This window comes from Lygodium microphyllum, chromosome 17 (assembly GCF_053477565.2).
Source record: "Lygodium microphyllum isolate KBCC chromosome 17, Lygodium_microphyllum_v1.1.10, whole genome shotgun sequence".
Classification (NCBI taxonomy): domain Eukaryota; kingdom Viridiplantae; phylum Streptophyta; class Polypodiopsida; order Schizaeales; family Lygodiaceae; genus Lygodium; species Lygodium microphyllum.
The window spans coordinates 17,742,997-17,815,085 of NC_141151.1; the positions used below are offsets into that span (position 1 = coordinate 17,742,997).

The following is a 72,089-nucleotide window of genomic DNA, read 5'->3' on the forward strand; positions in this document are numbered from 1 at the left end:
TTTCACTGTGGCCACCACTACAGTGATAGATAACCAACCACTGGTTGGGATACATCATAGAGGAGATTCATGAGACATCTACATCCACCCAGGAGGAGGCCGAAGCACCTTTATCATGGATAATTAAAGCTTTCATTGAGTGCCACAAAAGACATATTGAGTTACCTCAACCACACAAAGTTACATTTCCATATGAGGGAGATACCTCACTGAGGAAAAGAGCATTTCAATATTTTTTCTTCTCCTCTTTCCCAATACAATCACTTACATTTGCACCATAAATGTATTCTTACAAAGACTAGTCTCATAGGTATGTATTTGATCTCTGATCATTTATCTTTTAAGATAAGAGATACAATTCTCTATATATTTTGGTGTAGTCTCATAAGCCACATTAGCCTTTTATAGACATTAATATACTCTTTATTTTCTTTTTCTCTCATGTGGAAGCTTAACATGTGAAAAGCCTATGGGAGTACCATAAGCAACACACACACACACACACACACACACACACACACGCACGCACGCACGCACGCACGCACACGCACACGCACACGCACACGCACACGCACACGCACACGCACACGCACACGCACACGCACACGCACACGCACACGCACACGCACACGCACACACACACACACACACACACACACACACACACACACACACACACACACACACACACACGCACACACACACACACACACACATTGATATAGTCTTGGGATATGTAGGCTTGGCTCCTCTTCTACATCCTCCTTGGCGTTCCTTAGGATACATTTGCCTTCTACACATATAGCCAGTAGTATTGCAAATCTATGCAATATATTTTATTGTTTCCATGAAAATCGAGCATCTACTGATGATTTGTCTTATTGGAATTGGAGCCAAATTCCTTGCAACAAAGGAACCCTCCATGAGCTCTCGTCATTGAATAAAGAGGTTGAACTTCAATGCACAAAAATAGAGGGAATATTGGGCTTTTCAAAAACAGAAGTAACGAGTGGCAACAATGGTCAACTTTGGGATGGACTGCAATAATGGGGTGTTAGAAGAATGAAAGAAATGCAAGATATGTCAATCCATGGTAGAACACCTTGAGAAAGTAACAATTGGAACGGAGGCATTTGCAAGGAAGGAAATCTTTGATCAAGTTCTTCAATATCCTTGCTTCTATACTATTGTAGAGTAAGTTGAAAGAGTTAGAAATGATTATATTGAGAAACATCCACAACACTTTGAATCATGTAAAGATCCAAAGATCTTCAAATGAGTTTTTAATGAAGAAATTAGTGATGTTGATGTTGATGAACGAAGAAAGTGGGGGATAATGAACTAACATCAGCATACCACAAGTTGCCAAGCTTGTGGGAATCCACAAGAGAAACCTATATACAACCAAACATCACTTAGCAATGGCATTGTGAAGCTAATCGATATTTATATGTAAAACATACATTCCACCTTTGGAAGGAGCCTCAAGTACTGCTTTGTTTTGTACATACCACTATTTATTAATCCTACAACCTAGTTTTGCTATTTTACACATTAGGGGAGTTTTGAGATCTCAAAAAATGTCTTATAAGATATCCTAGAGAGAGAAAATATTTGGGGATTGAAAAATCATTTTGTGATTTTTAAAAATTTTAGTTTTTAATAAATAAGCATATCTTAAATTGTAAAATGCCATTATCATAATATTCTTGTGGCCTACATGAAATTTAAAAAATCTAGATCTCAATAAAGATGATAGGAATTGGCCTAATAATGATCTGACCTTTTATTAAAAGTGATAATGAATACTCAATTTGAATTTTGTTGCTTTTCCTGGTCTCCCTCCATCCTCATTTCCTTATTTCTTTCTCCTTCCTCTTGCTAGTTTCTTTCTTGTTCTTCTTCTTTTCCAAATTCACATACTTTTCTAATATTGATCTTCAATCACATCCTTAGCTATAGATTAATCATTCAATAATCTTTGCATTTTTGGAAAAAAATGTCTTTATTATTTGGGCTTATAATTGCTCCATCACATGTTAATTACTTCAATTGCTTTCTATTCTATTCAAAAAGTTCAATTACAATTTATAACGTAATATAAACTATTGTGTTTTGTCACTATGCTATTTGGCCTAAGATGTATAACTATTTTCCTTTCTCTTTGAGTACAAATAAAAAGCACTTAAGATGGGGATAAAATGTAGCAAAGTGATCTCATAACCTCTTGACATTACCTTTTAGGACATAAATTGCCTTCTTCTGGCAAAGATTATAAGGGATAGAATTTTTTTATGAAGGAAGATATCAATAGAAGAAGAGAAATCACATTTGAGAATAGAGAAAAGGGAGGAAAAGGAAGAACATGAAATAGGGAATAAAGGAGATGTGAATTTCTAAGAATCATTGAACACATAGTTAAGGAAGAGAAACAATGGTTTGAGTTTATTAATTATGAAGAAAACAAATATCTCTTACAACCTTCCATACTACATAATTTATGGCATATTCTATATAATCCAAACTTGGCCTATAACTACTTCATGGCAGAAAAGCTCTTAGAACCTTGTATATCCTTAAGCAAGAGTGAATTATAAGTTAGTACACTTTTGTGCTTTCGAGCAATACTAGCACCAAATCTTGTGCAAATCATAAATAATAATTTATCAAACTACTTGTATTTGAAATCCTTTATATTTTAAAATGGTTCAAATGTAATGTTGACAACAATGTAAACTTTATGTTTTCTTGGCTCTATTTGACCTAGCATATCTCTTGTTTTCTAAATTTCCGATGAATACTAGAAGGAATCTAGTGTGGATGGAACATAATGTGGCAACTAACGTCTTTGATAACATGTACTAGAATAACATTTGGCTTGTATAAAAGGTTGCAAGATATTGATAAACTAATGCAAAAGAAGAAATAAGATTTGAGAAAAGAGGGAAGAAAAAAGAGTGACCCCATAAAAACAATATGGAAGATTAGATAGAGTTGAGGAAGAAGAGAATGATTTGATTAATTAAAAGTGATTAAATTTTTTGCTTATAACCCTTTACACTAAGGAATGTATAACCAAAGGAATATATTTTCTTATAACCATTTATGTCAACAATAGAGCAAAATACAATAAGGATAAGCACTTGGATAAACATTTATTTAGAAGACATATTGCATTGTCTCGACATTTCAAAAGAGTGAGCTATTACTCAAAGACTGGTGAGGTCCAAATTTGGATCAAATATTATATTAGAAGTGATGCATCCTAAATGTCTTAGCATTTTAAGGATCCCAACAAAAGAGCAAGCTATCACTCAAGGAGACTGGTGAGGATTTATGAATATTGTGTGCTTAGAGAGAGTAGGTTATGCCTTTATTAGATAGATGTAGCTCTCTCTTGCATGGGTACATTCTGTATTTGTAGCATTAGAATTTTGAACTTGGTTTCCCTTCATTCCTTTTTTTAAACTGAAAATAAGGCAAGCTTAAGCTTTGTCAAAAACAATACAAAAATTTCCAAAAATAGTCATGGGGGATTTGTAGTCCATTTACTAGAGTGGCCCTCAAACATGCTTTCAAGTTATACTTTCTTATTGAACTAAAGATATAATTAATCTTAGAATTATTTATTCTTGGTTTTGAGTTTGGCAGTCATCATCATATATGATGAGAATAAATGTGCATGATTAGTAGAAAGCGTAGAGTAGCAACAACTCCAAGTAGTATAGATGCAAGAGCACGTGTGTAGGAGGCACAACATAAGGCTAGCTCTCCATGATGTTATGCAGACTTCAATTTATTTACAATAGGCATGAGGACGAGGATGAGGCTAAGATAGATTGATCTAGCTAGGATTAGAACCCAGGCTTTCATGACATGATATATATATATATTACAGGGTAAGGGTGATGATGGGCATTGTCTATTCTTTTCTTTAATGCAAACATGTCATGGTATATTGATAAAGTGAATAGATATTTACATCACCATGAAGAAGGGGGGGGGGGGGGTAAGTTTCCCAACTAAGGCTAAAAAAATGGTGAGACACTTGTGGTCGTAGGTGCACTCTAGCTACCTCAGCACGGGATTGTTCCTATAGTAGCAAGTTGCAACAAGTCTTCAATATCTCGGAGCACGTGAAGTAGCATGACATCATCAGCTTGAAGGGCAAGAGTGCACATAGAATATTTATTACCTTTAGCTTTGGATGGTGATGGTTTCAAGGGATATCCCAGAGGTACGTTCTTTTGACGTGGCATGCACCAAGTCATTGAGACCTCCCTCGTCTTTCCGCCGGACCTACCATTTTTCTACCTACCCTCGGAAAACTCCAAGCATTCAGCAAAACCTCTCTTGCCTCCAGAGGCGGAAGGTTGGTTTCTGTGGTGCATCACCCGCAAAGAACTTTGACAAGCTATTTGACGTGAATAGATCAATCATCAGATCCAGTAAAATATGTATTGAAGAATATCCAAAATTACATCAAGACCAAGTATGACTCGAAGAGCAAGATAACTCAACTCCTCTTGCTGCCAACGATTACCTGTTTGATTTCCCGGAACCAAAGATGCTTACAGGCCATATCCTCCCATGTGAACTAGACTCTCAAGCTCTCAAAAACTACATTCAGCCTAGTCTCCCAAATGAAACTACAGGACGTTACATCTAAGACTCTAAATATTCGACCTCCAACAAGTGTTATCAAGGATGAAGCTTTCTCGATGTGTGACCCAAGATAATCGACTACTGATCCGATCCTCATTCATGAGAAAGATGGAGAAGGCCGTGAGAAGAAGTACTAGAAAGGAAGCAATAGATGAGGTAATGAAGTGTGTCCTTAAATGCGGTTTCTAACAATGTTCGTTCCACATTGACCCACCTATCCAATCACTCATAATGAAAGAATATATAGCAAAGGGCGAATCTCTACATCACAACTCCTCTAATATCAATGTAAGAAAAGCTTTAAAATTGTATCAAAGGAGATCAAAACAAGAAGATAATACAACTTTGATTGACCTTCCACCCACAGCTATCCCAAAATCCGGACCATGCTTCTCTTTCATAGAGATTGCCTAGCTCTCTTGTTCACTCCAATTACAACACTCATTCACTCAATTGGGTTTCACTAGTACTTTCAACTTTAATCAACCAACCTTTTACTTGGGGTTAACTAGTCCTTTTAAACTCAGCATTTGCCTTAATTACAGTAGCTCCCATAACCCCATTTACTCATGAACATTTTTCTTAAAGGCTCTTAGCATTGGAGCAAAAAGCGCATGTGGCAACATTTCTACAGACACTTTTAGGCATGGAGAATATGTTGCAACATATGTCATTTTGAAAAAGTTGCATGGCAGTATAGTTACGAGCAAAAATTAGTGTTGATTAGAGGTTCAAATTTTAATTCCTAATACCAAATGAGGGTTGATGTCTAGCAAGGCAATCATAGCCTGCCTTTGTTCATGCTTGAAGTACAATCTATTTATTATTTTAGTTCATTTGTTTGCATGCACAATGTCGAAATAACATGTAGACAGGTGACTTGCTTTCGATTTGGGTAGTAGCAATCATGGAACAAGAAATAAGAAGAGTCGAGGCTTATAGGATTGTAAGAGCCCTATCCTTACTAAATTGTCGACTTATTAAGAATAAATGATCAAAAACTGAGGATAGACTTATTAAAGTCTATGCATCAAAAATTGCTAAAGTTGGATTGAGAAATTGGCTTGATTAATGACACTAGCAATGTTCACCAAAACATTTTCAATATTGAATACAAATAGTTTTTACATAAAAAATTTTAAGGCATTTTTGAATCAACGTACATGTATTTTCTATTTTATAACTCCAAACTTTGCAAATACCAAGGTGTTACATTTTTCTTTATATTTTTAAGGAATTATGAACTCTTGTAATTTTTTTTTCATCAAATCTCAGTTTTTGTAAACATGGCGCACCGTGCAATGTTTGCATAATGTGTCTATATTATGAGCTTTTAGAAACTTATAAGTTTGTACATATTTTTCTTAAAGGCTAATTTTTCTAGGATGGAAAATGTTTATTTAAGAAATAGGCAATTCTAATTCCATTTATTAGGGTCTTCATCATTATGGAGTCCTCTACTTGTGTTCAAGGCCTAACTTCCTCATTCTGTCTTTCTAAATTTTTTCTAAAGTTGACTTGTAATAAATTTTTGGACATTCAAAGTATTATTGATTTCATTGAGACATGATTTTTGTCAACACTATTGGTTTTGAGATTCAAAGAGAGGCTTGCAGTCAAATTTTACTCGACTGAGCAATGATTTTTGTCAACGCTATTGGTTTTGAGATTCAAAGAGAGGCTTGCATTCAAATTTTACTCAATTGAGTTCTAATGAGATTAAGTCCAAGTTCAAATAGTATATGCTCTCTTTCAACTTAAATATTTTTTGGTCAACTTATGGTATCCAAGTTTTGTGAATGGAATTAAGTTTCATGCATCTTCAACAATATGCATATCAAAGAGAGATCGATGCCATATGACTCAACCCGTGCCTAGACTCAACCCGGCGCTTCGCACCGAGGTGGGCGCGATTTTTGCGAACGGGGGTGGGTGCTGGATTCGTGGCACCTGCCCCCGCATTCTCTTTTTTTCTTGTGGGGAGGTGGGGAGATGCCACGTGGCACCCGCCCCCCACCTCTCGTTAAGTAATAGTAAAGATATCAAAGAGAGATCGATGCCATATGACTTCTTTGTAATTTCAAAAAAAAGAGCCATCAAAAGGTGCATGAGAAGGAATGAAATATGTATTAACATTGGATAAGGGTTACACTTTACTTTAAGAGAGAGTGTGTATGCATGTTGATAAATCATAAGAAAGATTTAACATATGAGAGAGGAGGAGGTGCATTGACATATGAAAGGGTATATTTAAAGCAATGCATTTATCATGATAAGGTATGTGCTTAAAACATTAAAATTGCATTCCAAATGATGTGAAGCCACACGCCTCTTATTGTGTGGTGAGGGACATGACAAACCTTAGTAAAGTTTGGTGAAATGATTTGAAAAAATGTTAAACGAAAGTATTGAGACAATACTTTAAGAAGAGAAGGTATAATTAAGAGTAGAATGGCTAATGTTAGTTCTTGAAAAAAAAGGCCCTAAGAAACTCTAGCAAACAAGGTAAGTAGACATGACTATATAATCTAGTCAAGTGAACTTAAGCGAATAGAGAGGTCAAATAAAGTTCTCATACTTGAGAATAAGAAAGAGTAATGCTCATTTACATTGTATTCAAAGCCGAATTAAGTCTCCATGGTGAATAGCCTTTGGTCGATAGAACAATGTAGGTCAAGGAAGTCAACAAAACATATCCATAACTTCAAAAAAAGGATTAGCTCTAAGAGCTAGGTCTAAGGGGCTACTTCTTGTCCTTAAAGGCTGTCTAGGATCTATGTGAGCTATGGCAATGGCAATGACGGACTCTGCCACATGTCAATCAGGTAATGGGGGGAAAACATTGTCTCTTGAGGGGTAGCCCTCCTTAGGTGATGAATAGTCATCTCAGAACTAGTACAGACAAGGGGGATCTAACTATTTAATTAAAACAAAGCATTGCCATGATCCCTGCCGATGTTGATTGCAATGTGTATTAGTAACACTAGGCTTGATTGTCTCTTATATGTGTGTCACAACTCTATAGAAACAGAATTTGTATCCTTTTTCATTAATTTATCTATATATTGATTTATTAAATTTATTTCCTTTGCACTAATTAGATATAAAGAAAAGTGCATTGGACCTGGCACCACTAATGAGTGGTCATAGGTTATGGTGGACCCACGCAGTGGGTTAGAGAAAAGATAGTTCACACTTCCACCTATATGGCCCGATTGGGCGCCTGTGACTAGAACTCACACATATCACGGTTAGACTCGCACACAAAAAGGATTGATGCCTTGAAGTGTGGGCTAGATCCACCATAACAGACAGTTACAATCAACAAGATGGCATGATCATGAAATGCTTGTATAATGTGCATGTATGGGCTGAAAGCTTGAAATGCACATTTCTTTGCATAGGAAAGTCACATGAAGATTCAGATACCATTTTTGCGATGTACACGAAAAAAGCTTTCATATGACACCCATATTGGGGGGTCCCTAAATTTTAGGAGGTCCCTAAATTTTAAGAGCCTCGAATTAGCCTAAAAATGCTAGTCCTAAAAAATAGGGATGTCATTCTAAAAATAGTAAGTTCTGTACTCTGACTATGCTTACTAAATTTGGTTGTTTCTATTCTTGACAGTATTCAACCCAAAAAGGAAGGCCATAGAGAAGAGACTAGTGTCAAGACACTTGTCACACAAGTTTCCAAGTGTCCCACCACTTGTCACATCTCATGACATGTGGTTGGACACTTGTCTTGTGCTACTCCACTTTCCCCTTTTGTACTAGTTCTTCCCTCTCCTATAAATAAGAGCTCGTTTTTCTTCATTCAACATCATTTTTTCTTTGCTGTAAACTCATGTACAACACCCACAGATAGCCAGAAACTGGCCCCATCCATCCCCATCATCATCCCCCACTTCTCCATTATCAAATTCCTCCATATTCCCTCTTCTATCACTGCTGTTTTATAGGACAGCAAGCCTGTAAATTCATTACAGCAACTCCTTCTCAAGCTCTTTCTTCCATTTTAGCAACAAGAAGCAAGCCCTATCCATGTACTACTGTTCAACGATGGAGAAAGGCTGATTTTCCCTCTTTACTCTCTCATACTGTAAAGAAATCAGTTCTTATCATTGCATAATAGATCATGCATGTGTGTTTATACATCTTTGCATGATCTTGTGAGAGCGAGAATTACTTCTCCTCACTCTCAGGTTGATTGTAACTGAGCTCTTCCCTAAGGGACTTGGGTTGAGTAGAAATACATTCCTTCGGGGGGGGGGGGGGGGGGGGGGTTGTTGCCCATCTTCAACCCTCAATCTTGTCTCCATTACTTTTACATTTTCATGGCTGTAATTTTGTGAGTAATTTTCATTTTCAGCTTTAAGTGTTCATTCTCTTTTATATTAAATCTCGAAAACAAGTGAATATCATAATTGTTAAGCATACTATGTTGTTCGGGGCGTTTACAGTGGTATCAAAGCTTTGGCTCGGTCCTCACCCCAACACTGGTAGTGCTTACAATTATAAGTTTGTTTGTTTTCAGCCCTTGCATTGAGTGCTTGAGCTTTTTTTTTTCTTAAGAGTCTCAATGGATCAGTCGAGTACTATCCTTCAAGCCATTCAAAGTCTTAGAGAGGAGAATCAGCAAATTCGCGACCAACTTCTCAAACTAGAAAAAGTTGAGAATCCCAAAGAATTCAAGGAAAGAAGCCCATCTGCTTCAAGGAGACAAAGCCATACCAATGAAAGGAGCCGATCAAGAAGTCCAACTACTTCTAAGAGGCAGTCCCATTCTACTTCAAGACAAAGAAAGAGATCGCGTCAAAGCTCATCCTCTTCTTCAAAGTCATCTGGCGCCTACTCTGATGGACCCTCTTCTAGTGACGAAGAGTCACACCCTTCTCGTGGAAGACCTCATCATCGTCAAAGGCGTCAACATTCTTCACCCTCGTCTCCATCTTCATCCCCATCAAGCACTTCATCATCTTCAACCTCAAGATCCGAGCATGGATGAAGGCATAAGAAGAAGAAGAAGACTAAGTCACTATCTCAACTTGAAAAGAAGATCAAGTTTAGTAGTCTCAGGGAACTCATTGACCATGCTGAGACATGGGAAATGGAGCACAATGGTAACAAATCATTCCAAAAGAATGATAACAAGAGAGTAGCTGACGATGAGGAGTATTCAGCCCCAAATGAAGGACAAAAATAGCGGCAAAAGCAGCCATCAAATCAAAAGAAGATAAAGCCCTATGCACCTCCTAATGCTCCTCAATTTTGCTCCAATCTATACCCACAAGCAAAGCAACTTTCCGAAGAAGAAAAGCAACGCTTCATGAAAGAAAGGAAGTGCTTTAAATGTGGACAAACAGGCCACATAGCGAAGCAATGTCCAAACAAGGGACAAAGCAAGGTTTCTGACAACAAGCCTAAGTCGCCAGTGAAAATCAATGCTATCAGTGATGTAGTTGCAAACACAACTCACACTCCAGAGACGCGCAAATTATTAAAAGCTTGGTGACAGTTGCAAGGTAAGCAAGCACTATTCTTGATAGATCTTGGGGCGAATGAAAATATCATTTCCTTGCAATTAGCTAAAGAGCTTGGATTAAAGAATGAAGAGATGGACACTCCGGCAGAAGTTCGCCAAGCTTTAAATGCTGATGAAGGTGACACAGTGAAGACTGTGATACCCTACATTGGCAAGCTCAAGTTTCAAATTCAAGGCTACAGTGACGAAGATACCTTCTGTATCGGAGACCTTGATGGTTGCGATGTGATTCTTGGCATGCCCTGGAATCATAGAGTAGATTCAACCACCTTCTCTCAGAAAAAGAAGGTAGAACTCAACAACCAAGGCAAGAAGTACGAGATCCAAGCTGGAGTTTCTGGAGACACCATACCTATGGTAAGCCATATGCAAGTCTCTAGAGCAATTAAGGATTGTGTTCAATGTTGTCTGCTTTATGTCACTGATGTAAAAGATAATATGAATGTTGAAAACCAAGAGCGACTTCAGCTCTTGGAAAAGTATAAAGATTGTTTTTCGGAAGATCTTCCTTATCAGCTTCCCCCAGAAAGGCCAGAAGACCATCATATTGATATTATTCCGGGTAGTTCTCCTCCTAATATAGCACCATACCATGTGAGCCGTCCTCAACAAGAAGAAATCAGAAAGCAAGTCAAATACCTACTCAACCGTGGGCTAATTAGGTCAAGTGTTCACCGGTTTTTCTTGTTCAAAAGAAAGATGGCACATTCAGGATGTGCATTGATTATCGAGCCCTCAACAAAATCACTGTGAAGAATCGGTTTCCTATTCCCAGAATTGACGACATTTTGGATCGTCTAGAAGGCTCAAAGGTTTTCAGCCGCATTGATCTAAAGAGTGGTTATCATCAAATTAGGGTAATACCACAAGATGTACACAAAACTGCTTTCCGCACTTCATACGGTCTTTATGAATTCTTGGTGGTTCCTTTCAGATTAACCAATGCACCAGCCACTTTTAATCGAATGATGGAGCGCATCTTTATAGAGCATCGACAATATGTCGGTACTTTCTTTGATGATATTCTTGTCTTTAGCAAGAATGAAGAGGAGCATCATCAACACTTGGAAATTATTCTACAATTACTTCAACAAAATCAACTCTTGGTAAATGGTAAAAAGAGTGAATTTTTCATGCATAAAATAAATAACCTTGGGCATGTCATCTCTTCTGAAGGGATTCTGATGGATCCTGAAAAGATCAGGATAATCCAAGAATGGCCTCATCTTCATGATGTACATGAGGTGCGATCATTTCTTGGCTTATGTTCTTATTACCGTCGCTTCATCAAGCATTTTGCACATATGGCTTCTCCACTTCATGACCTTACAAAGAAGAAGATCTCTTTCCAATGGAAGGAAAAAGAGAAGGCAGCCTTCACAAGGTTGAAAACAGCTCTTACTTATGGACCTGTTCTTATCATTCCAGATCTGGTAAAACCATTTGTGGTGGAAGCAGATGCTGGCGGTGATTGTATTGGTGCAGTGCTAAATCAAGAAGGCCATGTCGTAGCCTTTGAAAGCCGCCGTCTAAATGATGTGGAGAAAAGGTATGACATTTATGAAAAGGAGCTCTTAGCGATGGTTCATGCTTTAAAGATATGGAAACATTATCTTTTAGGCAATGAATTCCTTATTAAAACCGATCATCAAAGCTTGAAGTATTTCAAGACTCAAAAGCATTTGCAGGAGAAACATGCAAGATGGGAAAATTTCTTGTCTATGTTTCATTTTCAAATTATGTACACTCCAGGGAAACAAAATGTAGTTGTTGATGCACTTTCTAGAGTGCCGCGCATTGCAACTATTACAGTGGCTCATCATGAAGATTTTCAAACGATGAAGAATACTTATGATGAAGATACTGATTTTGCAGCAATTTGGTCAAATTTACAGCAAGGAGGTTCTCATCCAGATTATTCCATCAAAGACGGTTACCTTCTCATGAACAATCACCTTTGTGTCACTCTTCCTGTTCGACAAAAGGTGCTTAAAGAAAGTCATGAACCCCCTTATGCAGGGCATAGAGGGAGGGCTGCCACTCTAAGTACAATTGAGCGCTACTTTTATTGGCCAACATTACGAAGAGATACACATAACTTCATTGAGGCTTGTCTGGTATGCCAAAAATCCAAATATGATAGGCAGAAGATTCCAGGATTGTTGCAACCTCTTCCAGTGCCCAAAGATCCATGGGAATCTATCACAATGGATTTCATCTCAGGTATTCCAAGAACACCTCAAGGTCATGATATGATTTGGGTCATAATTGATAGATTCAGCAAGCAATCACATTTTATTCCATGTCATAAAACATTGAAATCCGCACAAGCTGCAAGACTTTTCATTCAACATATCTTCAGATTACATGGTATGCCTTCTGAGATCATTTCAGATAGAGACTCCAAATTCACAAGTAACTTTTGGCGTGCTTTATTTGAGAATTTGGGACCCACTTTAAAGTTTTCCTCAGCTTTTCATCTTCAAACTCACGGCCAAACAGAGGTGATGAATCTCACTCTTTTGGATATGTTGAAAGCTTATATTAGTGAACATAAGTCACAATGGGAGAAATAGCTTCCATTATTGGAGTTTACTTACAACAATACAGTGCACTCATCCACGAGGAAAGCTCCAAATGAAATAGTACAGGGTAAAGCGATTCCTCCTCCAATTATTCGCACTAAAGATAAGATTTTTACTGCTGATGAGTTTGCTTCAGATTTAAAAACCGCAATGGATCAAGTTCGAGCCACTATCAAAGTTGCCCAAGAGCGACAAAAGAAGCAAGCAGATAAACGAAGAAGACCTTTGGCTTTTGAAAAAGGTCAATATGTCTTGCTAAAGTTTGATAAAAGCAGGCTCAAACAAGGTTCCGGTCAAAATTCATCTTTTCCAAAGCTCTCCAGTAGATACTTTGGACCCTTCAAAGTGATTGAGAAGATAAATGAAGTTTCTTATCGACTTGAGCTTCCTACTCATTGGAAAATACACAATGCCTTTCATGTAAGTTTGCTAAAACCTTACATAGGACCAGAACCAAAGGAACCCATTACTGAAGATCCCCCAGAAGTTGAAGAAACAGAGCAACTCTTGGAACCTGAAAAGATTTTGTTTCTCAAGGATCGAACCACGAGAAGTGGCCTTGTGACACGAAAATTCTTACTAAAATTCAAGAATCTACCCACAACAGATGCACAGTGGGTAAATGAAAAATTCATGAAGGATTACCCAAATATTCTACAACAATATCAAGAAGCTTTTCAGCTGAGGACAGCTGAATAAAAGCCAGAGGGCTGTCACAACTCTATAGAAACAGAATTTGTATCCTTTTTCATTAATTTATCTATATAATGATTTATTAAATTTATTTCCTTTGCACTAATTAGATATAAAGAAAAGTGCATTGGAGCTGGCCACCACTGATGAGTGGTCATAGGTTATGGTGGACCCACGCGGTGGGTTAGAGAAAAGATAGTTCACACTTCCACCTATATGGCCCGATTGGGCGCCTGTGACTAGAACTCACGCATATCACAGTTAGACTCGCACACAAAAAGGATTGATGCCTTGAAGTGTGGGCTAGATCCACCAGAATAGACAGTTACAATCAACAAGATGGCATGATCATGAAATGCTTGTATAATGTGCATGTGTGGGCTGAAAGCTTGAAATGCACATTTCTTTGAATAGGAAAGTCACATGAAGATTCAGATACCATTTTTGCGATGTACACGAAAAAAGCTTTCATATGACACCCATATTGGGGGGTCCCTAAATTTTAGAAGATCCCTAAATTTTAGGAGGTCCCTAAATTTTAGGAGCCTCGAATTAGCCTAAAAATGCTAGTCCTAAAAAATAGGGATATCATTCTAAAAATAGTAAGTTCTGTACTCTGACTGTGCTTACTAAATTTGGTTGTTTCTATTCTTGACAGTATTCAACCCAAAAAGGAAGGCCATAGAGAAGAGACCAGTGTAAAGACACTTGTCACACAAGTTTCCAAGTGTCCCACCACTTGTCACATCTCATGACATGTGGTTGGACACTTGTCTTGTGCTACTCCACTTTCCCCTTTTGTACTAGCTCTTCCCTCTCCTATAAATAAGAGCTCGTTTTTCTTCATTCAACATCATTTTTTCTTTGATGTAAACTCATGTACAGCACCCACAGATAACCAGAAACTGGCCCCATCCATCCCCATCATCATCCCCCACTTCTCCATTATCAAATTCCTCCATATTCCCTCTTCTATCACTGCTATTTTATAGGACATCAAGCCTGTAAATTCATTACAGCACCTCCTTCTCAAGCTCTTTCTTCCATTTTAGCAACAAGAAGCAAGCCCTATCCATGTACTACTGTTCAATGATGGAGAAAGGCTGATTTTTCCTCTTTCTTCTCTCATACTGTAAAGAAATCGGTTCTTATCATTGCATAATAGATAATGCATGTGTATTTATACATCTTTGCATGATCTTGTGAGAGCGAGAATTACTTCTCCTCACTCTCAGGTTGATTGTAACTGAGCTCTTCCCTAAGGGACTTGGGTTGAGCAGAAATACATTCCTTCCGGGGAGGGGGGTGGGGGGGGGGGTTTGCCCATCTTCAACCCTCAATCTTGTCTCCATTACTTTTACATTTTCATGGCTGTAATTTTGTGAGTAATTTTCATTTTCAGCTTTAAGTGTTCATTCTCTTTTATATTAAATCTCGAAAACAAGTGAATATCATAATTGTTAAGCATACTACGTTGTTCGGGGCGTTTACAATGTGAAAAGTGTTTTGTTGCAAGGATGAGGATCATTGTGGTAGATCTAGGAGATGAATGGCACAAATCTCCATACTAATTATAGCACATCATAAATTAATACAAGAGGTAATCCCGACTACATTCAATTGTATGGAGAGTAAGGAAAGGTAGACAAACAATTAGAGCAAGTGCTAGACATATATGGATGAAGTATCAATCAACTAAAGTAATGGGACTAGGTGCAACACCAAAATGGCACACCAACATATGTAGTAGTAAGGTTAGTCATCTCTCAAGGAGGAAGGTAGCATAAGTTACTATTCATGGTGTGGAGGCAACTATCTTATTAGCATTCCTCATTAGGGCATATGCTATTACAATGGTACAATGACAAGGTGGTATTTCTTCAAAAAATTAATCCTACTAAACTTGACTTAACTTGCTTATATTTAGACTTGTAGAAAGTTGATTTATTTCGTCTTAACTTTGCCCATTTTAAGCTCACATGTTTTTTGGGCAAACTTCTCATTCCTTTTTAAAGGAAAATCTTCAAAGAACCCTTTCTTTTAGGAACTAAAGTAGAACTAGGAGCTCTTCTTGGAAATGAAAGGGCCATGTTCCATCATAAGCTAGTGTCCACTTGTTGTCTATTCATATCGCAATAAAAGTCTTCTATTGAAGATTTCAAACATAAGAAATGTTCCGTGTTTTCAATTGGTATGGCTAATTTGAATGCAATGTTAGCCATAATGGCTTAAATGCCATGACTCAAACATGTGACTTAAAGATTAACCATTTGGAAGGAGCATTCACTAAGAAAGGTTTAAGGTAGTCTCTTGTATGTGAGAATCAAGAAGAGAAGATAAAAACCAATTCAAAAAAGCTAAGGGGCTTGATAATTTAGGATCTTGGGCAAAGCAAGATTGTACACGTATGGAGATTAATGAGGGAGAAGGTCTACAAGGCATTGACAAACTAGAATGTCTAAAGGTGTAGTATGCCTAAGAGATGTGAACACAATCTATGGGAAGAGAGTGGTTTATGAAAGTTATTTAAACATATCCTATGGCTAAGGTTGAAAGTAAACAATTCAATGGCATGGCATGGTTCTCATTGACTTCTTGGTCATGGAGATCTCTTAGTTTGTACTAAGTGGCAATCAGACCACACAAAAACTAACAATTTGAGGTGCTTTTAAAGTGAATATTTTGTAGTTCTAGTATTATACCGAGATTGAGGTGGTCAATTGACAACTTATGTTGCATAAAACTATACCTTAGCAAAAGTTTCAATTTTTTTCACATTTGTGCATCTATATCACATGACACTTGCTTTTCTCATGGTCGTGAAGGTATCAAATCTTTCAATTTTCCAAAGGATGATTTGGTATTAAAAATAAGGGATTGATGTAATGGAACTATCCCACAATCCTTAGCAAGGTTAATGATATTGCATAGGTTGAGACAATTGGATGCACATGATAGATCTACTTGATCAAAAGGTCTTGTGATGGTAGGATTGCATGCTCAAAAGTCTTGCTAGCAATATCCTATATAAGAAATGATGAAAACATTGATAAATTTAAAAATATTTCTCTACCAAAAGCTTTATTAGAAGTATATTTTTATTGATGTGGACCAAGGGCATAAGCTCCTCAAGGAGATGCAACCAAGATCCACATGTTAAATGTCCAAGCATGAAAGTAATGGATGATTATTTGAGCATTGTTGATTTTGTAGAAGACGAACTCCTCTCTCAATTTTAAAGCATGATCAATCACTTCTCAAAAATCTTGGAAGTACTAAATTGTAGCACTTTGCATGTGAAGTGTTGGAAGTTATGAGGAAATATAGTCCCTCCGTTAACTTGAGTAAAATGCAACATGTCCATACTTTTTTCCAACATCATAAAGCACAATGAGTTTTTACCATCATGGATTAATTGCCTCATCATATTCTTGAAATCCATGCAAATTTTCTCAAATTTTGAAGCAAAATGTGCCATAAATACCATTCCTAAGCCCAAAAGGCTAAGTATAAAGCCCACAAGTATTCATGGAACCTTGAAGTCACAAAGGTGTTTGGAACTCTTTATCTACCCTAAGCATTACAGAGAAGAGAGCAAATCCTAAACAAAAAGTACATCAACAACTAGTCCTTCATAATCTAGGCACGAGATCAATTGGAAAACCCTCAATAAGATCATAAAACTCTTGAAAAGAAGTCTTCGAATCAAAAGGCTTCACTTAATGTGGTACATCCTAAAGCCCTTTCATCAATGTGTCATCATATACAGCTCAATACAAGAGTCACACGGCTTAATCAAGAAATGCACACATCTACAATCTAACTACTGGTTATTGAAATTTTAGGATATGAAGGCCCATGAACTTAAAAGTTCACAAGAGACAATATTTTATTGCAAAGGCTATTAGGTAGATGGTTAAAATAGGATCAAGTAGTATTGCAAACTTATTCAAGTTCCTAACCAAAATCAAGGATACATGCAACGAGCCTCTCGATTCACTTTGCCGCAGCAAAGATTTTGAAACTCCTTGCTTATCTATAAATAGAGATTGGAATCCTACCAATGGGAAAAAGCTAGTAGTTCACCTTATACGCTTGGCCTTAATACTCTCGTCTTGTTCCTCGTCTTTCTCACCAAGGGCTTTTTAAAGGCATCTAAAATGCTTGAAGGAGGTAGGCTTCAATAACAATCGCCTCGATGTAAGATAAGGTGCTCAAGGCGTTGTTCAGAAATGCAGCAAGCCAAAATGATCATGCAACCGCAGTTTCAAGCAGGCAATTGCAAAACCTTAATCATAGAAATTGTTTGATACCTAATGGGATTGGGAAGACTCCTAGCAGTCAAAAATATGACAGGCACCCTTCAATCAGGCCCGTGCACCTTGCTATCTATGGCTCGTGAGGCTCTATGAGAATCACCCATGATTGAAACGGCTCCTTGGGATAGTAACAGTAACAAACTCAAATTTCCCAACCGTTATAACATGTCCCATGAAACCTACAAACTGATTTTGCTTTCGATAGGGGTCGCCTCCATGAAAACTTACTCTCCTGAGTTTATTCCTGATTTTTTTTGTATTACGAAAAAGAAAGAATAAAAGAACAGTAAAGAGAGTATCTTCAAGAATTGCAATCAATATACAATGTCCCATCACTATGGAAACCTTCAAATCGTTTTCAAATAATGTAACAAAGTCCAGCAGATATAAGGAAATAGTGAGCGAGCTTAATCACTCAACTATTAGGGCATGTCAGCACCATATGTAGCAATAGAAGCAGTACGCGCACAACCATGAAGGACAATGATACGCGAATGACACAGACTGCAGTAAGGCTTCTCTAGTTTCCACAAGTAGCCTTATGTGCAAAGTAGTTATCAATCAAGCTGTTGCTTGTCACATTACCAGCTTGGTAGCTGCTGTGCAAACAGAATAAATTCATAACTCTAGGTACACTCAGCTTATCTGTTATGTAGCTTAGAAGGGATACCGGTCATCCTAATGCCCCTTGAATAGGTAGGCGGTGGTCCCCCTTGTAGTTGATTCGACAATGATGGTTACAGTGTTTTAAACACTCTTTTCACCAGCAGTAACATTTCCTTAGAACTGCTGTGCATTCGGTTGTCATTCTTGCCAATGACTGACAGTGATGCTCAGCACTACCTTGTTGCCAAAAGCCAAAATGTAAGCAGAAATGATGGGGCCGCCAATACCCAGCTAAGAAAAGCCATTCCTGCTGCAGCCTCGTACTTTCCACAGTGATTTTGACCACATTCTTTCAAATCATTATCAATGAGAACTGTTATGCCAGCAGTAGCACAAGCTGCTGCAAAGGTCAGTGTAGATGTCACCTGTTAAGCAAGCATCAAAACAAAGAAACCTAATTATTTACAAGGAATAGCAGCAGAGAGCACTGAAAACATATGTAAGTCTAACTTTTCTCTTACCGCATCACCCATAGCAAAGAGGCTAACCACAAGTGAATGATGCAGGCTTCTCCTAACTAACAGAGCATATATGTCAACCGCAGCTAGCACTAAGCTCCACAAAGACTGCAGCACTGTTGCTGCAACAAGGTAGCTGCAAGAATGGAAAAAGCAAAAAAGTTAACAAATTTCAATGACTTTCAGCTTTTATCAGCCTGATTGATTTTCCAAATGTTTGTGCTCAACTGAATATATATTGTATGAGAATGTCCTAAAGAGGCCACTTCCTGGAGGAATATGTAGCATTGAGGTATACAAGTGAAGTTTTAGCATGGATTGCCACAATATCCTAATTACACACATCGTTAGAGCATTACATACTGAAGAAGAATTGTCTCAGAAATTTCCAACAAGGATTATGCATTTTGTGATCATAAATTAGGAAGATACTCACAAGCTGATGGAAGAATGCCACACACAGGTCTATGGACCAGATATTAGAGAAAGCACACCAAACACAACACAAGCTGTCCTGACGTAGGATGAAACATAAGAGGGATAGACATCACACTCACCTCCCAATGATAGAGCTACAATGGCTCACCCCCAAGCCTATACCCTGTAACATGCTCCTATTCCAAGGGGAGGGATGGACATCACACTCACCTCCATGCATGAAAAAGATAACACACAGCCGAGATGTGGTATTTAATGAATCAAAGCCGCTGAAAAATGCCACATCTAGTGACTTAGACAAGAAGAAAGTGAAATTTAGTATAATCAGCCACTTGAACAACCATCAGCCACTGAAAATTCAGCCCCGTTTGATGCTGGTTTTGATGATCAGCATCTCATTATTGAGCCAAATGAAAATGGGCAGTAAAGGGGTCCTGAAAATCAACTTGGGCAGCATAACCAGCATGCTAAAAATGAATTACAGCAGCCTGAAAATGTAGTTCAGCAGCCAAATAATGAGGTTATTGACATTCCTTTGGATGTAAACCCATTGCCTAAGAATACAGATCATTGGGTGAGAAGGTCTACACATGTTAGAAGACCTATACATAGGTTTGATCCCTCTTTGGACTGCATTTTACTCACAGATGAGGGTGAGCCTCTCACATACACCGAGGCACAATCTTGTGAGTTAAAGAAAAAGTGGGAGCTAGCCATGCAGAAAGAAATGAAATCTTTGTATCAGAATGATACTTGGGATTTGGTTCCATTGCCCAAAGATAGGAAAGCCATTCCTAACAAATGGGTCTATAAAGTGAAGTGTGTAGATGGCAAACCCAAATACAAAGCTAAGCCTGTGGCTAAGGGTTATATATAGAAAGAGGAGATTGACTTTTAAGAAGTGTTTTCACATGTTGTCAAGATGACTACTCTCTACGTATTGTTTGCCATTGTAGCATCAATGGATCTAAAGCTTGATTAGATGGATGTTAGAACTACATTCCTGAATGGTGATTTAGAGGAAGAGTTGTACATGAAGCAGCCAGAAGGCTTTGTTATGCCAGGAAAGGAGCATTTGGCATGCAGGCTTAAGAGAAGCTTGTATGGTCTAAAGCAAGCTCCTAGACAATGGTATAAGAAATTTGATGCCTTAGGTTCAAGACAAGCAATGCAGATCACTGCTTGTATACAATGAAGGCTGATGATGGAAGCCTTATTATTCTTGTGCTTTATGTGGATGATGTGCTTATTGTAAGCATAAGAGCTAGGTTAATGCATTGAAAAGACAGTTGAATTCAGCCTTCTCCATGAAGGATTTGGGTGCAATTGAACACATTTTGGACATGCGTTTAACGAGTATTAGAGAGCAGAAACTCTTATTTCTCTCACAAGAAAAGTACATCAGTAGAGTACTTGACAAGTTTTCTATGGTTGATACTAAGCCTTCTAGTGTACCGTTACCACTATACACTAAGCTTAGCAAAGCAGATTACCCAAAAGATGATAAGGTAGCCAGCACTATGAAGGATGTTTCCTATGCTTCAGCTTGTGGGTGAAACCAACCTTCCTCCTCGGATAGGGTGGTAAATCCCTGATTACAACTAAATTATAGCAGCAAACAATGAACGCAAATCTGAAAATACAAATTTACCTACTGATCTTGGACAATGCACATCCGATTGGCCCCAAAATTGACGCCCCTTTTAGTATTTCTTTAGCTTTATTGAAGAAAAAGTTGATTTACAATGGGACTCTCCCAATCCCTTTCGGTATTTCAACTCCCCTTGTTGTCCAAAGTAACCGGCAAGTCTTCAATCTATTTTGCGTCTTGATTCGGGCACTCAATTGGCCTTCACCCACTTCATAGACAATGGAAATGCCCCAAATTCAATGGCTGGCTAGTCCTCCACCTGAATTCAGCTGAAATTCACCTTCAGCCTTATTGAATGCAAGTCTTGGAGCTTCCAATTTTTGGCATGCTTCCCAAGGCTGCTGCTAAACCCTAATTTCTACTATAAATTAGGGTTTACAGCAAAGAAATTTGCAATTTCTCAGCCCCCAAGGATCCAAATACTGAGATCTTCATAGCAAGGCTGTGCATTAGCTAGGAGATAAGAGGAAAAGCTATCGAGAGAGAAAATTCAGAGTTTTGTAGCGAAGAATGACTGAAAATCAATCAAGTGCAACTATTGCCCTGCCACAACAGCATATAGATGCAAAGAACTAAAGAAAATCAGTCATTTATTGTTGCTGCCCTACCTCAACAGCCTGTAGATGCTATCTCCTGCTGTTGATTGGTCTTCTTTTGCCCCTGGCTGCATCAGAAGGTCCTCCAATGGCTGCAAATCAGACCAGCAGCCTCCTCTCTCTCTCTCTTGCAAGCTGAATTTATAAAAAAGCCTCTCCCCAACCTCTAAAGACGTTTTTCAGTCTTGCATGGGCATTTTTGACAAGTGGTAGCCTTTCCAAATGGTTTTTCTAGAATTTTTCATAATTAAATATTAATTTTTAGCCTTTAAATACTGAAAATTGATCTAATAATCATTTCAGTGTCCTAAAAAATAATCTAACTGGCCAATAATTAAATTGACTAGGCAACTTCCATTCCCGAGTGTCTCTGTGTCATCTTTAACCGTCAGATTGGTGTTAGGTACCATTAAACGCCACTTCTCTAGTGTCACCAACTAACACTTATGGCTAAATGAAAGACCTAGGCCAACAATTGGTAGCAGATACCACCAAGCACCTGTGCGGCATAACTTATAGCAACTTTTACCTTTGACATCCCTTGATTTCTTCAGGTCTCAAGCTCGTAAATTTACTTTAACCCCAGTTGCACCTCACATGTGCATCATTTACTTAATCATGTGATTAAAAATTAATCCACATGTTAAATGAGGTTTCAAAAATACATGTCCTCATGACAGTCGGTCACTCATGTATTACTATGGTTGCTACTAGACCTGATATTGCTCATGCAGTAGGAGTCGTGAGCAAGTTTATGTCAAACTGTGGCAACGCGTATTGGATGGTAGTGAAATGCATCTTCCGGTACTTTAAGAGCACACAAAGAAGATGTATATGCTATGAAAAGGATACATCAGATCTACACGGATATTGTGATACAGACATGGCAGTGACTTAGATACTCGCAAGTCTACTAGCGAGTATATTTCCACCTTAACTGGTGGAACAATTTCATGGCACTCTAGATTACAAAAGATAGTAGCACTCTCTACTACTAAGGCTAAATATATTTCAACCACTGATGCTTCGAAAGAGCTATTTGGCTTGGCCATTTAGTCAAGGATTTCGGACTACCCATCAAAACACTTGTACTTGGATGTGATAGCTAGAGTACTATATGCGTGGCTAAGAATGCCATGTTTCAATACCAAACATATTGATGTGCGGTACCACTTTATCAAACAGGTTCTAGATGATTGTCTAGTCACACTGACTAAGATCAAAACATAGAATAACCCTGCAGATATTTTCACTAAGAGTCTTACAAAGCCTCAACATGAGCATTGCATTCGACTAGTGGGAGTTGATTAAAGGTTTACTCCGGAGCTTTCATTGAGAGGTTGTTGGGTATAAAGTGTCAAAAGATGACGTACCAGCGAGATAGTAGAGTTTGCAGGGAGGAACACGGAGTAAACTCGGCAAACATGGAAAAGAGAAGAGAAAAGAGAAGAAACTCTCATGAATAAAATGATGAAGATCTGAATCATGGAATGAATGTGATACAAGGAAACAAGGGTGCCGTAGCACAAGGAAAACGATGAAGATACGCATGAACTGTTAGCAGAGTATTTGTCAGCTCATGTGTGAGTCTGAGCTTGATCTGGGCTGGGCATTTTTATTAGGTATTTTAGGTTTTTTCTGGTGTGGCATTTTATGCCAGCGGAGCATTTATGCACCAGTCGGCCAGCATTAAATGCTGTCCGACCAGCATTATTACTCCCCACTTTTTCAGCCTATTTATACTCAGTGGCTCCTCCTCAGTCAGTCACTTCATCTTCACCATCTGCAGACTCTGTGGAGAGAGGAGCCAGTGCCAGTGCCCACGCAGCCAGTGACTCACTGTTGTATGCGACTGTCTCGTGTTTAGATATATGGATTCCATTTCCCGTGCATACATCTGAGTTCTCATCTGTATCGTGTTCTTTTCTTTTCTCTTTTTGTCTTGTGTTTCAGCAGTTTATTTCAGCACATGTTTATGCTTCCACTGCTGCTCCACTTCTGACATGAACAACAATGCCCTCTTGAAGGGATGTGAGGGTAGTGGAGAGGCTGGAGAGAAGAGGTGACTGAAACCGGCCTGTTCACTGGGAAGGGCGGTAGTGTACAACCAAAATATATATAAATGCTTTCACCCAATTCACAGTCGCCCACTTTACCTAAACTTAAAGACACAGAATCAAGAAGAAATACAGGAAGCTAGAATGCTCCTGTTGCCACACAGACACCCTGTTGGCCCCTAAGTCAGGCACCCCTTGCGGTATTCCTTTATTTTTAAACAGAGAGAAATTACAATGGGCTGTCTTTCACCTATTCTGGGTGAAATTTGGCAGCATAACAATACAATTACTGACCCAAATTAAGCTAACCAGAAGGGGAAACTCTGCCCAAGTCTGAAACTTCTGGTTGGAGGGCAGAATTGACTATTTCAATCTGCTGTAATTACTGGTTCAGACCTGTTCTGAAACCTGTTTTCAGTTCAAACTATTCCCTGCACTATTCAGCCCACTATAATTACTAGTTCAGACCTGTTCTAAAACCTGTTTTCAGTTCATACTGTTCCCTGCACTGTTCTGCATCATCTGTGCCAAGTGCCCCTTGATTCTGACATCAATTGGGCTCAGAAATAACCTCTGAACAGTCCACAAATAGTACTGATTTAGTGCTGTTTCAGACACTTGCTTGGTGAGGTTACCACCCTCACCTGTTCCTGCTTGTGAGCAGCAAACAACTGCTCCTGTTCCTGAAGAAAGGAGGCACTTGCCTCATGCAAAAACAGCATATTCCACTCAGTTGTTTCTGAATCAGAAGAAAGGCCCTTGATTCTGCAGCATAACCATACTGTCAGGGAGAGAGAGAGAGAGTAGGGAGCAAGCCCAGCCCTCTGTGCATCATAGACAAGGTAGGCCAGCTCTCAAGAGCTCTCCATCTACAGCTGTTTTTCACAAATGAGCCCCTTACAGCCCATAAAGTGCACGCCAGCCCTCTTTAAAGAGGTAAGTGCACCAATTTGTGCCAAGTGGCAGCACTGGAAGATATTTCCTGTTCCAGCCTTCCGGTCTGAAATTCTCCATGCTCGGTGCAGAATTTGACCCCGGCACAAACCAGAGGATTGATCCTCGTGCAAAAACGAAGATAATGACACGAACAGATTCTGGGGTCCAAAAATAGTAACTCCCTAAATTTTAGGAGTTACTTCCATTGCATCCCACTAGTCTTCTGACCATCTTTGCAAACTATGGCTACATCCAAATTTGTAATGTAGCTCAATTGAAAGTGAATTTCCACTGATGACCCCACATGGACTAATCTCTTGAAGATTTGTCCATCTTCACTTTGAACTAGTCTCTTCCAAGCTTCACTTTGAACTAGTCTCTTCCAAGCTAGTTCTTCAACACACTTGTCCATATACATTTTCACAAGTCTCTTCCAGGCTTGTCAATTTACAGTGCCATCAGTCTCTTCTAGACTTGTACTGGACCTTAACTGTCCAGTCTTGACTCACTAGACATTCCTGTCCGTTTCACATACTGGCCATGCAACTCAGGCGTTTGGATTTCAAGAGGGATCCTTCCAAAAAGAAAAACCAAATAAAATATGTAATAAAGAAATCAACAACAAGGTACTAGTTGTCACAGTCTTGTGACATACCTCCCTCTCGAAATCGCAAACGTCCTCGTTTGCATGAATGTCATACATGCTTCCAACTAACCCAGTGAACTTACACTTGGCAGCACATGTACAACACATACTGGCCATGCAACTCAAGCGTTTAGATTTCAAGAGGGATCCTTCCAAAAAGAAAAACCAAATAAAATATGTAATAAAGAAATCAACAACAAGGTACTAGTTGTCACAGTCTTGTGACATACCTCCCTCTCGAAATCGCAAACGTCCTCGTTTGCATGAATGTCATACATGCTTCCAACTAACCCAATGAACTTACACTTGGCACCACATGTACAACACATACATGCTATCAGTCAACATTGTGTACTGAACACACTGTTAACACATGTATGTTCTAACTGTGAAACCTGGCAGACTATCACTATGTGACTCCATATCATGGTTTCCAGATATAGTGGCCGGTACACCACAATGATATCCCCATAGTGGCAGATTCTCATTTGATGACTCCACATCACCCTGACTAGAGATCTAGTGGCCGGTACATCAAAATGATATCCCCACTGAGTCAATTCACAGAATACATGCCCGATCGAGTAACCATTGTTACAACATGTATTCAATTTAATAGAAGTAAAAACTGTATTCTTGCAAGCAATACTTACTTCTTTAGCACTGAGAAAACCATATGGACACAATAAGTGTTAACCTGTACAAAATCTGTTTCTGTACATAATTTCTTTCTTGAGCAATTGTCACTTTGACAATCTATTTCAGCTTAGAGATACAAGGGGTCAAGGTAGGTTGCAAGCGAAATGCTTCAAGGTAAAGTTTCAACACATTCGTCCATCCACTTAGCATCTATAGCTGGATAGTTCTTGAACTTAACCAAATACCTTCTAGCAACTTTGCCTTTCACTTTCCTTTCCTTGTGTGCCAATACCTGTTCTGGAACAAGAATTTCATCAAGTTCCTCAACTTCGGGCTGTTCCTTAGCTGGCATATCTTCTGGCACATCACCCACATAGGGTCTAAGAAGACTTACATGGAAAGCATTATGTACCTTCCAATTGTTAGGCAATTTGAGCCTATAGTTGACATCACTAATCTTCTCTGTTACTTGAAAAGGCCCATAGTATCGCATACTAAGCTTAGTGAAAAGACTTTCCTTGCCTTTCTGCTTCTTTAAGCGTGCCTTTTCAAACCTCAACAGTACCCAATCACCGAGTGAAAATATCAATTCACGACGGTGATGATCAGCAGCTTTCTTTTGCTTTGCCTGAGTCCTTTCAAGGGCATGCTTAACTTTCTGATACATTTTCCCCATACTCTGCACATACTGATCTGCCTAAAAGATCTTATCCTTTGTATGCAAAATGGGAGGAACCTTTTTACCACCTTCAACAATTTCAAAAGGGGCTTTGCCTGTTGACGAATGCACAGTATTATTGTATGCATACTCGACCAAAGGCAAATACTGCTCCCACTTTGACTTGTGCTCTGACACATAACACTTAAGCAGATCCAAGACAATAGAATTTGCCTCTTCTGACTGTCCATCAGTCTGTGGATGAAATGACGATGAGAACTTAAGCATTGTGCCCATGTTCTCAAATATGCCTCTCCAGAATAGACTTGTCATCCGTGGATCACGGTCACTGACAATAGACTGTGGCATACCATGATACTTGAAGACATTGCACATAAACAAACATGCCATCTGATCTGGTTTTATCTTCTTTCTGACAGGAATGAAATGAGCCTGTTTACTAAGCCTGCAAATAATAGTCCATATGCCATCATTTCCTGTCTGTGTCCTTGGAAGATCAAAGATAAAATCCATAGCTATGCTTTCCCATGGTTTATCTGGAATAGGCAATGGCTGTAAAAGCCCTGGTGCTTTTTGCCTGTCAAACTTGACCTTCTGGCAAATCAAACACTGCCGCACAAAAGCATCTATGTCTCTTCTCAAAGTAGGCTAATAAAAGAATGTCTCTACTGCTTTGACTGTTGCATCAATACCAAGATGCCCTGCATACGATGGAGAATGACTCTCTGTCATAACTTTCCGTCTAAATGGCATAGTCACACATAGTCTACCATGCATCAACATGAAACCATCCTTCAGAAGATAATGCTCATGTTGTTGTCCATTGACAAGCTGATCAAAGATCCTTGCAAAATCTTCATCATCAGCATATTGTTCCTTCATATCATCAAGCTCATGATAATAAGGAATTGACATAGCTGAAATTTGTGGCTTCCTTGACAAAGCATCAGCCACAACATTCTTTTTGCCTTCCACATGCACAATCTGAAAATGAAACATTGACAAAAAGTTTACCCAACACATATGCTTTTCTGACAACTTAGTCTGAGTTAAGAAATAACGCAATGTCTGATGATCTGTCTCGACAACAAAATCTGCCCCAAGTAGGTAGTGTTTCCAACAAGAAAGCGCATGAATCATAGCCAACAATTCTTTCTCATAGACCTGCATAGTCTTCTCTAGCCCGCAAGATTCTGCTTTCATAAGCTACTACCCGGCCATCTTGCATTAGCACTACACCAATGCTATTGCCACAGGCATCACACTGGACAACAAATGACTTCCTAAGATCTAGCAGAATGATCACTGGACTAGAAGTCATCTTTTCTTTAAGAAGATTAAAAGCTGAAATCTCTTTCTGTGTCCACTGGAAAGAGACTCCTTTCTTCTGTAAAGCATGTAAAGGTGAAGCAATCTCTGCAAAGTTGCGGATGAACCTTCTGTAGTAAGAACACAAACCCAAGAAGCTTCTAACATCATCTGGCCATGTTCTAATTGCTTCAACCTTAGCAGGATCCATTCAGACACCATCCTTTGACACTATGTGCCCCAGAAACTGGATTTCTTCCAAGAAAAACTCACTCTTCTTGCCATTGATAAGCAACCTATTACTGCAAAGCTCATCAAAGACTGCTTTCAAGTGTTCTCTATGCTCCTGTTCATTCTTTGAAAAGACAATCATGTCATCAAAGAATGTACCAACAAACTGCCTGTATGGACGAAAAATCCTGTCCATCATTCGATTAAACGTAGCAGGAGCATTGGTAAGTCCAAATGGCATTACCAAGAACTCATAAAGACCAAACGTGGTCCTAAATGCAGCCTTATGCACATCCTCTTGCTTAATCCTGATCTGATGGTATCCACTCTTCAAATCTATCCTGCTGAAAATTGACGCTCCTTTCAAGCGGTCAAGGATGTCGTCAATTCTTGGAATGGGGAACCTGTTCTTGATGGTACTCTTGTTCAACGCTCGATAATCTATGCACATGCGCCAAGAGCCATCCTTCTTCTGCACTAGGAGCACTGGTGAGCAAAAGGGAGATGAACTTGGCTGAATCAGCCCTTTTTCCAACAGCTCATTCACCTGGCTCAATATCTCTTTCTGTTGGGCTGCACTAACCCTATACGGAGGTCTATTTGGTGGGCTACTGCCTGGCACCAAATCTATTGCATGATCCTCAGACCTCTCTAGTGGCAACTGTGATGGTAATGAGTCAGAAAAACAATCACTGAACTGAGACAAGAAAGCAGACCTGTCTCTATCTAACATAGAAAAATTTGACTCATCATTATCCTTGACATCACCTGCAAAAATCAAGTACGCAGAAAGATGATTCTTTATTATAGATGTAATGGCAGAAGCCGATACAATAGGTACAGACTCTCCTTTAAGCTTCACATCAAGCACATGAGTCTTTCCCCTATGTTCCAAAGTCAGTGTCTTGTTAAAGGCATCCAACACACCATGCTTTCTGAACATCCATGGCATTCCCAACAAGACATCACAGCCTTCAAGTGGCATGATACAAAATTCTTCTGCATCAACATAAGACTGTACATGAAGACGCAGCTTTCCAAGAATGGGTGTCACAGACTCTGAGTGGCCAGGACATGCCAACCCTGCCTCTGCTGTGTAGTCCATCTCATCTGCTCTGATGCCCAAAGTAGAAGCCAACTCTGGTGAGATAAAGTTTGCCTTGGCTCCAGGATCAAAGAAAATGAGTACATGTTGATCCCTAACTTTACCCCAAGCTCTGCAAAGCTCATAAGCATCCGAGTGTGGCTTGTCTCCCAGCATATCTGGCAAAACCCTGTGCACCCCCAAACACTGTTCCTGGTACATAAATCTGATTTCCAGGTGCATAACCAGCCATACTCTGAAATACAGATCCACCTCCAAAGTACCCAGGATGTACCAAGGTCGGTGGGAAAACCTGTGGTAAAGCCTGAAAACTGCTTCCCTATCCATTTAAACCAACATTTGGCTGCTGTAAAGTGGCGAGCTGAACTGGCAATGCCTGTGTAACTAGCGTTTCTACCGCCTGTTCCTGAATAGTCAAAACCAAACTTGGAGTCTCCATTGACTCAGCAAGCTACTTTGGTGTTTCCACTGAATCTGCAGTATGCTTACCCTTATCCTGGACCTCTACTTGATCCGAAATCTTTACAGATTGCCCAACTTGCTGTAAAGGAAGGGAAGGCTGCAAAAATGCCAAAAGCCTTGGATTCTGCATCACTTGAGTAAACATACTCACAGCAGCAACTAACTGAGTCTTGAAAATGTCTTCATCCATAGAAGAAGCCGTAAGAACTTGTGGTTCAACCATAACAGGAGGAGTAACAAACTGTGGAGGTCTAGAAGACTCTCCCACCTCATGAACAACAGGGATCTCCTGTGATGAAAACGCTTTTTTCTCTCGTGTCTTCCTTTCTATCAGCCATAATGCACAATTCTGTGTCTTACACCCAAACAAACCCTGGCGCACTCTTTAGGGAAAAAGTGATTCGATCCCGGCGATGGAACCATGAAACCGGCATGGCATGTTCACTGGGAAGGGCGGTAGTGTACAACCAAAATATATATAAATGCTTTCACCCAATTCACAGTCGCCCACTTTACCTGAACTTAAAGACACAGAATCAAGAAGAAATACAGGAAGCTAGAATGCTCCTGTTGCGACACAGACACCCTGTTGGCCCCTAAGTCAAGCGCCCCTTGCGGTATTTCTTTATTTTTAAACAGAGAGAAATTACAATGGGCTGTCTTTCACCTATTCTGGGTGAAATTTAGTAGCATAACAATACAATTACTGACCCAAATCAAGCTAACCAGAAGGGGAAACTCTGCCCAAGTCTGAAACTTCTGGTTGGAGTGCGAATTTGACCATTTCAATCTGCTGTAATTACTGGTTCAGACCTGTTCTGAAACCTGTTTTCAGTTCAAACTATTCCCTGCACTATTCAGCCCACTATAATTACTAGTTCAGACCTGTTCTAAAACCTGTTTTCAGTTCATACTGTTCCCTGCACTGTTCTGCATCATCTGTGCCAAGTGCCCCTTGATTCTGACATCAATTGGGCTCTGAAATAACCTCTGAACAGTCCACAAATAGTACTGATTTAGTGCTGTTTCAGACACTTGCTTGGTGAGGTTACCAAGCTCACCTGTTCCTGCTTGTGAGCAGCAAACAACTGCTCCTGTTCCTAAAGAAAGGAGGCACTTGCCTCTTGCAAAAACAGCATATTCCACACAGCTGTTCCTGAATCAGAAGAAAGGCCCTTGATTCTGCAGCATAACCATACTGTCAGGGAGAGAGAGAGAGAGAGTAGGGAGCAAGCCCAGCCCTCTGTGCATCATAGACAAGGTAGGCCAGCTCTCAAGAGCTCTCCATCTGCAGCTGTTTTTCACAAATGAGCCCCTTACAGCCCAAAAACTGCACGCCAGCCCTCTTTAAAGAGGTAAGTGCACCAATTTGTGCCAAGTGGCAGCACTGGAAGATATTTCCTGTTCTAGCCTTCCGGTCTAAAATTCTCCATGCTCGGTGCAGAATTTGACCCCGGCACAAACCAGAGGATTGATCCTCGTGCAAAAACGAAGATAATGACACGAACAGATTCTGGGGTCCAAAAATAGTAATTCCCTAAATTTTAGGAGTTACTTCCATTGTATCCCACTAGTCTTCTGACCATCTTTGCAGACTATGGCTACATCCAAATTTGTAATGTAGCTCAACTGAAAGTGAATTTCCACTGATGACACCACATGGACTAATCTCTTGAAGATTTGTCCATCTTCACTTTGAACTAGTCTCTTCCAGGCTAGTTCTTCAACACACTTGTCCATATACACTTTCACAAGTCTCTTCCAAGCTTATCAATCTACATTGCCATCAGTCTCTTCCAGACTTGTACTGGACCTTAACTGTCCAGTCTTGACTCACTAGACATTCCTGTCTGTTTCACATACTGGCCATGCAACTCAGGCGTTTAGATTTCAAGAGGGATCCTTCCAAAAAGAAAAACCAAATAAAATATGTAATAAAGAAATCAACAAAAAGGTACTAGTTGTCACAGTCTTGTGACAGTGACAGACTAGATGAATCAGCCATAAGGAATAAATGAGAGTGGCTTATAAATAGGCACAATTAGTCTAGGATGGCGCCTCTTTTTGGGACTACAAACCCTGAACGCAAACCCTAAACGCAAAACACAGAAACGCAAAAAACACAAACTGGGGGTGAAGGGTGAAGGGTTTCTCAGCACCCTCTCTCAGGCCCAGAAAGGGGAACAAGAGAAGAGTGAGATGGAGATGCAATGCTACATGTTAAAGAATGCTCATACAACAAGTGCCACTTAGACAGTGTCCCTCGTGGGAAAATTGTTCACTTGCCCAAGTGCCCTAGTACAAAGATTATGAAAACATGCAATGCATAGGAGAAATGTCGAACTTTGTGTGGTGCCAAGAATCATAAGGATATGCCCGTACTCGATCTCGAGAGTTGGCTCCATGTTTGACCAAGTGACCAAGGCAAGAAGAGAAGGAGGAAGAAGATGTAGAGGATCCCTAAGATCCAAGATTTCCACCAGAAAGGGAACCTGCAGTAAAGAACAGTATACAGAGTGAACTGGAGAATCCGAAACTCAACCTCGGCAGAGAAGCCACTAGCTCCGTGCATCCATACTAGAAGGAATACGAAGGCCTCATCATAAAGTCACAGTTGAACTGCCAAGATCCCGATCTAGGTGGTACCTAAAGATCCTGGGTATCAGTATAAGAGATAACTGGTCAAAGACAGCCACCCCAAAAAAGTAGAGGATGGGTGAAGAACTTCATGTGGAGTAGGTTCCCCCTCAGAGGTGGGGGGTGGAGGGGCCCCCGTTGAAATCGAAGAAGTAGATTCCCCCTCTGAGGGCAGAGAAATAACATCCCCCTCTGAATCCCCCTCTGAAGTAGATAGGAAATCCAAAAACTCAAGGGTCACGGACTTCAAAATGTCTGATGATGAAGGAAGTGCTACCGATCATGCCGAAGAAGGTATCTAGGGTACCAGAGAACTCCCAGAGGTAGCCTCTCGAACTTCAGTAGTCAAGGGTGGGGAAGGGTAGGGCTCAAAATGAGCAAGAGATGGGCAACAATCACTGTCGCTCAGTGGAGTGAACTGGGTAGCTGAAGAAAAGGAGTCGAGCAGTCACTATTTCTCGAAGGAGCAAACTAACGAGTATCAAACAATCGTTGTCTCTCGATGGAGCGGGACTACAAAACCGCGGGCCATGGTAGCCATTGTACCCAAAAATAGATGGGAGAAGACTGCTGTTAGCATTGCAATGATCTCCAAGAGGTCATACCACCAATCAATCCTCCATTTGCTCGAAAGAACTTAGTGCGCATCGGATGCGTCTTATTGCCTTGAGCATAGTACTCTAATAGCCGATACAGAACGTTCCATGTGGCCTAGAAAGGAGAGGTGGCACAAGGAGTGCTAGCGGAAGATGCATATACTCCCGAGGGGTGGGGAGCAAAGGTCGAAGTTGGCAAGCATCGGTGGTGTATCCGGTGATGCCATAGTAGGAGCACCCAGTAGTCTGGTCATCTATTGGTAAAGAAGCCATGGATACCAGTGTGCCTAGCTGAAGAAGGAAGAGGTCAACCACGAATCATAAACTGCAATGTCCGCCTCAAGGGCTAGCAAGGCAATGGAAGGGCTGGAAGTAAGCTACCAGTGGGAGGAGGATGCGACTAGCAGTAAGTGGTTGCAACCATTAGAAAAACGCAAGTGAGGAGAGAGAAATACTAAAAACACAGGTTGCAGGAGAGAGAAAGACTAAAAAACGCACGAAAACCCAACAACAACAGTCAATATGCTGAAGTTAGCTCCGAACAATGTGTGATAGGCTGGAAACAAGTGTCAAACTGTTGTAGACAGCAATGGCCAGCTTGGACCGCAATGTTCTCTGCATCCAAGGTGTGGGCAGCAAGCTGAAATACCTGAAATCTGCAAAAACGAGATTGTTTTCTGAATGGAGAGTGATCAGCAACAGTTGCTCTGCTGTAAACACCTACAAACTGCGGGTGGAAGATTGGAAACAGGTGCCAGACTGTAGATGACAGCAAAGGACAGCAGAGACTGCGATGTCCTCCATGAAAGGGATGTGGACATCAAGCTGAAAACACTTGAAACCTGCAAAAACGAGATATTGATGCAGTGGAAGAAGAAGAGAAGTAGACACCAAACCCACCACCGATCTTTGCCTTCACTGGAGTGGAGGATATTTGCCGTTGTTTGAGCAAATCTAACTCTGATACCATGTCAAAAGATGACGTACCAGCAAGACAGTAGGTTTGCGGGAAGGAACACGGAGTAAATTGGACAAACATGGAGAAGAGAAGAGAGGAGAGAAGAAACTCTGATGAATGAAATGATGAAGATCTGAATCATAGAGTGAATGTGATACAAGTAAACAAGGGTGTCGTAGCACAAGGAAGATGATGATAACAGTCACGAACCACAAACCGCAATGTCCTCCTAAAGGAATGTGAGGGTAGTGGAGAGGCTGGAGAGAAGAGGTGACGGACTGAATGAATCAACCATAAGGAATGAATGAGAGAGTGGCCTATAAATAGGCACATAAAGTCTAGGATGGAGCCTCTTTTTGGGGCTGCAAACCCTAAACGCAAAAATGCAAAAAAAAACAAATTGCAGGTGAACGGTGAAGGGTTTCTTAACATAAAGGCCCTTCGTTACACTTCCCGCATATGTACAAGTGTGGTACACACACAGAATAAAAGAATGTATTTATACTTAGGTTTGCTCTCTCTGCACTCTCTATTGCTGTACACATTGCACTCTTGCGTACACCCCCTTCACAAAGAACCATGGCATGCCAAGAATGACATCAACATAGTCAAGGCTTATAAGTCGGAAGTCTATAAGTTGACGGTACTGTTGGATCGATAGATCCAAATCTAGTACCACATGATCCCAACAATTCATAGTAGAACCCTTTGCATATCGAACACGATAAATTCGATCAGGGAGTACTGTGTGGAGCCGTAGCCTCTACACCAAGCGAAAAGAAATAAAATTCTGAGTAGAGTCATTATTAAATAAAACTATAACCTCTTGGCCATTTATATGTCTAGTGACCTTTAAAAGGTCATGCGGACCAAAAAAGGTTTTATTAATAAAACTACCATCACTATTACTAGCATTAACGAAACAATCTTCAAATAAAATTTCAAAAGATATACCTAGAGCTTCAAGAGTGTTTGTTGAAATCTTAGAAATAAACTTCGCCTTCTTATTCTAGGGAGATTCTCAATCGCCGCAAAAGTGACCTATCCAATGGCAAGCGAAGCAGCCCCTTCGAGCAATCCCAGCTGCAACTGACCTTACGCTTACCATACTTTAATGCAACTCTAAGAACGGCTGAACGAGTTCTTGCCGGGTAGCTGACTTCTTTGACTAAAAGATATAACATCCATTTGGCTAGCCATGAATTGATGTTCGTCTCATCATATTCCTTCTTCTCTCCTTTAAAGCAATCGGGTTGGAACTAAATAGGCAATGTCCTCATGGCTGCTTGTACAAAAGGAAAATGGAGAGTGCACAACTTGACCAACTATTGTTACATTTCCTTGACTTGAGCTTGGAGGATCGCCACAAATTGTCAAATCTCCATCGGATTTGAAAGAAGAAGCTTCCGAATACTTTCCATGCATGTGTTCAAGTCCGAGAGAAGCAAGATGAGCATCTTCCATGTGTTGAGGTTCAATGGGAATGGGCACATCAAAAGAAGATACACTATGGAAGGCCATGATGGTAAGAGAGAATGTACAAGGCAAGAGAAAATAGAGTGTGCGAGAGTATGTATTGACCAATATTGAGACAGAAAGAGAGAGGGCATAATAGAATGCATAACTACAAAGGGAGTGCATTAAATACGGATCTATTCAATCCTCTCTTTTTTTTGTGGCAAGAAAGGAGGTAGGTTAAGAGCATTGTTTTTTATTTGCTCAAACTGGACATTTGATAGTGAAACGGAGAATAGTTATAATTATGAGAGAGAGAGAGAGAGAAAAACAGAGTAAGGTTCCGTGCCTTTGACATGCAATCCTCCAATGTAGCCTAATTGCACATACATGGCTTGTATGGAGTCTTTTCCACCTCCACATGGAGAACTTTAAAAATTTGACCGTGGCTAGCTCCTTTCTAGCCGACTGACCATAGCAATCAGTTTTGGATGTGATGAACCATCTGGTGGAAAACCAAACTCGTCCAACTCCCCAATGGACACATGCGACCTCTCAATCTCTTCGTTTTCCCTCATGTCGGATAGCGATAACTCTCCATCTCTATCTGTCTCACCCCTAGATCATCCCATGAGCCTCCCCACCACATCATCCTAACTCTTCCTCTCTCCTTAGACTTCTCTGCACTAAATTTCTCTCTTAGACACGAATTTCTCTCTCATGGATGTCTTCATAGCCATTATTTTTTGATAAACATTCTCCCTTTTGAACATTAAAACTAGAATCAACATTAATGTTTGGCACAATAGTGAAAATAATGTTAACATTAGAATTAACCATCATATCAATGTAAGCATTAAATGTTAACCAACGTAACATTTAGTGTCACGTCAACATTAAAATTAATAATGACATTTAACATTAAATATTAAATTGGTAAATTTTACTATCAATCAAAACTCGTGCTTATCCGGGCCACAAGGTTTCAACTTCCGACATCAATCTACCATAGCCCTAGAGTGGCAACTCTAGGACCAGACTCTGAGCGTCAGAACCACTAAAAATCACTACGCATAAGTATCACCTCAACACAAAACCCGAGCACAAGTACAAAACAAGAAACATATCTTGCTTTCATACCCACCACCCAAAACACATATTGCCTCTGTGAATACCCCTTCTGCTAGGACAATCCTGTACTACCCTTAACGAGACAAAGGTGTACCTGCCAAGTGTGAACCATCACAATTCCATGAGCAAAAGTGGTTTTATACACGTCATCGAATGTCACATCCAATTGCAAGTTGATGCTCTGATACCAATGAAACGTCTCCTCAAGATCCAACCTACACACAAGACACAACATAAGCCATACTCACAATGAAATGGACTAGACATCAAACTCATCTCCCAACCAGAGAGCCAAACGGACTCACCCACGAGCCTGGGAGCCACAACAGTACTCCGAGTCACAACCACATCCTAAGGGTTGGTGTCCCATACCACCAATCCACACCATCCCAATGAAAGGATGCATCAACCAACAAGCCAAGAGTCCCAAGAGTGGCAACCACATAATGACGTGCACAATAGAGTGTTGAGTGCCATGAATAGGACTCGGCTGCCCTAACCCCGAAGTGCCCTTAGTGCATTCACACTAAGTCACTTCATGACCACCATGGCCAATGCTACTAGTGCCCATCCAAATGTCCAAGGATGTAACACTCTCTTATATGGAATGAGTGCATACCGTCCATCATTTTTCTTGGCACTAAAGTTATTAGGCAAGCCATGAGCTTTAAGTTGGTTCTAATGAGCAGCTCACTTATAATTAATGATCAAGTCATTACATAACCCTTAATCAAAAATGTGATCTCATTGAGGAGTAGCTTGTTATTCATTTGGAAACTTGAACTTGGCTACTTGGGACTCTCTTTGTCATGAGGATGTGTATTCTTAATGCTTAGCTTTGGCATTATTAGTTTGAAGAGTTGTAGCAACAAAAGGAGCCCACTTGTGATGCATGGCTTGGTAGCCATGGTCGAGGACCCGAGAAATTGAGCTATGAACCACCTCCTCTATACTAGAGATTTTGAAGTTTATAGCATTAAGGTAAACATTAACAGAATCTTATCTTGATGAACCTATGGTTGAGGTAGAAATTATGAAGCTGCACATGAGGCACATGAACTGCATCGGAAGGCAGAAGAGAGTTGACACCTGGACACAAAGCAGGGCCAGCAGCAAAGGTGCTGTTGACATTGGAAGCTGGTGTAGCATGCAGCAATGTCAGACCTGGCAGCATAGCACAGAACAGGGCAGATCAGGTACAAGTGACAGGGCAGAGCATTTAGCAACAGGCAGGGCTGACAGCTGGTGGCACTTTCAGGCAGACTGAGCAGCAAATGCATGGATAGAGGCAGCTGCAGCATAGTAGCAGGGCCCCCTTGGGAATGGGGGAATGCGCTTCACCCCTAAAAAAGACTAGGGAACAAGGGAACCTGAAGGAGGAACGTCCAGCAAAGAGTGAGGGGAACGTGAAACGGAATGCAAAGGGAAATGTCAAGGCTGCCATTCCACCAAAGGGGAACATGGAACATTGTTAATTGTTGGGAAAGAGGAATGAATCTCACTTATGTTGGATGTACGTACCATTGCTTTTGCTCTGTCCCATAGTCCTATGCACAGACCGATTGTTTCACTCAAATAGGTATACAACACACACACACACACACACACACACACACACTCTCTCTCTCTCTCTCTCTCTCTCTCTCTCTCTCTCTCTCTCTCTCTCTCAACTTGCGCCAACTTTCAGCCATCATGATGCTTCTTGACTCTTTCATCTAGTTTAATCTTAGATTATCATTTATTTTGGGTCTTATGTTCCATTTTTATGTAAACGATGTATCATCTATGGAATATACTGTCATGTTTTGCAAATTGTACACGTTTCTTTTGAAGAGCTTTTGTAAGATATATGTAAATGATTAAATTTAGGCATATATGTATTATGTATACAGTAGAAATTGTTTCCCCTCTCATTCCCATTCCCCATAGGGCCCCGTTCCTGTTCCCCCAAGACCTCTCCTTCCCGTTCCCTTGGTACTATGAGCTGCAGAAAGGCAGGACAAGTAGCAGACCAGGCAGGCAGATATAAAACTCATATCTGACTAAACGAGTAAGAAAGTATGGTGCTACAACAACCCATAAATGTGTGCCTTGGTGCGTCAGCGGTCAATAAGGGTGCCAAACCTTGAAAAGCAACAGATGGAGAAAATTGATTGAGAAGAGAGGAAAGAGAAGATGACAGCTGGCTGGAGATGACTGCAACAGCAGGAGATCTAGTCGCAATGAGTGGGGCAAAAAAGCAAGAGGCTATAAATAGCCAACAGCCACCTATCGAACTAGGAGAAGCAATCACCTATTGTAAAAGATAATAAATGCATGAAAAAAGACCAACGCGGCTGAAACAGTAGTCACCCCGCTTAAGTGCCCATAAAAAAGGTCACCTGCCTATGTTAGAATTGTCTACCCATGCAGGAAAGTGCCACCTGTGGCTTGAATGTCAATGAACAAGTAGCAGAAGGTGTCACTGTCGTAGGAGAGGGCCAAGAAGGCTGCACAGCCTGCTAGAAAGGGTTGAGACTAACATGGACAAGGCAAAGAAACCCTAGTCTGCACCTAATGTGCCTATAGCGAAGGTTGTTGCCACGAGCAAGGGACTGACAAACAAGAACAGTGTCAGAGCAGACTCCAATTGAGGCTCACAAACAAGGATGAACACAGAGAAAGCCATAGAAACACATATATACTAACACAATGTATATGACAGAGTCTTGTGAGGATCAATTGTGCCCCAGAATTGCAGGAAATACATGCATATATACTTAATTAAAAGCTATCACATAGGTGAGCTCAGTTGGCACTGCAAATGTGATTCACAAGCTCACTCAGGTAGCACATACATGAAGGTTTGCTACAGCAGTTAGAAATGGCACAACTTGTTGATGAAACTTATCAGCGACTGACTAAAACAGTAAAGTGGAATGGAGATAATGGCATCAAAATACCAACATTAGACCCTAGAGAAAGCTCAACAATTCAGCGCCATGTCCCTTCAAAAGCTAGTATCTTAATTTCACCAAAAGGATCCTGATTACAGGAGTCAGCTGTTGTCATCGAGCAATTTAAAAGTAAATAGAACCTACCAGAAAGCCGTAACCTGTGAAAAGTCTGGTGTAGATACCATGACACTAAATGCAAGAACAGCAAAACCAAATTGACCAAGTCGAAGAGCTAGCCCTCCCAAAGTGCCTGGCATTCCCTGGTAGTCTTTCATCCTCACCCTTGGAGGAGGCTGTATCAAGGCAGGTGGGACGCCAACCGGGTGTACAGCCGGATGGCTAACTTCCATCTGCACTGCCCTTCGGGCGCAACCCTTTTCACAGATCAGACAGGGGTCAACTTATAGGCACAACTTGCTTTTTGTGGCAACTTCAGCGAAGAGAATCGGCACAGTGCAGCTTCCACAGATTTAGTACTTTTATAGATATTCCATAATTGTGCGACCGACCGGGTGAAGTCCTTACACACAAATTTCAAGCTGGTGAGTCCTCTTCACCATAGTGACAGAATTGAATTGAAGGCCCTCCACAAGGTCGGACTTGCAAGAAAAAAGAAATAGCTCTGCTTCAGTATAAATCAGCAATCAAGGACCAAATCTTCAAACGATCATCCTGTAGAGGTCCTTCTTTGAGATTCAAAGGACCACTATGTTAACAGATCGCGGAAGGAAAGCGTGCATTCGCGATCCAAGGGAAGAAATTTCATCAGGGAGGAATTGCATCTGCCAAGCGAGAAACGCGGATCCAGGCACTTTGGCAGGAAAGATTCTCTCAATTGTCTCGCCCAACGAGAAAGCTCGAGTCGTGAGTCGGCCGACCGATTGAACTAACTTGTTCTCGCTATGGCGACGCCGCTTCTTGCTGTGGCGATGGAGCGATCGAGAACCAGCCGTAGAGCCAAGAGAGGCCGGCAAGGCGTAACGAAAGTTGTTTTCACGTTTGGGAAAGGGCCGGTTCACACATATTCGGACAGACAAGCACGTAGTTAGGGGTCGCACATGATCGATTGCGAGGGAAAAAAGAGATACCACAGTCGGCACCCTTTATGACGTAGCGCGGGTGTCGCAATTTAACAACTATTGGGTCGGGCATATTGTGTGTTCGTGACTAAGAGCACTCGCCGATCAACACATGATAGATCTGATTGACAGAAGCACGATCCTGGTGCAAGTTGCAACTGACCTGCAAGTCTCCCATCATGCCAAGGACGATCCGAAGCATTGGAGGGGAAGGGGTCACTTAGGGGTGGCAATCTTGTAAATGTAGGGAAATCATGTCCCAAAGATCACAATATTCACCAGGAATCCAAAAAACCCATCTAGTTATGCAGAATGACATAAGCATGCTATGCACCAATATGGTTGCATCTACAATAGAGACTACTAGCACATGTAGAAACCTAAACCGCTCCACAACAGCATCACTGTCTCGAAGCGACAAGTGAAGTTGCACAGCAACTTCGCTCAACAATCTATTTTTCATCTTAATCTCTCTTATTTTTCCTCTCTGTTTCTAATTTTTTTCTTTACCCTCTCTCTCCCCTCAAATTCCCTATATCTAATTCTCTCTCTCTCTCTCTCTCTCTCTCTCCTTTTATTCTCCCCCCTCTCTCCTCTCTTTTCCTTCTCTCCCTCTTCTTTTTTTTCTTTTTCTTCTCTCTCTTTTCATTCTCTTTTTAAATTTTTTACTCTCTCCCCTTTTCTTCTCTACACTTTTTTCTCTCTCTCCTCTATTTTTTATTCTCTTTTTAAATTTATCTTTCTTTTATCTATAATTCTATCTCCATGTTCCTTCCCTCTCTCTCTCTCTCTCTCTCTCTCTCTCTCTTAAAGTAATACATTTTATATTTTTCCTTTATATAATTCTCTCTCTTTATGTTTATATTCTTTCTCTTCTCCTCTCTCTCTCTCTCTCTCTCTCTCTCTCTCTCTCTCTCTTTCTTGTCCTATTTTTTCTTACTTTTTTTTCCTTCTCTCTCTTTTAAATTTTATATTTCCTCTCTCTATAATTCTCTCTCCATCTTCTCTCTCTCTTTTCTTCTTCTTCTTTCACTTTCTTTCCCCCTTGAGTCTTTTTTAAAGTATGTAAATTTTATCTTTTCTCTATATATAATTCTCTCTCTTTCTATTCATATTCTCTCTCTTCTCCTCCTCTCTCTCTCTGCCCCCTTTTCTTCTCTTCCCATTTCTCCTATTTTTTATTCTCTCCATCTGTAATATCCCCACCTGTCCCCTTCGCATAGGAATCCCCCTCCCTTTTTATTAAATTAAATTGAAATGTTTATCTTTCCCCCCTGTTAATGCCGAACAAGTGGCGAGAGGGGGGGAAAGAAGGAGGTAATGACGCCATCAAAGATGACATGAGTCGTCGATAACGTCAAGTAAGGAGGAAGAAGCAAATGACGACAGCAAGGAAGAAGCAGGTGACGACAACGAAGAATAAGTAGATGACGATGAAGTCAACGAGGGGGGAGGCCATGTGGCCTACCACCCCCCCCCCCCCCCCCCCCCCAGGACACCACGGCCAAATAGGGCTTCCCACCACCATGCACTACCACCACCACTTCACTTTGCCCCCCCCCCCCAGGACACCACGCCCAATCCATGGCCAAATAGGGCTTCCCACCACCATGCACTACCATCACCACTTCACTTCGCCTCCCCCCCCCCTATTGTAAGGAAAATGAGAGGAGGCCTTAACCTAGAGCCCCAAGAGGAACACCAAGGAAAAGGGGTTTCTACTGCAAGAAAATCTATCTTGTAACATCAACAAGCTTTTATTTCATTCTTTAGAGAATCACAACAAGGAAAAGAATACACGCAACATCATAGTAGATATCTTCCATGAATTTAATAGAATCAACCATAATCTTCAACATCTTCATAAAATCCATCAATAAAACAAGAAATACAAAAGTTGACACCATTTTTAAATGGAAAACAATCACATAATATCCATCTTCATTGTCTTCATAGTTATCTCTCTCAATCTCTCATAGATAGATACATTGTTTTGATAGAATTGATTATCTCTGACTCTCTCTCTCTCTCTCTCTCTCTCTCTCTCTCTCTCTCTCTCTCTCTCTAGTACATCATCTTGTTACTACAATGCTCAATAATCACTCTCAATAATCCTTCTTAGGTTGTGGATGCACCTCCCAAGAGGTATGGGAGGTATGAAAGGGCACCAAAGTCACTAATGGAAGAAATAGCTACTAAAGACTCAAGTGCAGATTAAACTGATAAAGATAGAAGCAAGATATGACGGGTTACTAGCTCTTTTGAACTTAGATTTATCCTTTCCAAAAGTTAAAAAACTTTCCCAAAGTCACATATACATTCCACAGAACACTTATAGAAGATCTACAGAACAGAACAGAACATAGGCTCTACAAAAGATTTACTGAAAATCAACAGAGAGTTACATAAGGTCATCAGAGAACATTAAAACTTCATAACTCATACTAAAACCATCCCAAACTATCAAAAACTATTCAATAAGCCTTCAAAAGACCTTAACATTCATCAATCATCAATCCATACTTCATACCGAAGAAAATTAGAACAAAACAGAAGCTAAATGGAAGGTATCATAACCAATAAGAACCTCAACAAAACCTATCAGAACATCACAGAGCCTCATATTTCTACTGAGAATCATCATGAGCTTCCAAAACATAATCAATATGATCCAAAACACTTTCAAACACTTTCAAACACTTTCAAAATAATTATACATTACTCAAACCCATAAAAAATCAACCATTCAGACATCAAGAACAATAAAAATCAACCAAAAAATCTAGCCATTTCAGCATTCAATATATCTCCACATTTAGAAAGGAAGTGTTCTCACGACCTAAGGAAAAGAAGAATATAAGTTCAATAAAAAGCTCAATTCAAATTTTTTTTAAAAGTATCTTCAATAATCACCCAACCACGACCCCAATAAGTCACCTGCATATCTGATACTACTACAATGAAAGGAAAACATCCTTTTGGATAATATCTCTATTTTAAAAAAAAAATTGTTAGTAGCACAAAGTCATAAAGGATATAAGAGTTTTCTTTAAATCAACATTATCTTCTGCTAGCTTTTAATCCAATATCGTTTTCATCAATCTAGCTTCAACTTTAGCTCCATTCAACAAAGATAAACAATATACCCATACCATATATACAACTCACACAGGCACAACACCAGGTAATCTAAATGGCACATGCCCCCAAAAAATAGAGAGCACAAAAAAATATTTCTATTAAAGAAAGAAAACTGATACTTTCAAAAAGAACTTCCTTGCTAAGCAGGATACAAACACTTCTTCTTAAACTGTATGCTAGACTTGAGACACTCCAGAGCTTTACTCTCATCTACAAAATGCAAAGGCACATTCTGGAGGAACTGTAAACAACATCCTTTCTAGTAAAATAAGAAACGTGGTAGGGAAAGCCTCTGTGAAGTAATACAAAATATCCATCTGAGCAACAGTCACATCCACATTCAGATTTATGATCAAACTGGGAATACACTTGCAAGTGTTCAGATTAGACTGCTGATGCATAAAAGCAAGATACCAACAAAAGTGAGTTGCAAGACATACAGAGGTATCCTCAAAATGAGCATGCACCCAAGCAAAATGAAGGTAAGACATCGAACATGAAACAGACATCTCCCAGGACCCAAGAATGAGAGGCTAGTTAAACACCGGTCCTGTCAAAGAATCATATAGCATCCATTGCCTTCGACGAAGAACATCATTGTTATACCCAAGTGTATCTAGCACTGATTGAGGAGGAAGGTTAATGTAATCGGAAGGAGAGGGTAATGGAATAAGAGGAGAGCATTATAAAGGAGGTTAAGATAAATCATAAAAAGAAGGGAAATAAAGAGATAAGGAAGATGGAAGAGATAAAAAATTCAATAAAAACTTATGAAGGGAATCTGCTGAGAAAACTGAAGGAACGGGAGGAACTACAGGAGGAGGTTCAAAAAGGGTAGGCGATGATGTCGGATCGGCAATGAAGGGACAAAAAGTAAAGGCAGGAATGTGAGGGGAATCAGAAGGAGTAAAAGACAACAGAGGAATAGTGTTAGGGTTGGAAGTAAAGAGGAAAATATACAACGGAAAACGATAGGACATAAGAGAATAAGACAGAAGATCATTGGGATCTAATGGATAAAAAGAACAACGATATGCAAGATCCTGGAAAAATGACTCAGTGAATAATGGATGATTAGCAATATGACTCAATAGTTGAGTTTGCAAAGGTTGGATATCAGATTTGTGGAATACACCCCTGAGACGACGAGGCTCCAAAGCATCACCATCCAAAGGTGGGTGCCAAGCATATCCTTTGTACCAAGACATCTGCTAATGATAAGTTTTCAACCCTTCAGCAAACAGAAGCTCCACCGAATGTACATACATCACAGCTTGTAACACCATATCTCCCACATACAAATTGATATCTTCCTCATCAGGAATCTGCAAATGCTCCGTAAGATATATGAAGGATAGCAGCTGTACTTCGTGCGAAATCAGCTCATCAACAAATTTGTCAAACACAGACTTCAACAAATTTATAGACCACAAATTTTTCCACCCGTCCTCTAGAGATTCTAAATCCACATTGCTAAAAGAGATATACAAGGCAAAACGCTGTTGATTATACTTGATCCAGAAAGACGGTGAGGGTGACACCAGCTCAACAAAACGAGTAAAATCATTATGCACACAATTCATACATTGTTGAAGGCGTTCTACCTTAGTAGAAAAACCATTACACAACTTTGCATTTTGCTATAACTGGTCAAGCTCCTCTTTGAAAGATACTACAGAAGAAATCACATGAGGTGGAGGAACAGAAAGAGTAACAATCTTCTTCTGTGACTCAACAGTTTCCTGAGAAGATTGTAGCTGACTCTCACAAGTACCCAACCTTATAGAGATGAAGGCATGGCTATGTAAATTTTTGAATTAATTAGTACTTTTAACTATAGTTTATTCATCTTCACTTATCCTTTGAGGATAGCCTCTGCTCATGCTTACAAGTTACATGCTTACCTTGGAAGTTGGTAGGCCCTTGTGATTACATCACCTAGTAGAAGGTTCCTTCGTTCAAACTGGACTGATGAGTCATGAGTTATTAACACCTACAAGAAAGATGACGGTTGAGAGTGGGTTAAGAGACGCCATTTTGGAAAAGGTGGAGATCAGGAAGCATGAGTCATTCAGAAGTCGTGTCGGGAGGACTTTTGGAGAGTTCCATTTTTGGTGCGCATCAATCATGGCCAGCGAGCAAAGCCTCTCTTCTTCCACTGCTCTCCAGATTCTCAACAAATCTGCTTTGTGCGCTTCATCTTTTGCATGTGATCGTCGGCTCCACAGCACCTAGCTCTTCAACTAATGCATCTATGTGCACATGGAACTCCTTCGTCCAGTCAGGAGATTGCAAGATAGGTGCTTTGATGAGGCACTGTTTCAAAGTATTGAAGGCTTCTTTGCAATCATTGATCCAAAGGAAATCCATATCTTTCCTTAAGAGCTTATGTAGAGGGGGCTACATGGGTTGCAAAATGTACAATAAATCTTTTGCCGTAGCCCACATGGCCAAGAAATCCTCTCAATTGCTTGAGGTTTGTTGGTGCTGTCAAGGCGGCAATCTTCTCAATATTCGCCGCGTCTATTGAGATCCCTTGTGCAAAGACAATATGGCCTAGAAGAACTCCTGATGAGACGCCAAACACACATTTGTCGGGATTGAGAGAGATCCCATACTCTCGACATCTATCAAAACATTGCTCTAGGTGTTCCCAATGCTCACGGATTAGGCTATAGACATAGAAGTCATCGAGATACACCTCAATGAAATCATGTAGATGGTTTTGGAAGGCAGCCATCATTACTCATTGGAAGGTAGCAAGAGCATTACATAGCCCAAACAGCATCACTCTGTAAGCATAGGTTCCCCATTTTGTGGTGAAGGTTGTTTTGGATTGGTCTTCTTCTGCGATTTGGACTTGGTTATATCCATTGAATCCATCCAAGAGGGAATACAACTCATCACCTGCCATTGTATCCAACAGTTGGTCTGTGAAGGGGATAGGGAAGTGATCTTTCTTCGTATTCCAGTTTAGCTTTCGAAAGTCCACACATATTTGAAGTTTCCCGTTCTTCTTGGGTATGACTACAATGGGCGAATCTCATTCACTGTTAGCCACAGGATAAATGAACTCGGCTTCAAGGAGCTTCAATAATTCGGCCTTCACTAGAGCAGAATAATTGGTATTCATACGCCTCTGTCTCTACCTCACCGGTTTGGTATTAGTCTCTAGATTGATGTGGTGTTGGCATACTATGGGATCAATCCCCTTTACATCTTTATACGACCAAGCACACACGTCTAAGTTCTCCTTCAATAGGTCTCCAGAACGGCTACTTATTCTTCTAGAAGATTTAGACCCACTTTCAGGTGACGTTCAGTATCGTCAGCATCCAGGAACATCAATTGCCTTTCAACTTTCACTTCACAGATAAAAGTCCCACGAATTGCTTCTAGATAGAGGTCTGACTCCTTCAAGGGAGTAGTGTTATCGTCTGATGTTCCACTAGAACCAATGTCCTTCTGAACAGAGGACTCATTTGTCTGTTAGGATTGTTGGAAGGGTATCAGAGCTTTGTTTACTTCTATGTGAGTGGTGATTTCTTATGGACTTAGGGATTCATCTTCAGAGGATGCATCCAGGAATGTCACATAGTACGGACCTTCTATAAGTCGTGGCTTTGATGGCTTTGGCTTCTGTTGACAAGGGGTATCATCATCATCTTTTCTCCAGAATGAATGGTCAGAGCGACAAGAGCCATTTGTGAACTTAATTTTTATAAATTTGATCCTTTGCTTATGCAGATTCTACATACTTTGTGATGCATTGGTCAACCCAAATAGAACCATAGTCATTCCATCCAATACCTTGAGATCCTCGGCCTCTGAGGTCTCTGTAAGGACATCAATAAGATCGTCCGCTATCAGAGGAACTTCTTTAATTGTACTTCCATAACTTGCTTCTTTTTCTTCCTCATCATTTTCATTCTCTTCTTTTGGAGGCTCTGTCTCTGCTTCTATAGAGGCTCTGTAGGAGAAGAACAAGTCCTCCGTCTCTATGTCTGCTTCTGCTTCTGCCTCTGTCTTTGGTTCTATCTGTGCTTTCTGACTCTGCTTCTATCTCTGTGACTGCCATGTAACAGGGAGAACAGTACATCCATGCTTCTATTTTGCTGTCAGAGGCGATTTCAGAAGTCAATTCAAGTTGAGACACGATGTATTTTCCTACGGACAAAGACTTTGCTTCTCTCGGTAGTGGGCTTACAGTGCCCATTATTAGGGACCGTGCCTCTGTTTTCTTAGGAAATATCTGTTTAACAGCCTCTTCGTCTCTTGATGTACCATTTGTTACTTGATTGGAAAAATCTGTTATGACTTCGATGGATGTGGATCCATTGCCTTTTTGCAATCCATACAATTTCAACACCACTTTATTGGGTCCTCTTCCTAGGGTTAGGGTTTCTTTGAACCAGTCCATCCTGGCTCTTGCTTCAAAAAGCCAACTTGGTCTTCCTAACAATAAAGGGTATGAGGTCCCGTAAGAATTTGGTTTGACCACCAAATATGTCAGCCAATAGTCTCTTCCTGTAAGGATTGTTTTCACGTATGGAAGGATGCCCAATGGTTTGATTTTGCTTTGGTCTACCAATCTGATAAGCCATTGTGTAGGTTGAATTCTTTTCAAACTAGATCCTTCATTGTCACATCCGTCATTATATTTACTGATGAGCCTCCATCAATCAATGCATCTGAAATAAAGCATCCTTCTATCTATACACTAATCTTTGGAGATAGCATCAACAACTGTCGGAATGTTAGGTTTGGTTTAAAGACATCTAGGTCTTTGACCAAATCATACTCTTTGATAGGATCCACAGGCTTTTCCAATCAATTGGGAAATGGGGCCACGCCCACTTTTATATTTCCTTTTTTTTCTAGGAGTGGCAATATCTGCGCTTCTTCTTCATGAGGAGGTACTTCTGCATCCTCTATTTCCTAGACCTCTCGTCCTGTCTTTGCAACTGTCTCTGTAGCTGTATGTGGCTCTGTAGTGCTCTGTACTTCCTTACTCTGGATTGCATTGTTTTGCTTTTCTCGAGGGAGGTTAAATTTCACAGTCTTGGCAGAAGGAGTGTTCTCTTTTGGAACTACGAATTCTCCTTTCTTTGCTCGCATTATTGCGGTCACTTTCAATTCCACCAAATTGGAAGTAGGTTCTTGGGTCTTTTGTTGGGTATCAGAAGTAGATTTCACAAGGGCTAGACTTGGACAATCTTTTGCAGTATGGCCTTCTCCTTTGCATCGGCTGCATAAGGGCTTGTAATCCACAGATCTTCTAGGGTTTGGATAATTTAGTGGGATATTACCCTTTTCTCCACATCTGTAACATTCCACCTCTGATCTATGACCACCACCATCAGACTATTGTCCTCTGTAACTTTGAGAGGGAAACCTCCTTGGACCGAAATTAGGACCAAACTCCTTAGGCTTTGGTCCAATATCATGCGTTGTCATTTTGGATTCTAGCAAGTTGAATCTTGCATTTTCATCTTTCTATCTTCGTTTTGCATCTCTTTCAGAGAGCAGATATCCTCTGTATGGTTCTTTCTCAAACAGTATGAACAGAAGGCTCCAGGAATGGTTGGTTTTCGAGTACATTCAATGGATAAATGTCCTGCTTTGATGGCACTTTTCGCACCATGTATTAGAACACATCACATCTCTCCCACCTTTCGCAGGACTTGACATATTAACAATATTCACTTTCAGCGTCTGTAGTTGTTCCGTAATCACATCCATAAGCTCTTTCTTAATACTTGCGATTGAGTTGGATAGGTAGTCCTTCATATTTTCACCTCCTGAAGTACTTATAGTAAGGTTTTGGGAAGCTTTTGTAATTACTGCATACACTAGTTGGGTTGATCCAGAGGGTCCTCTGTTCTGGTTTTGATTCAGAGCTCTTGTTGAGACTTGGGGTTACTGATTCCACTGGGTAGGATTCCATTGTTGTTGAGTCGCCATTGGAGGAACTATTTGAGACCACTGTTGTTGTGGTTGAACCATCATTTGAGGCACTGTCATCTGCAATGGCCATTGTGAATTAGGTGCACTGTACTGCGGCATTGTTTGCATCTGGGGGTAGGGGTAGGGAACTGTCCCTGGAACTGCATTTGGTAGGTATACCATTCCTAGCATGGGAGGAGGTAAGAATCCTCTTCCTGGAGTCATTGATAGCCTTGCTTCAACTTTGTTATACAATCTTGCACCTTCCACTACAGCTTGCAGATTGACTAGTCTTCTTAATTCCACGAACTTGCGAACTTCTGGTTGTAGGCCTTTAAGGAACACTCCCTTCTGGATACCTTCATTCAAATGATGGTTGGTCCATCTGTTCAGGATGGATTCCATTTGCGAGACATAAGCTTCTACTCTTTCTCCAAAGGACTGACTTAGGTTCATGAACTCCTCTCACATCCGCTCTTCAAAACCTTCACGTCTGAATTTAGTGAGGAAGGCCAACTTCAGGCCATCCCATGTGCCAAAAGTTCCTACTGCTTGTCTCTCATACCATTAAAATGCCGCGCCCTTGAAAGTGGTGGGGAATATTACTAACCAATGCTTGAGGGTTCTGGCATTGTTAGCCACACATGCTATCATAAACTCTGCTACATGAAGATCGGGGTCTTCATTGTACTCTCCCTTAAAAATTGGCAATGGGACTACATTTGCTAGCCTATCATCAATATTTCCAGGATGAATCTGACTAGGAAGGAGACCTTGAGTCACCATGGGGACTTCTGTAAAGAGTGCTTTTAAGGCGTCAAAGGAGGCTTCTGTTGCAAGCTCGTTCTTGGCCTTGATTTTTGCATTCTCTCTTCTCACATATCTCTAGACTCGTTCTAGCATTTGTCTCTTGATTGTGTCATTCATCAAGGGGTTAGCTCCAACCAATTGGTCTATACTCAACAAAATAGAATCAGAGGGGCTTCAGTCTCTAGAGGACTCTTTGGCCAACATTTCTTCTACTTCCTTCTTTTCAACATCTCTAAATTCAACTTTCAATCCACTACAGAGAGGGAGATATTTCATTCTAAAAGTATCAAAACTCATTCTTTTGAGGATCATTGTTGCATCATCATCATAATAATGCCAGCTTCTAATGGTGTCAATAGTGTATGTTGTGAAAAACACTCTGTCTACCAACTTCTAGTGGGTTGCTAATTGAATAAACAGGAGATTGTCAGTGCACCAAGCATCCCACATGTCCTGCTATTGAGCATCCACGAACAGGTTCCAATTTTTTTCCTTCTTATTTTCATGAACCTCCACTAACCACGACTCCTGAAGCTTCTTCACGATCTCCCACTTGATGATGTCTGGAAACTTTTCAATGAATGCCAAATCTTCCATGGATGGTCATTCTCTATGTTTGTGCTCTTCAGTTTGCTCTCAAACAATTTACCACCAAGATGCATGTCTCTATTGCTTCAACAGGAAGATGAAATAGTCCACCACATAGAGCTTGCATCATGATGGTAATATGTTTCCGCCATTGTGGGATGAACTTCTTGTAGGAAGTAGCTTTGGCAATAAGAATCTCCAACTCTTCAATGGAAGAAGGAACTTTGCAAGCATCCATTGAATTCTCCTATTCTTGGCAATGCCATTTTCTTCATTTTCAGCCTCTTCATGCTTGTTAATGGCAAGTTTTCTCAACGGACTGCGCACCAAATACATGGAGCCCCAAGAGGAACACCAAGGAAAAGGGGTTTCTATTGCAAGAAAATCTATCTTATAATATCAACAAGCTTTTATTTCATTCTTTAGAGAATCACAACAAGGAAAAGAACAAATCTTCACGCAGCACCATAGCAGATATCTCCCACGGATTTAATAGAATCAACCATAATCTTCAACATCTTCACAGAATCCATCAATAGAACAAGAAACACAAAATATGACACCATTTTTGAATGGAAAATAATCACATAATATGCATCTTCATTGTCTTCATAGTTTTCTCTCTCAATCTCTCATAGGTAGATACATTGTTTTTTGATAGAATTGGTTATCTTTGACTCTCTCTCTCTCTCTCTCTCTCTCTCTCTCTCTCTCTCTCAATCGCTGGTACATCATCTCCTTACTACAATGCTCAATAATCACTCTCAATAATCCTTCTTAGGTCGTGGATGTACCTCCCAAGAGGTATGGGAGGTATGAAAGGGCACCAGAGTCACTACAGTAACCCTTCATATCTCGCTTCTGTCTCTGTCACTTTAGTCTACACTTGAGTCTTCAGCAGCTACTTCTTCCATTTGTTTTAGCTCTTTTGAACTTAGATTCATCCTTTCCAAAAGTTAAAAAACTTTCCCAAAGTCACATATACATTCCACAGAACACTTATAGAAGATCTACAGAACATAACAGAACATAGGCTCTATAAAAGATTTACTGAAAATCAATAGAGAGTTACATAAGGTCATCAGAGAACATTAAAACTTCATAACTCATATTAAAACCATCCAAAACTATCAAAAACTATTCAATAAGCTTTCAAAAGACCTTAACATTCATCAATCATCAATCCATACTTCATACCGAAGAAAATTAGAACAAAACAGAAGCTAAACGGAAGGTATCATAACCAATAAGAACCTCAACAAAACCTATCAGAACATCACAGAGCCTCATATTTCTACTGAGAATCATCACGAGCTTCCAAAAAATAATCAATATCATCCAAAACACTTTCAAATACTTCCAAAACAACCAAACATCACTCAAAACCCATAAAAAATCAGCCATTCAAACCTCAAGAACAATAAAAATCAACCAAAAAATCTAGTCATTTCAATATTCAACACACCTTGGCACGCTATAGAGAGAGAGAGAGAGAGAGAGAGAGGGGACCTTCTAGAAGGTTCTCCTTCTCTTCCCCTCCTTAGAGGGTGACCACACACTCTTTCTTTTCCCCGCCATCTAAATTCCTAATCCACGAACTTAAGCCTCCTCCATCGCAATAGAAGGAAATCACCCCGACAAGCCATCTCTTTGACGAGAGAGAGAGAGAGAGAGAGAGAGAGAGAGAGAGAGAGAGAGAGAGAGAGAGAGAGAGAGAGAGAGAGAGAGAGAGAGAGAGAGAGAGAGAGAGATTTATTAGCTAAAAGTATGGCCCCAAACTGGAGGGAGACACGTCCCAATGGTAATCCCGCATCCAACAATGGAGCCACTGGTCAGGGCATTACCATGTTAATGCGAATACAATGTTGGGTACATATAATTTATCTCCGAATTCCCAGGTACTAATTGCCATCTTCTCTATTCGTGAGTCATAGGCTATAGCAAAGGGTAGCCCAAATGCCTAGCGATATGACCACGTGACCCTACCACCCCAATGCCTGCAAATTTGATTCAATACAGGTAATCGATGACGATTTGGTGGCATTAATATGAAGATGTGAAGCATGCCAAAAAAAATCCCAAACATCCAAAGACTTCATGAAGTTTGTCCATGTTAGCTTTCAACATCATAAATGTGTCATCAACAAGTGGCTCCCCAATAGAATATTGATTAAACAGAAGTAACAAACTAGCCAACTACCTAGTCTCAACAAGATGGGACAACATGGTAAGAATTGGATGGTACCGAGGCAAAAAATAGAGGGTTGAGAGGATAGTCCTATTAGACTGGCCTTGCCAAAGTAAAGGGCTGACCTTATCAAAGTAAAGGATTGAGTAACACTGCCATTATGAAAATAAGAATGAGAAAGCAGTGATTTTCCAAACTGATTATACTATCCCACTTGTAGGAGAAGCTAAATGAAAGAAATTGTATGTAATGTTTTGAATAAGATACGTCCTAAGTCTTGAATCAATCAGTGAAATGGTAGCTTTCTCGTCTTAGTTGTATTATTGTTCAAAGTAGATCTAGCTTGCAACACATGCAAGGGTGAAATTGTGGTATGATGGCTCCTCACAGAGTTGTGTTGCAACACCTTTAAAAAAAGAATATTAAGAATCCACCTTAATAGTGCATATCAATTGAGACATATGAGATCCAAAACCCATTGTTTGCATAAGTTCCACAAGGAAAGACCATTCCAAGTAATCAAAATCCTTCTCCAAATCTTATTGTATAAGAACCACCTCTTGCCTGGAGTGTTACGCATAATCAATGCCCATCTACACGTTCATTATGCAAAATATTCATGCCCTTAATGAACCCATATTGGTGGGGTTGCATAATTGAGGGGAGGTGCTTTATGAAGATGATTTTCCGAGAGCTTTAAAAATATATTATACATAGTACCCATCAAGGAAATCAATCGCCAATGTTTGAGCACTAAAGGGGAGGACTTTGGGGATCAAGTTAATCACCCCTTCTTTCCAGGATGATGATGTAGGCATTAGTCCAAAATCCCAAACCTCTTGACATATAGTTGTCACAAGCTTGGCTAAAGAAGCAACATAAGTCTCAAAAAATTCATTCGTGAGGCATCCCAACCAAGACTTTTATCCCTAGGTAAATTTAATGAAACATCCATAATCTTGTCCTCACAAATGTCAGCCTCTAAAACAACGCAAATGTATGAGGGCACCTAATCCTTAGTTAAAGCATAACAAATTAAACGAGCATGAGCAACCTAATCCGTATGTGGTTTCCCCAAACTAAGAAGATCTTGATTGGGTACATATATGAACAATAGAGAGAGAATCTATAACCATCTAACCATTAGCATTTTGCAATCTCACCATGTTTTCTCGAGCAAGGGATGCATGTAAACCTGGAAAAGTTTATGGGACTAACATGAGTTATCCTACAAGCCTTGTGTCAAGGCTTTTGGCTTGGCTTGTTGATAAGAATGAATGTGAAAGTGCTTGGCAAGATTAGCCAAAAATATTGATAAGGATGCAAAGAAATCATAATCTGGAGATTCAAGCAACAAAGAGCAGACCAAGGCTAACGATTCCTCCACAACATACATATGCCGCTTATAAAGAGAAGTATGGTGAATCCCATATTACTTGGCAATGCACATTCTATACCAACCACTCAAAAGAGGCACTACCCACACATGAAAGTCAATCAAAAACCTGATCAAAAACCCGTTGAGTAGTTATTCCATGTAACCACTAAATTTTTTATGACTCAAAAAGGAGGAATTGAAATGCAAAGGGAGCCTATTTAGGAATTGTGCAAAGGGAGAAATAGGATAGCCAAGCATTTCAGAGTGCAATGGAAAGTGATCAAATAGATCATACTATTGCAATATACTCATCTCGAGAATATCAACCAAGAAAGCATCAACTTGCATAATATACATGTGATCTAAATGACTCCATGTCGTACACTATGCTAAATGAAAGATGAAACCCGAAGCAAACGGGAAAAGCCAAGACCAGAGATCTTGCTTAAGAATGGCTGATGCAAAATCATCCCTAGCACTACATTTTAGTGGATCCATTACTAAGTGCTCAAAGGTAAATGACGACGATGAGGCAATATACATATTGAAGTCGCCCATCATCAAGCCCTGTCTACTAGGAGACAAGTTTGAGCCCACAAATCATGATTATGTAATGAATCATTCTTGGATAGATATCCACTCAACCATAGAATCTCACCATCAACCAAAATTTCAATCATCAAAAAGTGTCCAACTAAATTGTTTTTTCACAAGAACTAGTTAAAATTTCTCATGAACAATCATGAGGACACCAAAATAGTGGATGGAGGCATTCTCATCAAAATCCATGATATTCAACAATTTTGCCGGCATCCCCATGACTCTTGTATTCAATAGTAAGTAAGGCATCCCATTTATTCTCGTGCACGTTGGGGATAAAGGCACTTGTGCCTATGCCACATGTGCATTTACTATGCTTCACTACCCACACAATTATACACATTAGGCTATGGGATCTGCACACCTGTATATACTACAGGTGGCGGGCACCCATCACTGTCACTTCATTCTTTATTCTTTTAGTGACTAATGAATAAGGGAAGGCTAGTCACACATTGTGACTGTTGGAGTTCCCACATCTTGATTCTCTCTCTCTCTCGCTCTCTTACTCTATCCTCAATAGCTTGCACCTTCCTTGCTTTAGCTTGCTTGTGCTCCCACTCAGGTTTCTCCCTTCAACTGGTATTAGAGCCCTTGATTGAGGAGCTTCTTCTTCAGTTTACTTCAACGTGTGACAATACCTATAGCTCAAGTTTTGTGGCAGCCATGATTTCTTCCATTCAAGGTAAGCATTGATTTCAAGACTTCATTAGGCTTCCTTGAGCACCATAGTGTGTCCCTTGTGTCCCATTTGTCTGAACATGAGCAACAACATGTACAACAGTAGTAGCATGAATTGCGCCTACTACTATTGCTCCCATTATTGGTTAGTTTGCCTCCTCCTCTAGTTCTTGGACAACCTTGGCAATCATTGCGACCACTTCCTTGGAATTGGTATTGTGATTTTGGGCGCCATTTGAGCTCCTACTCTTTGCTATCTATTGTATACAACAACAACCTACTATAATACAAGTTTGAGAGGGTTTACTTTAATGCTTGGAGCTTGTATATGCTTCTACTAATGTTCATATGCATATGCACTGATGCTAGGATGTTTGGCAAATGTATTGAGGTGCTCATGGATTGATTTGACTTTGCATTTGCTCAGTTTTAATATGTCTTTCACTGTTGTAATATAATGGGATGTAAGCATTTACACACAAAAAGATTATGCCTATTGTTCTTTGATGCCATTCGAGTACTTCATTCAATGTATTGATGTATGACATTGATGCTATACAACCAGATAAGCTCTTGAAAGATTTTAAGCTTTGACTTTGAGCTTGGTGACATTGATATTGAAACTGGCTACTTGACATAGTGCTTCTACACTTACGAGCTTGAGGATTTGTTGCATGTATTGCTCCCAAATGTATGGTCTTGATGTATCTTAGCTTCTAGATGCTTATGTACTTCATGTATTGAGCTTATGTATGGTCTTGATGTATCTTAGCTTCCAGATGCTTATGTACTTCATGTATTGAGCTTGTCTTGCTTAGTTAGCATATGATTTTGTTCTAGTGGGAGTCACTTAAGTTACTTTGATATTTTGCATTCAAGCAAAGCTTTAGATTTATGCACTTGAGCTTAGTCTATTGAGACAATGAGACTCATTGACATATGTACATACTCTCTTGATGCTTATTGGATGTAGTTACCTTTAGTGGGCTAATTTGACTTATGCTTTGAATCTAGCACCTATTTATGTTAGTGTGATGTTAGTGATGTATACACATTGCTTGGCTATGTATTGAGCTTCATTAGCCTTGCTCAATTGATCATGCATTTGGTAGTTCTCTCTCATTCCTCCTAAGACCTACTACATGCATGATGTCTATGCCTACTGGATGTATGGTTTACGAACACATTGAGGTGTGACAGATCTTGGTAACGGTTGTATGTATCTTCATTGGTAGTTGCTCCTACATATCTTATTTGTTGCCAAATATACTTAACAGTGGGAGCTTGTCTTTCTTTCTTAATTTCTTGCAATTTATATTGGATTTATTACTGCATTTATTACAAGGGTGTTGTAATTGCAAGTTTATGCATTATTTATAAAAGCATATATTTTTCTTTGACAGTTTATTACTAACAATTAGTGGATAGCCCTACATTTTGGTGTTTCCTTTCATTTAGACTTTATCTTGGCTATGATTTGGGGCTAATTTGCAATCATTTACAATAGCACGCCATCTTCTTGTACTCTGCTTTCATTTGTTGGCATGATGGTTGGTGGATAAAATGATAGTGCTATCTTTAACATTGACAATTTGAATGGCAATAATTATAGCTATTGGAAGGCATGCCTACAATCTGATAATGGGGGTGAGTATATATCTAAATCCTTTGATAAAATTTGTGATGAGAGGGGCATCAAGCATCACTTGATCACCTCATACACCTCACCCCAAAATGGTATGGCTAAGTGCATGAACATGATGATTTAGGAGAGAGTCCACAATATGCTTAGTAAGGCAAGCCTACCTTAGTACTTTTGGGTTGAGGGAATTACTATGCTATACATTTGATCAATCAATCCCCATGCACACTCTTGACTATTAGGTTATAGAGGAGCTATAGTCTGAAAAACCTTCATCATATCCTCATTTGTGTATCTTTGATTATGAGGATTTCTACCACGTTCCCAAGGGCAAGCACAATAAGCTAGATCCTAAGTTAGTGAAATGCATCTTTCTTAGTTTGGGGATGCATGCAATATGGGCTATCTCTATGGGATCCACAATCTTGGAAGATCATTTGCAGCCATGATGTTGTTTTCCATGAGAAGAAAATGCATAAGTAGCTTGAGCGGGTAGCTGCAAGGTGATATTTTATGAGGAACCTTCTTCTCCCATCCAACCAACTAGATAGTGTGCATGCTCCAATGATCCATGACCAAGATGTTGTTGTACAGGATGTACATGCCCCACCTGTTTTGAGATGGACTACTAGAGATAGACATTAGCTTGATTGGTTTGTGCCCTCCATGGATTACGTTATGGTGATAGATGCTAGTGAGCCTCTTACTTATGATGAGGCCATGTGCAAAGGTGCTAGTCACTCTTAGGAGAAGGCCATGCAATCAAAGTATGACTCATTGTAGAAAAATAATATGTGGGATTTGGTTTCTTTGCCTAGTGGAAAGCATGTTTGCCATGCAAGTGGGTATACAAGTCAAAGACTGCCCTTGGATGCCCCATGCCAACGTATAAGGCCAGATTAGTTACTAAGGATTTTAAGCAAGAGCATGGTGTTGATATTGATGAAATAGTCTCTCCTACAATCAAGATAACTATCCTATGATTAATTTTGGCCTTGGTTGCACAGTTAGATCTAGACCTTTATCAAATGGATGTAAAGATGGTTTTTTTACATGGGGACTGGCATGATGAGCTATATATGTAGCAACCTAAGGGCTTTAAGAAAAGAAACAAGGAATATTTAGTGTGCAAGTTGAGAAATAGCCTTTATGGCATTAAGCAAGCACCTAGGGAATGGTACCACAAGTTTGATGCTTTCATGCATTCATAGGGACATGTCTGCAGTCATATGGATTTGTGTTTATGCATGAAGAAGGCCCATGATAGTAGCCTTATGATTTTGGTACTCTATGTGGATGATATGTTGATTGCTAGGAGTGCTCATGATGAGTTGGATGTCTCGAAAAGTTAGCTTAAGAAGAGTTTTGAGATGAAGAACATGGGACATACCTCACATATTCTTGGGATGTGCATCACACATGATCGCCCTCAGGGGCTCCTTTACTTGTCATAGAAGGAGTACATCCAAAAGGTCCTTGAGTAGTTTTATGCATAGGATGTTAAAGCCCATTGGTTATCCTTTACCTTCTCATGTAGAGATTAGTTAGTCTTTGTCCCATTGTCCATAGTTTGATAGGAAGAAGGCCGAGATGGCCAAGATCCCTTATGCATCCATAGTGGGCAGTTTGATGTATGCCATGATAGCCACTTATCTTGACATAGCATTCATAGTGGGAGTTGTGGCATGCTATATGGCTACGCTTGACAAGTGGCTGTGGCACCCTATATGGCTATACTTGATAGGCGACATTGGGATGCCATGAAGGGTATTACAAGGTACCTTAAGGGCACTGTAGATATGTGCATATGTTATGGTAGCCAAGATACAAGAGTCATAGGGTACACTAACTCTGATTATGCAGGACATGCAGATAGTAGGAAGTCCACCTTTGGCTATGTTATCTGCTTTGTTGGGGGTGCTATTTCTTGGATATCCAAGGTGCAAAAATGCATGGTCTATTACAAAGGAAAAGTATGTTACAACAATTTAGGCTTGCAAGGAGGCTCTCTAGTTAGGCCATCTCACAACAAATCTCAATATTACTAATGTGATCTCTACATTGCATCAGGATTTTATGAGTGCCATTTAGTTAGCTAAGAATCTAATGTTCTATGCAAAGACAAAGCACGTTCAGGTGCATTATCACTGTATCAGAGAGGCCATTGAGAGGCAAGTCCATTGAGCTTGTCAAGATCTCAACTGACCAATATCTTGGAGATCCACTTATTAAAAGCCTCTTAGCAAGTTGTTTTACCTTCCTTAGAAAGATAATGGACATTGGATGAGATGACATCTTTCATCATCCCACTGTACTCTATGTACATTTATACTTTATCACTTTTTTCTTGTTCTATTGTCTCACTAGAGGCACATTCGCCTTTAGGTGGGAGGTTGTTGGGGATAAAGGGACCTTTGCCTATGCTGCTCATGTATTCACTACACTTCACTACTCACACAACTATATAGTGCAAGTGGTGGATGCCCATTACTGTCACTTCATTCTTTATTCTTTCAATGACTAATGAAAAAGGGAAGGCTGGTTACACATTGTGGACTATTGGAGTTCCCACATCTTGAGCTTCTTGATCTCTTGCTCTATCCTCCATAGCTTGCACCTTCCTTGCTTTCGCTTACTCGTACTCCCACTCGGGCTTCTCCCTTCAATGCAACACATGCCATATATCATGTTGTTTGCTACAAGAGAAAATCCCACAAACATTCAAAGTGCCGATCTTCATGGGCTAACAAAGTGAGATGAAAATCATATTCGAGGTTGATCCTACCTCAATTTGACTTTTTCAACCAACTTTTCAAGTACACCATCTTCCAAGAAATCAACTAGTACTGTAAAAGTGTTTTGCCCTTTATGGCTTGCCTTGGAGAAAGACTCCCTAGTCTCATTTTGGGATACCTACAATCCCATGGAGTGATTACCTTGTCCTATTGATCAAAAGCTAGATGAGTAGGTGAATCTCGAGAATGCTCGACATGTGTTCACAACTATATGGATTGCTTTGAGCTAAAAGGCTCCATGAAAGGTGTATGTGGCACATTAAAATATTTATCTTTTCTACATATGTATGTATGGAAGAAATATTGGGTGGTGAAAATGATGGATCCAGGGTTACCAAAATTTGACTCTCTTGCCCTTTCTATGTTAAACATCAACCCATCAAAATCATCACGATCTGAAGATAGCACACTATGCTTATCTTGGATCAACTCTTTTTGCAGAGTTCATTCTCGAGCGAGAATGGTGTACCAATCATCGTACTAATATCCATATTATGAGAAGTAGTAACGTCTTTTTTTCTAAACGCTTGGCCAATGAAGTGACCAAGGTTGCTACAAGAGAAGTAGTGGCCATCAAAGGTGGCCCATTTAACTCTTTTTGCAAAGTTCATTCCCTAGTGAGACTAGTGAATCAATCATCGTATCAATATCCATATTATGAGAAGTAGTAACATCTTTTCTTTCAAACACTTGACCATGAAGTGACCAAGGTTACTGCAAGAGAAGCAATGGCCAATAAATTGTAAGACAACTTTCCACCTCAACCCATACTAGACATTATTGTTCAAGCAAGCGTTGGAAATTAGCCATGGATCTCCATAGTACCAGATGATCATTGTATATTAAAGAAGAGGGGAAACCTATCAAAAAGATTATCTTAAATAGCGATCGGTGTAAGCACAACCTCATAGAAGCCCTTGGGGCCCACAAAACTCTTCAACACAATCACACCATAAAGTGGAAGTCAACTACCAATAGTTACAAGGTATCATCGAGATCTTGCTTTTGTGAAAAAAAGGATGACCCCATGCTCATAAAAAGTAGAGAATGAGGGAAGTTATGATGAACATATTCACCCAGTAAAGAGTTAGCAAATTCTACAATCCAAGTCTAGGGAGTCATCAGTGTGATTAGCAACATGTGCATACGAGCATGGTAGAGACTTAAAAAGGGATAGAACTCTCATCATTCATCATGGAAGCATCTACATCATGGTTTATTGTGTTTTATAGTAGGCTGTGTATCACATCATGGAGCCATTTCCTTAGCCATCTCCTTAGTGCAGGGGACCAAATATTTCATCATCTACTTTTGGGTTTGGATCCAAGGCTTCAACCACTTGATCTATGAAAGCTATATTGAGCTCAAACATAGTGACAAAAGGGTTTTCTCTTTGATGTCGTGACTTGAACTGTTGCAGACCTAACCTATCCCCTATCACTAATCTAGCTAGTGTGCAATGTGGTATCCTCGGATGGAATTGTGACTTGTAGATGTGGTGGAGTCACATGGCTGTTTTGTTGCAAACCTACCTTAGACATCTGCATGTTTTCCTTGAGCTATTGCCCTTAAGTCAACCCTTCTCTCTGTGTGTGTGTGTGTGTGTGTGTGTGTGTGTGTGTGTGTGTGTGTGTGTGTGTGATACAGATCTTTGTCTGCATAGAGACACTATGCTAGGTTAGGCTTCTATCCCTAAGCTATGCCCATAGACGGATAGAGAGACTACCCTAATACGTATGGTTGTGAAGATTGTGGCCTTGCCTGCATAGGGCCTATTCTCCCAATGTTTCTAGGCAACATAAGGCTATGTAAGGGCTACTCAATTGGCACAAGAATAGAATAAGGGGTGCCACCTATGCCAGTTACGTGTGAGCAATCTACCTATGATAAACATTCTTCTTGTTTTGCAAACCTTTCTCTCTCTCTCTCTCTCTCTCTCCTTGGTCACTCCAAGGCACATAATACACACACATATACACATTCTCTCTCTATGCCTATGCTTTGCTCTGCTCTATATATGTTGGTTGACATGAAGAGCTAATAATTATATGCACTTGGCATTCTAAGTTTGTTGCTTGTTCATAATAGTGATGGAAAAAGGTTCATTGGTTTCTACATGTGCATTTGGTAATGTTAATAACAAGATTGATTGTTTCCATATCTGGAGCCCCAAGAGGAACACTAAGGAAAAGGAAATTCTCTTGCAAGAAAATCTATCTTGTAACATCAACAAGCTTGTTTATCATGTTTCATATGATCACAATGAAGAAAAGAACACCAGGCACAACAAATCTTCATACAGCATCATGTAGATCTCCCACGGATTTAATAGAATCAACCATATTCTTCAATATCTTCACAAAATCCATCAATAGAACAAAGAAAGCAAAGAAATACACCATCTTTGAATGGAAATACATCACATAGTATTCATCTTCAATGTCTTCATAGTCTTCTCTCTCAATCTCTCATATACAATCACTCTGTTTGAGTGGAATTGGCTATCTCTGACTCTCTCTCTCTCTCTCTATCAATAATACATCATATCCTCACTACAATCTCTCAAAATTACTCTCAATAATCACTCTTAGGTCGTGGATACCCCTCCCAAGAGGTATGTCTGATATGAAGAGTCACCAGAGCCACTACAGTGTCCTTTCATAGCTCACTACTGTCACTTCACTCTAGTCTTCACTTTGAGTCTTCAGCAGCTACTTCTTCCACTTCTTCCAGCTCTTTTGCACTTGTATTCACCTCTTTCCAAGGCTAGAAAACTTTCCCAAAGTCACACATACATTCCACAGAACACTTACAGAAGCATACAGAACAGTCTACAGAACAGTACCAGAACAGAAACAGTACAGAACAGAACAGAAACAGAACAGAAGCAGAAGCTCTACAGAAGACCTATAGAAGATTACAGAAGGTCATCAAAACCACATGCCTTTCCAATGTATGGTGGAAGCTTTTTAATGAACAACTCTCTTTTTGAAGGAGTCATTCAGATGGTTGTGTTGTGTATTAGTGTTTGTGTTGTGAGTTCATTTATGTCAAACGCATGTGGTGGTTTCCTATTGGATTTCGTGTACGAGCTATGTTTTGGAGATTTGTAGAGATGGGGTCGTGGTTGGAGAGTTGAAGCTGATGCTGATGACGAAGAAGCAAACTCTTATATCCTTTACAAATTTGTGGTGATTTTTAGTTTGATCAGAGGTGTTAATGTATAAAGAGTTTTCCTTTCTTTATATTTTTATATCCGAAACAGGTTATAAGTTGGGGTCGTGGTGGATGGATTCTTGAAGATCAAAGTTGAGCTTTTCCCTGAACTTGTATTCCCTTTTTCCTGGGTCGCGAGGACGCTTCCTTATTAAGTGTGGGGATATGTTGAGTGTTGAAATGACTTGTTTTTTGGCTGATTTTTGTTGTTTTTGGAGAGCTGAATGGTTGATTTTATGGGATGATTGATTGATTTGGAAGTGGTTTGAGAGTGTTTTAGATGATAATGATTGTGTTTTGGAAGATCATGATGTTTGTTGGTGGTTCTGTGATGTTCTGATAGGTTCTGATTGGTTTTGTATACCTTCTGTTTTGTTTTGTTTTGGTCTGTTTTGTTCTGATTGTCTTCTGTAAGGAGGGAAGGAGTATTGATTGATGAAGATTGAGAGCTTGAGAAAGCTTATTGAATGGTTTGTGAGAGTTTGAAATAGCAAGGGAGGTGAGGGGAAATTTTTAGAATTTTGAAGAATTTTTTAACAATTTTTAAATGAATTTGCTACATTTATTGGCAATTTGGAGGTGAAATTAGGAAATTTTGAATTTTCAGAAATTATAGGGTAGGCAATTTCTAGCAGACAAATTCCCAAAAATTGGCAAAAAACAAAAGGATTTTTTAGAAATTTTTCTGAATTTTTTAAATGAAAAAATTAAGGTAGTGATTAGTTAAATCACCTAAATCACATTAATTAGATAAGTCAGTTAGGCATAAGTCAGTTAAGTCTGGTTAGTGGGGGTAAGTCATGTTAGTCTGCCCAAGCCAAATCAGGTGAGTCAGGGTTACTTAGGTTAGTCTAGGTTAGTCAAAGTTAGGTAGATAGACTAAGGCAAGGCAAGTCAGGTTAGTCTGGGTAGGCTAAGTTAGGTTAGTCAGGGTAAGTTTGGTCAGTGGGAACTAACCTAAGGGGGGTTAGTTAACCTGGGGGGGTTAATGTAACCAGGGGGGTTAGTTTAACCTAACTAGGGTTAATGGGAACTAACTAAGGTTAGTTGGTTAGGGGGTGGGTTAGGTTTAGGGTTAGTAAACTAACCTAACTAAGGTTAGTGACAACTAACTGGGGTTAGTTGGTTAGTGGGTGGGGTTAGGTTAGGGTGACTAGGGGGTTAGGTTAACCTAGGGGGGTTAGACTAACTACATTAGGGTTAGTTTAAGTTAATTAGGGTTAGATTAACTTAATTAGGGTTAGGGTAAGCCAATTAGGGTTAGTTAAGTTAATTAAGGTTAGGTTAACTTAATGAGGATTAGTTAATGGGTTAGGCTAAATTAACCCACCTGTGGGGACAAGGAGGAAGGAGGAGGAGGGAGAGGAAGGTGGAGGCGTGTCGGCGGCGGCGGCGGTGTCCAGGCGGCTGTGGCGGCGGCGACGAGCGGCGAGGAGGTCGAGGCGGCAATGGCGACCAGGCCGGCAGCGACGGCGGCGACGGCGACTTCTGGCGGCGGGCAGAGGGAGAGGCTTCGACGACAGCGACTTCCGGCAGAGGAGGGGGAGCGGGCAGACGGACGGGGAGGAAGAAGAGGAGGGAGAGTGGACTGGGGAGGGAGAAAGGAGGAGGAAGGGCGACTGGAGGAAGAGAGGGAGAAGGGAGGACGGGAGGTCGCAGGAGGTCGGGGGGAAAGGGAGGAGGAGAGGGAGGTCGACTGGAGGAAGAGAGGGAGAAGGGAGGACGGGAGGTCGTAGGAGGTCGGGGGGAAAGGGAGGAGGAGAGGGAGGTCGACTGGAGGAAGAGAGGGAGAAGGGAGGACGGGAGGTCGCAGGAAGAGAGAGGAGGAGAAGGAGCAGGTCAGCGGGAGAGGGAAAAGGAAGAGAGAGAGGGAAGGGATGGGCGGTTGGGGGGAAGGGGTGGGCAGTTGGAGGGAAGGGGTGGGCACGTGGGTAAATAGGGTAGGGGGTGAACAGGGTAGGGGAGGGACCAAGGGGGGGTAGAGGTTGGGCCAAGGGGGTTAGGCAGGGCCCAAGGGCACATACCCCCGTCCCGCGCACATGCGCGGGGCGGGGTAAAAAAATTTGCCGTGACGGGATTGAAATGGCGCTGGGATGACGGTACGGGTCATACGGGCACGACCGGGGCGCGTGGAGACGCGTAAAATCAAAAAAGGGCGCGTTCACGTGCAAAACGGGCGCGTGAATACACGTAAAAATAAGGAAAAATTAATAATGCCAAATCCGGACGTCAAAACGACATAGCGTAAAAACAAAAAGTGGACAGAACAACAGAGGGAAAATAAAAAAAATATATGAAGGAGGTTCCGGGAGGGGTAAAGGCGGTCACGTGCAAAAAAACACAAAAAACGAACCAAAAAACGCGATTAAAAATTAATATCGAAAAATCCGTGCATCGGAATGAGGTGCAAAAAAAAGGAAAATTGTGCAGAAAGATGTGCCCAACAATTCTATCAAATCAAAACATAATTCTGATGGAGATAAGACGCGTTCACATGCGAAAAACCCAGAAAATAACCCTGAAAATGGGATCGAAAATTAATATCGGACGAACCGTTCACCGGAAAGACATGCAGTAAGAAGGGAAAATGTCCGCAAGAAGGAGTGGCACAGGGTTATCATGTTAAACCGCAGTTCCGGTGGAAGGAGGAGGGGTTCACATGTGAAAAACACTAAAAATACTCCCGAAAACACATGTAAAAATTAATAAGTAAAAATCCGAAAGTCGAAAAAGGGTGGAGGAAAAAGGAAAAAGGTGGGGGAAGGCACAGGGGACACGGCTATCAAATCAAATTGGAATTCCGATGCAAATAGGGCAGGTTCACATGGAAAAATGTCGAAAATACACAGAAAAAAGTCTTAAAAAACCGAAAAATTAATAATGGACAAACCGTGTATCGGAATGATGCGGAATAAAAAGGAAAAATGTCAGGGGAAAAGTGGTGGTCAGGGCTATGATGTCAGAGCACGGTTTCGAAGCAAGAAAAGCGCGTTCACATGGGAAACCGGCTAATTTGCGCAAAATGCTTCAAAAATTAACAACTTGAAAACCGTGCACCGGAATAAGGGTAGGTAAAAAGAAAAAATGATCAGTTCAAAGGGAGGAATAGGGGTATAAGGTTGGATTTGGACTTTAGTGAACGTAGGGTGCATTCACATAGTAGGACCTTAAAATCAGGGAATGAAGGAAAACTGTAAGGGAAGAGCCCCAAGGGTAGGTGAAACATAAACGGGTGGGTGGAAAGGGAGCCCCATAGGGTAAAAGCAAGTCAAGGCATACATGCATGAGCAGGGTAAGGCATATGCAGAAGGGTATGCAATGTAGACGCGTAGTGACGCGGCCCCACACTTAAGACCTTAACGGATAGGGTTAACCGAGCAACAGGGACCTAGGACCATGCCACAGACCATCCACTAACTGCCCCACACTTAAAACATGACCGGCACGAAGAAACCAAAGTGTAGGGTTAGAAAAACTTAGCCCGTTTCGTCAAGAATCAAGGTTGAGTGTCGATGGCACGTCCAGTGTGGTTGTCGGCGCTGGAGGGACCAAGGCATCTTCTCGGCACACGTTCGTCATGGCAGGTACCACGCGGCAGCACCCAGGGAGGTAGCTAATGGAAGGAATCGCAGGAAATTCGTCGATGATGAGGGATACTACACTCAACTCACAATCACTCAAATGAGATGAAAGAACAGTCACTCGTCCCATGACTAATATCACTCGAGAAAGAATGATTAAAACCCATATCTCATACCCGGTTGAGGAATCGACAAGGGGGGAATGGTGCAGAAAGAGTATGCCAGGGTGCACAGTTGATGGTGCAGTAGTACATCCAACCCGTCTGGCATAAGTGCAAGGAGGAAGGCAAGGGAGCCTTACGGTGCAGTGTACAGAACAGGGTGACGTGTATTGTGATGACAGTAAAGACCCATCCCGTGGGTGCATAGGGAAACGGGAACATACCTGACTCCAAGTGTTGTAACGTTCCTCAATCTCACCTCTCGGTATTTGATTGAAGAAACTCCAGTCACACTCAACCCTCCCTCTGTCTCACTCTCTGTTGATAGATACAGGAGGGCAGCCTTTTCCTGAAACCCATTGATGTAATCCCCACAGTCACTTGTGCAAAGATTGTATGCCTTGTGCACATTTGATGGTGCAACGGTGCATCCCGCCCTGTGCCGGCATACGGTGCAAGAATGAAGGCCAGGGAGCCTTATAGTGCAGTGCACAGAAACAAATTGTGCTTTGTGCTTTGAGAGGCCCATCCCGTGCGTGCAACACTTCATTCACACTACGCACCTCTCATTTGATTTGAAGGGAAAAGACTGGTCTCTCGACCCACCCTCTGTCTCACTCTTTGTTGATAATTACAGAGGGTAACCTTACTCACTTCCCCATCCGGTTAGGATGAAAGCTCACATCACTCGATTGTTTGTCGATGAAGATCGTATCATCAGTTGTTGAAGAGGCGTACCCAGGGAGGTAGCCATCAAATCGATTATTGTATTGGATAGGAACATGTTGTCTGCTAGAGGACAGGTAATCACTTTGCAAAAAGACCCAGGACACAGCGTACCAAGGGAGGCAGCTTCAGAATTGGATCCGAGGGATATCAATCAATGAATCCACTTTCTGGATTGCTGGGTGTTACCACCTTTTCCACAGCCAGCTTCTCGCCCAAGGGTGTTTATCACCTTTTCTTGGAACGAGGTCTGCTATGACAGGGAATTGCTTCCTTTTCTCTCATAACAGATTTGTTTTTTTTTTTTCTTTTTCTTTTTCTTGTTTTTCCCTATTTCCGAGGGTGTTTCCACCTTTTCTCAAAGAATAGGTTGGCATGACAGGGACCTAAGTCCTTTTCTCCCATGACCGATATGTGTTTTTTTTTCTGTTCTTTCTTTTTTTTTTCGAATTGAGCAAGGGAATGGTAGAAAAACCATGTGTCAAGACCAACCTCTGTACTGTCGCTGGTGGAAAATAGAGGATAAGAGATCAAGGCTGGAAGGGGGGTTTAAGGGGACAGAGGGTTGTGCCCACTTCATTAGGAATGATTGAAGAACGGCTATTAGAAGTAACATCATAAGAAGTACAGTGCCGTGCCAACGAGGGAAAGGATCAAGTGTCCGTAATTGTCAAGATCCCCAAGGAGGGAAGTACTTCTTCAAGCGATATCCATTGATCAGAAAGGGATCATCAGAGGCATCAACGGTCTGCACTTGGACAGAACCATTAGGGTTGACGGCAAGTACCTTATAGGGGCCCATCCACCGCTGCTGAAGCTTGCCAGGAAACTTGCCAAAGCGTGAATCATAGGCTAGGACCAAATCACCTTCTTTGAACTCCTTGTGCTTGATGAAGCTATCATGGTAAGCCTTACGTCGAGCTTGCGTGGCTTCCATGCACTGTAGAGCCATCCTGCGAATTTTGTCCAAACATTCCAAGTGCAGGAGACGGCGTTGCAGTGAATCATCCTCCCCCAAACGCTCTTTGATGGCCACTCTCAAAGAGGGCAATTCCAGTTCAACAGGAAAAACAGCTTCTATACCATACACCAGCTGGAAGGGTGTTTGTCCTGTTGCTGCTTTATGGGAGGTTCTGTACGCCCAAAGGGCCTCTGTAAGTCGATCATCCCAATCACGACGATGTGCGGCAATTGTTCTTGTCAGAATCGAGCAGAGGATGCGATTCGTGACTTCGACTTGGCCGTTGGCTCTGGGGTAATAAGGAGTGGACTTGCGATGGCGGATCTTATACAACTCGGTCAACTCTTCCATGACTTTGTTAAGGAAATGCGTGCCTCTGTCACTTACCAGCTCTAAGGGACTACCAAAATGGGTGATGATATTCTCATACATGAACAGGGCCACGCTGTTACCATCGTCTCGCTTAAGGGCTTTAGCTTCACACCACTTTGTGACATAATCCGTACATACAAGGATGTATCGGTTCTGTTTCCTTCTGGTAGGAGGGTCGATCGGACCGACGAAGTCAATGCCCCACTTCTCAAACGGCTTCAAAGGAAGGATAGGTTGCAATGGCATGGCACTTGTCTTCGTGGGTTTCCCCATTCTTTGACAAGCATCACATCTTTTACAGTAATCATAGGAATCTTTGTGAATGGTAGGCCACCAATATCCTGCTAGCAGAGCCTTCCTGGCTGTAGCTTCTCCTGCAAAGTGACCTCCACATGGCTCGTCATGGCAAGCCTTCAGAACAATCCCAATCTCATTTCCTGCAACACATCTTCGGAGCACTTCATCTTTGCCTTTCTTGTACAGTGCACCGCCTAGCAGGGTGTAGGGGGCTGATTCTAGCATGAGCTTCTTCCTTTCCCGACTAGAAATACCAGGAGGGTACTGTTGGGTTGCCAGCAGATTAGCAATGTCTGCATACCAGGGAGTTACAGTTTCTACCAAGAATAGGGAAGCATCAGGGAGGTCTGGATCATCCTGCTCCTCGTCTGCAGTTTGTGGGATACGCGACAGATGATCAGCTAGAACATGGGAACGACCAGGCTTAGTAATCACCTCAAAGTCGAACTGTTGGAATAGAAGGAGCCATCTCATCATTCGTCCTTTCACATCTGCTTTGTTCATCAAGAAGGACAGGGCCTCATGATCCACATAAAATTTAAAGTGGGTGGATAGAAGGTAATGGCGAAACTTTTCCAAGGCAAACACCATTGCCAAGCACTCCAGCTCTGTCACTGTATAGTTCCGTTCCCTATCAGTGACTTTTCGGCTTGCATAATAGATTGGTTGATCCAGCTTCGAGGAGCCCTTCTGGCAGAGGACAGCACCTAAGCCTTCAATTGATGCATTAGTGTGTACGTGGAACTCTTTCGTCCAATCAGGAGGTTGCAGAATGGGTGCCTCTATCAGACATTGCTTCAGAGTGTGAAAGGCTTTGTCACATTCTTCTGTCCAAGTAAACTCTGCATCTTTCCTCAAAAGCTTATGCAAGGAGGTTGCCTTTGTTGCGAAATGAGCTATGAACCGTCTGTAGTAACCCACATGGCCTAGGAATCCCCTCAATTGTTTGAGGTTGGTGGGTGCTGTCAGAGCTGCGATCTTTTCAATCTTTGCAGGGTCTGTTGATATCCCTTGTGCAGAAACAATGTAGCCCAACAGGACTCCAAAAGAGACCCCAAAGATGCATTTGTCGGGGTTGAGGGAAATCCCATACTCCCGGCATCGGTCAAAGCATTGTTCCAGGTGTTCCCAGTGTTCACGGATCGAACTATAGACACAGAAGTCATCTAGATATACCTCAATAAAGTCATGTAGATGATTTTGAAATGCGGCCATCATGACTCGTTGGAAAGTAGCAGGGGCATTGCAGAGCCCAAATGGCATCACTCGGTAAGCGTAGGTCCCCCATTCTGTGGTGAAGGCTGTTTTGGACTGGTCTTCTTCTGGTATTTACACTTGGTTGTATCCGCTGAATCCATCCAAAAGGGAATAAAGCTCATGTCCTGCCACTGTGTCCAACAGTTGGTCTGTGAAAGGGATAGGAAAGTGATCCTTCTTTGTCTTGGAATTAAGCTTTCGGAAATCCACACATATTCGCAATTTGCCATTCTTCTTGGGTACAACCACGATGGGTGAAACCCATTCACTATTTGCCACTTGATAAATGAACTCGGCTTCTAGAAGCTTCAGCAACTCTGCTTTCACCAATGTGGAATAATTCGGGTTCATTCGCCTCTGTCGTTTCCGTATTGGCTTGGCATCAGGCTCCAAGTCAATATGATGTTGACATATTGTGGGATCAATCCCCTTTAGGTCTTTGTAGGACCATGCAAACACGTCCAAATTTTCTTTCAACAAGTTGTACAAGGTTGAGAACTCCTCTTCTGGGAGGCTGCTACCCACCTTCAAGTGGCGTTCAGTGCCTTCAGCATCCACAAAGGTTAACTACCTTTCACCTTCTACTTCACGGATGAAGGTCCCGTGGACTGCTTCTGGGTAGAGATCCAACTCCTTCAAGGGAGTGGTGTCCTCTTCTGATGTCCCACTAGAACCAATTTCTGCTTTTGGTGGAAACTTAGGTTGCTCCCTAAGATGTTGGAATGGGATAAGAGCCGTTTCGGGTTTGGTGTCAAAATTAATTACCTCTTGGCTTGAAGACTCATCTTTTGATGATGACACATCCAGGAACGTCACATAATAGGGACCCTCTGATGCCTGTTGGATTTGTGGGATTGGTGCTTGTTGGCACGGTGCATCATCATCATCTTTCTTTGGCAAGGATGGATTAGGACGGCAGGAGCCACTCTTGAAAGACAGATTGTTCTTCTAAATCCATCTTTTATATAGGTTTTGCATATGAGAAGATCCATTTACCAGACCAAATGGTACCATCACCATTCTGTCCCATAGCATGAGGTTGTCTGTTTCTGATGCTTCTGGAACTTCTTCTTCAAATGTATCCTCTTCAAGTGGGATAGATTCTTCTAACTCACTTCCATAACCTTCTTCGTCCATATCATATCCATCCTCTTCTGTCTCTGTCTCTGCTTCTGCTTCTGCTTCTGCCTCTGCTTCTGTTTCTGTCTCTGTAGGAGCTCTGTAACAGAAGAACAGATTCTCTGTTTTCTCTCCTACCTCTGTCTCGGGCTCTGCT

The 72,089-nt window shown here is 40.8% G+C and overlaps 2 protein-coding genes across 3 annotated transcripts; both read right to left on the reverse strand.

Moving 5' to 3' along the window:
- Positions 1-18,117: 18,117 nt before the first annotated feature.
- Positions 18,118-40,523, reverse strand: LOC148021631 (CASP-like protein 5A1). Of its 2 annotated transcripts, none has more exons than XM_087697096.1 (3): positions 39,920-40,523; positions 18,937-19,069; positions 18,118-18,840 (listed from the first exon to the last, which is right to left on the reverse strand). In XM_087697096.1, exons 1-3 carry the CDS (start codon positions 39,952-39,954, stop codon positions 18,649-18,651), a joined length of 360 nt encoding a protein of 119 aa, XP_087553222.1. In that variant the 5' UTR covers positions 39,955-40,523; the 3' UTR covers positions 18,118-18,648. The 2 variants fall into 2 exon arrangements, with proteins under 2 accessions (XP_087553222.1, XP_087553221.1); XM_087697095.1 differs by having other exon boundaries at positions 39,539-40,497.
- LOC148021632 (uncharacterized) lies at positions 28,095-38,048 on the reverse strand. Its single transcript, XM_087697094.1, has one exon. It carries the CDS (start codon positions 29,544-29,546, stop codon positions 28,095-28,097), a length of 1,452 nt encoding a protein of 483 aa, XP_087553220.1. The 5' UTR covers positions 29,547-38,048.
- Positions 40,524-72,089: the final 31,566 nt, after the last annotated feature.

What these genes read in the sequence shown, in the direction of transcription:
- LOC148021631 (XM_087697095.1), bottom strand. Translation starts at nt 39,744, where the DNA reads ATGGAAGTTAGCCATCCGGCTGTACACCCGGTTGGCGTCCCACCTGCC. An exon ending in TCACAGGTTACGGCTTTCTG is followed by an intron (nt 19,070 to 39,538) that starts GTAGGTTCTATT and finishes CCATTCTTGCAG; the next exon opens with CTACCTTGTTGCAGCAACAG. An exon ending in TCTTTGCTATGGGTGATGCG is followed by an intron (nt 18,841 to 18,936) that starts GTAAGAGAAAAG and finishes CTTGCTTAACAG; the next exon opens with GTGACATCTACACTGACCTT.
- LOC148021632 (XM_087697094.1), bottom strand. Translation starts at nt 29,546, where the DNA reads ATGGATAGGGAAGCAGTTTTCAGGCTTTACCACAGGTTTTCCCACCGA.